The sequence below is a fragment of the Pollachius pollachius genome (assembly GCF_949987615.1).
Source record: "Pollachius pollachius genome assembly, chromosome: 18".
Taxonomy (NCBI): Eukaryota; Metazoa; Chordata; class Actinopteri; order Gadiformes; family Gadidae; genus Pollachius; species Pollachius pollachius.
Window position 1 is genome coordinate 15,072,593 of NC_136951.1, and position 64,818 is coordinate 15,137,410.

At 48.4% G+C, this 64,818-nt stretch overlaps 3 protein-coding genes across 5 annotated transcripts; 1 reads left to right on the forward strand and 2 right to left on the reverse strand.

Annotated features, from left to right (window-relative positions):
• Positions 1–11,077: 11,077 nt before the first annotated feature.
• Positions 11,078–36,981, reverse strand: brd1a (bromodomain containing 1a). The gene is made up of 13 exons (XM_079755780.1): positions 36,705–36,981; positions 34,037–35,510; positions 31,987–32,143; positions 31,307–31,447; positions 30,597–30,725; positions 26,472–26,784; positions 25,349–25,714; positions 20,851–22,203; positions 19,887–20,043; positions 18,394–18,527; positions 16,614–16,723; positions 14,246–14,400; positions 11,078–13,217 (listed from the first exon to the last, which is right to left on the reverse strand). The coding sequence occupies exons 2-13, from the start codon at positions 35,491–35,493 to the stop codon at positions 13,034–13,036; spliced, it is 4,656 nt and encodes a 1,551-aa protein (XP_079611906.1). The 5' UTR covers positions 35,494–35,510; positions 36,705–36,981; the 3' UTR covers positions 11,078–13,033.
• Positions 36,982–38,233: 1,252 nt separating this feature from the next.
• zbed4 (zinc finger, BED-type containing 4) lies at positions 38,234–45,271 on the forward strand. Of its 3 annotated transcripts, none has more exons than XM_079756194.1 (2): positions 38,234–38,350; positions 41,179–45,271. In XM_079756194.1, the coding sequence occupies exon 2, from the start codon at positions 41,384–41,386 to the stop codon at positions 45,209–45,211; it is 3,828 nt and encodes a 1,275-aa protein (XP_079612320.1). In that variant the 5' UTR covers positions 38,234–38,350; positions 41,179–41,383; the 3' UTR covers positions 45,212–45,271. The 3 variants fall into 3 exon arrangements, with proteins under 3 accessions (XP_079612320.1, XP_079612322.1, XP_079612321.1); XM_079756196.1 differs by lacking the exon at positions 38,234–38,350 and adding an exon at positions 38,386–38,502; XM_079756195.1 differs by lacking the exon at positions 38,234–38,350 and adding an exon at positions 39,111–39,294.
• Positions 45,272–46,229: 958 nt separating this feature from the next.
• alg12 (ALG12 alpha-1,6-mannosyltransferase) lies at positions 46,230–57,822 on the reverse strand. The gene is made up of 10 exons (XM_079756182.1): positions 57,723–57,822; positions 53,572–53,636; positions 52,916–53,048; positions 52,131–52,304; positions 51,583–51,777; positions 50,671–50,775; positions 49,862–50,084; positions 48,047–48,216; positions 47,350–47,425; positions 46,230–46,870 (listed from the first exon to the last, which is right to left on the reverse strand). Exons 1-10 carry the CDS (start codon positions 57,805–57,807, stop codon positions 46,621–46,623), a joined length of 1,476 nt encoding a protein of 491 aa, XP_079612308.1. The 5' UTR covers positions 57,808–57,822; the 3' UTR covers positions 46,230–46,620.
• Positions 57,823–64,818: the final 6,996 nt, after the last annotated feature.

The window sequence follows — 64,818 nt, forward strand, 5'->3', positions numbered from 1 at the left end:
AGAGATGGAGGGAGAGGGATAAAGACAGAAAGAGATCGAGATTAAGATTGAGGATCAGAAGAAGAGAGAGGGGGATGCAGAGGAAGAGCGAGAGCGAGCGAGAGAGAAGCAGGGGAAGAGAGAGAGAGAGAGAGAGAGAGAGAGAGAGAGAGAGAGAGAGAGAGAGAGAGAGAGAGAGAGAGTCCTATTTGCATGAGCAGGCTGAAGGTTAATAACGCCGGCTTGCTACGACAAAAGAGGGATGGAGAGAAGAGGAGAAAGATGGAGAGAAAGTGCTGACCCTTTGTTTTGCACTCCTGGGAATAGTGGGGGGGAGGGGGAGGAAGTAATTAGAGCACTGGGTGAGCCTCCCCCCCCCCCAGCCCCCACCCCCACTTCCCAGAATGCACCTCTCTACAGTTGTTTAAGATGAACATCTATTGTGACGCGACGTGGAGAGCCTGCTCCGTGGCTGAGGCCGAGTCGAGAACGGGCCAGGGTTTGGCAGACGCTTCTGGAAGTTTCTTCGGTGATCTGGAAGTGAGGAGAACTGTTCCGGAATCCTCCAGAGAGAGGAGGAGCAGGAGGAAGAGAGAGGATGGGGAGGGAGCAGAGATGAGAAGGAGGAGGTGCTGAGAGGAAGAGGAGGAGGAGCAGGAGGAAGAGAGAGGATGAGGAGGAGCAGAGATGAGAAGGAGGAGGTGCTGAGAGGAAGAGGAGGAGGAGCAGGAGGAAGAGAGAGGATGGGGAGGGAGCAGAGATGAGAAGGAGGGGGTGCTGAGAGGAAGAGGAGGAGGAGCAGGAGGAAGAGAGAGGATGAGGAGGAGCAGAGATGAGAAGGAGGAGGTGCTGAGAGGAAGAGGAGGAGGAGCAGGAGGAAGAGAGAGGATGGGGAGGGAGCAGAGATGAGAAGGAGGAGGTGCTGAGAGGAAGAGGAGGAGGAGCAGGAGGAAGAGAGAGGATGAGGAGGAGCAGAGATGAGAAGGAGGAGGTGCTGAGAGGAAGAGAGAGGATGAGGAGGAGCAGAGATGAGAAGGAGGAGGTGCTGAGAGGAAGAGAGAGGATGAGGAGGAGCAGAGATGAGAAGGAGGAGGTGCTGAGAGGAAGAGGAGGAGGAGCAGGAGGAAGAGAGAGGATGAGGAGGAGCAGAGATGAGAAGGAGGAGGTGCTGAGAGGAAGAGGAGGAGGAGCAGGAGGAAGAGAGAGGATGAGGAGGAGCAGAGATGAGAAGGAGGAGGTGCTGAGAGGAAGAGGAGGAGGAGCAGCAAATAGGAGAAGGAGGAATAGCCGAGAGGAGGAGGAGCAGGAGGTGTTGGCAGCACGAGGAACTCTCTATTCCAGCCCCAGCAGGTGATTCCAGTTCTTTCTAAGAGGGGACAGCTCCTCTCCTCCCAGGCCTCCTCTGGAGGGAGAATGTTCCAGAAAAGAGAAGCGCTGGGAATAAGCTTTCCAAAAGAACCCCTTCCAACTGACTTTATACGATGGGGAAAATATGCATGAATTACTTCTCGTCGCTGTTATATTGGGCCGTGCGGCTATGAAAGTGTGTCATTTGCATTATAGGTACAAAACAAAACAACGGATATGCAAATGAATTCTGAATATGCACTCACACACACAAGGTCTTTACCACACACATATATATTCACAGATACACAAATAGACGTCTCGCACACACACAAACACAAACACTATAAATAGGGATCCATGGCGGCAAAAGGTTTGTGACAGACAGGCCGACACAGAGAGAGAGGAGAGACACACAGAGACAGAAAGACAGAGTGAGACAAGATGATTTAAGTGTAACGCTGGACACTTTGGCTCTAAGCAGACATCAGGAGGCATCTTGACTAAAGAGACGCACAGCCAAACTCAATACAACAAACACTCAATTCAACAGCCAAACTCAATACAACAAACACTCAATTCAACAGACAAACACAATACAACAAACCCGTGTCAGTCTTTTTTTGAGCTAGGCACAGAAGTGAAGCTACACTCTTGAGTTATTTATGTCCACAGTATGAGCTGTGGTCAAGCTAACTGTTGCATTCTTCAGATTTTGGTCCCAAGTTCTGCATCGGGCACGATTGATCACAATAAAGTTATTGATAGGTGATTAGGAAAGTTAGGGTGCTTTACCCTACTTTCCAACACACACACGTACACACACACACACACAAATCAATGATAGATTAGACTTTTTTTTTACCATAGAAACAAGTGTACTACTTGTAAGTCTACTTGATTACTGTTTTACTGTCTGACTGATTACTGTCTACAAGTAAACTTGATTACTGCAATTCAAAACCTAAATAGATTCAAACACAACTTTGTCTGAATGCCACAGGCAGAGTTTTGGCTCTCCGCGATATAATACGAGATGTAATATTCTCTGTGAAACTCCTGCAGTCGTTTACAGAGGAAAAAAAGTTTAAAGTGCTAAACATTACTCACCTTCCCTGGCAGCAGAACGGCCTAACCTTTAAGTTCAACCACCACGTTAATCACGTTTTCTCGCCAACATCACACACAAATGCACCTTCATTAGCAGCAGCCTGGATACTGGATAAAACCAGTTTAAACAAAAACGCCATCTTAGCGAGGCAACTGTTTATCACGGCTTGTCTTTAGCGAGTTCAAGTGTTGGTAGTGCAGCGGACTTCCTCGGGTCCCCAGCAGAACACGGGCCGGGTGTGGAGACGATCACATGAATGCTTATGGAGACTATTGGAAGCACAAACACGTTTGCGTTGTTGCTTTTGTGTTTGTGTTGTGGCATTTGCGTTGAGGCATCCTCGTTTGTGTTGATGCTTTTGCGTTTGGTTGAGGCTTTTGCGTTTGTGTTGAGGCTTTTGCGTTTGGTTGAGGCTTTTGCGTTTGTGTTGATGCTTTTGCGCTTGGTTGAGGCTTTTGTGTTTGTGTTGAGGCTTTTGCGTTTTTTTTTAGTTTATGCGTTTTGGGAGTGCAGTTCGTTCATCTCATCTAAAAAAGACTTGGCTTAAAACACCTTTAATATAAGGCTTGGAACCTCAATCTGGTGGAGGTTATAAGGATTAAACACAGATGATAGATTACACAGTAATATCAGGTTCTATTCGATTCATCATGTGCAAGATCTGGCAACCTTTTCTCTGTTGAGAATCACGTGACACTCAGTTGCTATGGGAATGACAGGTCATTGATAAGATATACATCTGAAGGGAACCTTCGAAGAAGGAGAGCGATGGAGATGGAAAGAGGTTCAAACGGGTTACCCATAAAGTACTAGAGTGAACAGTCCATTATCTGGTACCACAAACACACATGGACAAAAAACTGGAAAAACTAACTGACAACGAAAGCAAATGTATTATCAACGAGTCACTGAAGATTTGTTTTATTCCATTCCAGTGAATTGGTTTTATGTTGAAATGAAAAAATATTTTTTTGGTGGGATAACGGTTAAAACAGGTCCAGTCAGACCATCTTCATATCCAGTTAATTATGAGTTAAATATGTTTGGCTTGTGCACACAATCTCAAACACGGCGGACACAAAGCAACAAGCCTCAACTGAATTAAGCATTTACTCATCTAAGGGGAAGTCCTCCACCACTGATTTGCTGCATTATTTCTTTTTTTTTTTATCTCTACAAAAATGAGGGAGGTCCGGACCCCCCTCGCACGCATACACGCACCTCGGATACACGCACACACAATGACACAGGGAGAGGCTTTTATGATTTGTATGAAATAAATCTGTTTATTTCAACAACTGCGCCCTCAAAATTATTTCAACGTGGGCTTAGGCAGATAGGCCAACATGCGCAGAAAACAGATCTCAATTTATTTTACTGAACACAGCCTGCATGATGGTGAACTAGACGCGTCTTTATTACATGGAAACTATGGCCAAAAAAATAACTTCACACGGTGTGTCTTTTTACAATTTATTAACCAGCATTCGTAGCGTTGATCAGCAGAGAAATAGTCTGCCAAAGACTTTTACGTCACTTAGCAACCAAGGACGCTGGGGTTGAGAAGTTACCGGACTACTTGCGGAGTGCTATGACAGAAAAAGAAAGAAAATCCACTTTCCTTGACAGTGGTCATTATATGCTTAGCAACGGTGAATTATCAAATAATTATTCACCACCAGAAGTTGTGAAGGCTCATGCAAGTGAATGAAGCGTTCAACAGCATTGAGAAGAGCCGTGTAATAAGTGATGATAGTCACATTCATTATGCGATTTTCTACTTGATGACGACTATTCGACTATTCGACGACCGTTGCGCATCCCTTGTGCTGAACACATTAGATATAATCCATCATGATCTGACAGGTTAACTTGCATCAAGTGTGTTATGTACAACGCTGACCTATGCAGGAGATGGTGGCAGTACATCACAGAAGAAAGCCACAGTCTAACTGTAAGATGGAGGAGAGGGCATACAATGGAGGGATGAGGCGGGTTTCTGCACTTGAAGCCAGAATGCAAGAAACCTGCAGACGAATGAGAGCGCGAATGCCAGTGAGTGTGTTGCTCAGAGATTGGCCAATGAGAGCGCGAATCCCAGTGAGTGTGTTGCTGAGAGATTGGTCAATATCTCAGGCTGGTTGATGATTGGTCGATGCAGAGCTGGGTACAGCCATTCCCGCAAAAACGTGAATGGTTGTATTTGTCAATGAAATGTGATGACCAGCCGAGCCGTTAGCTGAACCTTAGTTCTCCCTGCCGGACTAGTGGGTCATGTTTAGTAATGGATCATTGTCGGGAATTTCCTCACCATCTGCACATTCTGGATGATGTAGCATGATGCGGCGTAAATAGCCGGGCATTAATCAGCGCCGTGAGTAGCCGGGCCACTCTGCAGATTTCGGCGGAGTGTGTGTAGCCTAATTCCGAGTTAAGCGGTCGACGTCATCCATCATCTGCTTATTTCTGTTGCCAATTAGCCGCCTTGCTATTCCGCGACAGCTGTCACGGCGGCGCGGCCAACTGCAGTTGGCCTCGGCCAATGAGAGGCTTAATGAGGGTGTGCAGGGGGCGGGACGTCAGCGGGGAGGAGGCCTGCGATTGGTCGACCCTCGTCGATAAGGGAACACCAGCAGGCACGTCGTCGGGGTGAACCGAGGCCCCCGCAAAAAAACGCCCCGCACGCCGCCGCGTCGACCTTGAGACACGCGAGCGGCCGCGAGCGACCTCGCTCCGCCGCTCTGGTCCGAGAAAGCTCCTCGGACCAAAACAAACTCTAATCGTTATTAATACGCTCCTCCCAAAAGGCCAGGCCTGGTTCTGAAGTGCTAATCAGTACAAAGCGCGTCCGCCAACTTAAGAAGTGCGGCGGTCTGATGAGGATATATTACGCAGGGGCAGCTAGTCTATTATTTAGGGTGGTCCCCACCCAGCCCAAAGGTTGAGGGCTTGAACCCCAGTGTCCGCAGTCTCTTCATTACCCTGGAGCGGGATGTTCTGACCCCCCCCCCCCCCCCCCCCCCCTCTTGATGGCGTGGGTCTGAATTCACGGCCGGTGGCTTTGAAGGAGAGCAGCTCTGAAAAAGGGGACAGTTTGTTCCGACGTCAACCCTGGAGGATCTTAAGGCAAGCCTTCTGCGTCTCCCACCTCGCCTTTCAGAGCTCGGGATGTTTTGTACCCTCGGCACGCGTCGCCGTCATCTGAGCGTTATCAAACACACCGAGAGGTGTGATCGCTCTCCAAACCGCTTTCTGTGTCCGTCCTCCCCCGGCGTCGATGTTCTTGTCAAGGAAGCTGCCATCCCTCAACAGGACCGTCTGAGATACAGCGAGCAGGGTGTGTGTGTGCGCGTCTGTGTGGGCGGGCAGGGTGTTTGTGTGTGTGTGGTGTGTGTGTGTGTGTGTGTGTGTGTGTGTGTGTGTGTGTGTGTGTGTGTGTGTGTGTGTGTGTGTGTGTGTGTGTGTGTGTGTGTGTGTGTGTCCGCGTGAGGGCATGCGGTATACAGTGAGCACGGTCTGTCTGTCTGTCTGTCTGTGTGTCCGCGTGATACATAGACCCCGCTCACTGTGTGTTTGTGTGCATGTCTGTGTGTGTGTCTGTGAGTGGGCATGCGGTATACAGTGAGCAGAGGAAGGGGGAGAACTATCGGAAGTTAAATCGACAAACAAACGACGGAGCCAAGCAGCGAATCTGAATGAACGAGTACACGATAAACAAATGTCAGCTTTGATTAATATTCCCATCGTGTTTGTTCACGCGTTTCCTGTTTTTGCGTTTGACACTCGCCGCTGTGTCCCACCCAGGGATCAGAGAATCAACCGGTTCACATACCGGCCATCAATCATTCTAATGGAATTATTCGTCATAGATAAAACGCTGTGCGTCACGACGCGACAGCTGAGAGGGGATAGCATCACATCTAACGTCTGGAAACACACATGATGCGCGCACAACCACAAACATGCACACACGACATGATAAACACACACACACGGCGCAAACACATACATGACTTGAACACTCACGCGTGACATGAACACGCAACACAAAAACATGACACAAATACAGACACAGGACTCGAACACGCACAAACACACACGACACATACATGCACACATGACACATACACACACACAAAAACATGACATGAACAAGCACACGCACAAACACACATGCACACACACACAGCATGGCTGTGTCCTGGGGCCGGTGGCGCCGGTTGCCACGGCTGCGACGGCTGTTTACTCGCCGGACGTTCTGCTAATTATCTTAACGACACAAGTAATTAGACCTTGCATCAAAGGGCTTTGCTGTGAGCACTTCCTGCCACACACACACACGCGCATAACAGAGACACACACATACAAACATTCCAGAGACTGAATCATGACAATCATGGATAATTAGACCCCCCCCCCCCCCCCCGCCATGGGGACAAAAGAGACTGAGACACAGACAGAAAAAGAGAGAGAGAGAGAGAGAGAGAGAGAGAGAGAGAGAGAGAGAGAGAGAGAGAGAGAGAGAGAGAGAGAGAGAGAGAGAGAGAGAGAGAGAGAGAGAGAGAGAGAGAGAGAGAGAGAGAAACAGAGAAAGGCAGAGACAGAGAGAATAACTAACTTATGAACTAGGATATCAGATAGATTGCGCAAGTATCACACAGACAGAAGGCAGATTTTGAAAACACAAAGGGCATCCACAAACTGCCATACCTGTTCAGAGAAACACAACATGATCAGCGGCTGCAGGATGTCTGACCCCTGCGAGCGGACGAGGACAACAAAACCAATGTGTGTTACTGCACGAGAGTGACTTTGTGTGCCGCTTGTGTTTTATTCAATTAGGCATGTGCTTTGGGCCTGTGCATGCATGTTGCAAATACCGATAACGTCCAAGGAATCGACCCGTGAAGGACAACGGGTGAGATAAGAGATAAGAGAGAGCGAGAGAGAGCGAGAGCGAGAAGCCAATCCAACACTGCACCATGAAGAAGCATGTGTAACACAGAAACACCTCCATTTATGAGAAGATGAGTGTGGGGGGGTTGCTAATGGATTGCTGATTAATTACATGTCCTGCACCCCGCCACACACACACACACACACACACACACACACACACACACACACACACACACACACACCGTTCACGCCTGATCACCCCCTCTCCCCCCCCTGATCACTGACTCCCACTTGATTGATAAGCCTGAACGACACCACCTCAGTGCTAGTGAGGTGTGTTGTGCAGATGTGTGTCCACACACACACACACACACACACACACACACACACACACACACACACACACACGTGGGTCTCCTGTAGCCCAACACCTGGTTCTTCAAACCAGATGAGCTCGGGTCCAGTCTCAACCCCTTGGTGAAGGTCTGGCCCAGCGACAGTTCAGGGCTGAGTCAACGATACGCTAACCATCGGAAGAGAGCTAACCAACGATTCCTGATCTCTCTGAGCGATTTGTTTAACACTCCACCAGCGATTCAGTAACACCTAAAAAGCCATTTGTTAACGACCTAAGCAGCTATTCGTCCACAGCTAAAAAGCTTTAGGTTAACGATCCAAGAAGCCTTTCTTTATTTCTAAAAAGCTATTTGTTATCGATCCATCCCGAGATTTGTTAACAGCTTACCGATGATACATTAACAGCTGACAATCGGTTTGAAATCAAACCAGCGGTTTGATTTTAACCTCAGTCAACAACTCATTACGGAACTCAATCAGCGAGGCGGTCCCACCAGCAAGTAGTTAATAAACCAACCAGTGATTAATTATCTAACCCAGCGATAAATTAACAATCTCACAGCGTTTCTCCAGGAAACACACACACACACACACACACACACACAACTACAAACCACATTTACATGAATTTACTGCACTCAAATTCCTTTGAAGTTGTTTGTTTTTCTCACCTTGGAATGAATAAAAAAATAAAAAAGCCCTGTCTCTGCGGGGAAGTAAACACACGACATAAATATGCAGATCAACCCAGAGGTCCCGCTAACGCTACCAACATGGCCGCCCGAGGGCCTGTACTCCTCCCAGGACCAGAGAGAGAGAGAGAGAGAGAGAGAGAGAGAGAGAGAGAGAGAGAGAGAGAACGAGAGAGACAGAGAACGAGAGAGTGATAGAAAGTGATAGAGGGAAAGTGAGAGAGAACGAGAGAACGAGTGATAGACGAAGAAAACAAAGGAGCGAGAGAGAAAGACAGAGAGAACGAGAGAATAAGAGGAGAGAGAGAACACGACAGAGAGGACGAGACAGAGAGATTCATATTCGTGCGTGCTGTCATGTTTAATGTGGAAGACGGATACAGAGGTCAGATTAGGCGGTTTTCCGTTTACTTTTCTTTAAACTTCACTCACACACACACACACACACAGTACCCCCGATTGTGTTTTTCTACCGTTGTTAAAATGCAACATAGCTCCCAAAGCGTGCGAGAACGCACAGCGTTAGTCAGCTGTGCATGTGATGGGGATCTGGAGGTACTTCTGAAATATCCCAAACAACAGAACCCATCTAAACCCTGTATGGGTGTGTGTTTACCAGCCACCCAAAGCCCTGCTCTGGAGAAGGGGAATCTGGTTGCCATGGATTTTCCTACCCGGGAAAACATGCCAAAGTCTGAGCGCAGAAATACCAGAAATACCAAAAATGTCGGAGGGGGAGGAGGGCGAAGTTTTGGAGGAGATAGATTCTGCGTCGGGCAGAAATGTGCTAATCAGGAAGTGGGGGATTTTGACGCGGTGTCAAAACACGCTGTCACCAAATCCTTGTAGCAGCAGGTTGTAATGATCGTACTCATGAATACGCAGAGGCAGGGGGGGGGGCGCGTGTGTGTGTGTGTGTGTGTGAGAGAGTAAGTGTGTGTATAAGCCTGTATACGTGTGTATGTGTGTGCTTGTCGGTGTGTGTGTTTAGAAGTATGCGTGTTTAGAAGTGTGTGTTTGCTAGTGTGTGTTTGTAAGTGTGCGTGTGTGTGTGTGTGTGTGTCAGCCTCTACGTGTGGGTGTGTATCAATGTTGTACACATGGGCGTGTGAAACTACACATGACAGGTAAAATAGCAGAGCATTCCATAGGAGCGCTTGTTTACGTGAACAAACACTCACAATCTCCCCTCTACCGCAGAGCACTCTTGGGGTCCTACCTGGGAGCCAGGGGTCCTTAACCTGCCGACTGTGGCGGTGCTGGAGGACCGAGTGTGTCTCCCCGCGGCCCCGCCACTCAGTGAAGTCCTCATCACGACACTGATGAGGGCAGAGTGATCTTCACGCTTGACTCCTCTCTCTCTCTCTCTCGCTCGACCACCGCTCACCTCGACGCCCAATTAGTCGCTAGTGAAGAGAGACGGAAGGAGGAGAGGAGAGATTGAAACGAACGACAAGACCGCAGAAAATCCCCCTTGTGTGCGACTGACTATAAGTATGTGTTCGTGTGTAAGTGTGTTTGTTTGTATATTTGTTGTTGTGTAGGACGAGTTCAACTTTCCACGCAGTGAGTTTGAACGCAGGTAGTTTGTGCTTAAGTATTTTTGTGTGAGTGGTGTGTTTATCTAGTTTGTTTACCTCTGTTTTTAATACTGTGTGTGTGTCTCTCCATAAATCCGTAAACCTCTCCCCACGCCTCATAACCACATCTCAAAGTCCTCTACAGACATGTTTGCTAAAAAGATAGGCCTATATTTTTTTGGTTCCTTTAATAAACCAGCCAAATGCTAAAGAAAATACTTACTTTTCCTTCATACACCTCCGTATGTCGCTGCTCACTTCGTCACTGTCGGAGCGACGTGGAACTTAATTGACGAGAGAATTAAAAGGGCTGATCTTCTCTGTTTGGGCCAATTACGAGTCGCAAACAGCCGACACAGCAGGCTGTGATACCATTACTTCAACAATGTTTTCCAATTGATTTGATGACTGTTAGAAGCGTTAATATTATGTTAATATTATGTAGTTATACCGAGTGGGGCCGATCGATTCACACCTGATTATGTCCAGGCGAGACCCGTCGAGACTGGGGAGGTGTCACCGTGGAACAACAGCGCCCCTCGGTGGACAGGAGAGGAACAAAGGCGCAACCCTGTGGACAGGAGAACAATGCGCCCCCTCTGGACAGGAGAAGAACAGTGCCCCCCTGTGGACAGCATAGGAACAACAGCTACCCCCGGTGAACAGAACAGCGCCCTCCGGCGGACAGGAGAGGAACAACAGCCTCCCCAGGACACCAACAGCGCCATTAAACAGTACCATTGTTAATCAAATATTTTTTATAAAAATAACTTTGATATAAAATGTTAACTATGTATAACCCCTACTTAGTCTTGATAAAAGGTAGGAGGTATAATTAATATTCATTCATTGTTTTTGTTATGGCATTTTTTTTTGTCTGCTGTAGATACATAGTTAATCAAAACAAAGGTTTTAACCTTTTTGTCACTTGTCTTTTTAATGAACTTCATTAACATATCTACCCTTGTGTTGTCTATTGTAAATTATTTTCTAAAATAATGAATAACCTTTTAAACATTTGGTATATGTAAATTATCACTAACAGTTCGACTAGCATGCCAACTTATTAATTTGTTATATTAAAACAAGAGTCTGGTAATATTTGAACACAGTTGAGTGTTTGTTTTGATTTTATTTCGTTTCGTTTGACAAAAGAAACAGTCCCGGCAATACTGTATGACTTGATACTTAAAATAAAAACACGACAGTATAATATATAAAACAAATCGGAGCAGAAGTATCGAAGGCTACCCAGGAAAACAGTCCAATAGCATGAAATCAACAAAACAAAAAGAAACTAAAAGTCAAAAGGAAAAACGTTAGAAAAATGTAATTTAAAAAAGAAGGCAACCGAAAAAATGTTAACAGAAAATGTCCACTTCAGCCACAATCAACTCTCACACCATTCTCCCAGTATAAAGTAATGTTTCAAATACTTTACAATAACTTAGCACAGGCACATCGCTCTAAAAGCTACAGCAGGAATCCAATAACAGTCAAAGTGTTGTACGTAAAAAATACATTTTGTCTTTTTCGTAAGGTTTTTCTTTTCTCTCTCCAAACAATAAAATGGCACACTAGGAAAAGAACAAAGTATAGAAAATAAAATAAAATCTGGGCAGCAACTTTTTTGGTTTTGGTTTTTCGCGTTCTGATCGCACATTAGTCCTTTTAGTATGAGCATTACAGACGTACATATATATTCAATCATATAAATATGTATGAACAAAAATATACTAAAACTATTTTTGTTCCGATTACAAAAAAGATTAATGCCAAATGGAAGCTTACGCATATAAACTTCAATAACTTATAAAATAGATAATATATAAAAATGAAAAGGGAAAACTTTCATTCTTTCATGGCCTTTTTTTTTGTCCATTTTGATTTTTTTCAGCGCTCCTATATTTTTAACTGCAAAGTTTTTCACGACGATTCCTCGCTTGTCGGTTTCTCGATTGTGTAGCACGGCTTTGTGCCAACAATCTAACGTATAAATACTAAGAAATGTCATGTACAGTACCCGGTAACGCTCAAAACTACAAAATAAGTTAGTGTCAGGCAATTGTACAGGATATTTACAGTCTTGTTGAAGAGGAAGGTGTTTTAAGATGTATAAAGTGTGAGAGAGCGCGAGCTTCGCTTTAGCGATGCGTTGACCCAGCTAGCTGAGAAGGGCGGCAAAGCGTGTCATTGTGTATGCTAAAGACTAGCATAACTAGACTATTTTTACAGAAACGGGGCCCACAAAAGAAAAAAAAAAAAAATCACATTTAGGTAGCTATCGACGTGATTGACAGCATAAATTAATTGAGATGAAACCGTAACAGAAAAAAAGAAAAAACACCCGAAGCTGGGACTGAAAAACAAAATGGCGCCCGCGGGCCGGGCGAGTTGTCAACGGCAACACAGCAAAACCCCGTCGGTCGAATCGTCACTCATAGTGTTTTCCCTGGAATAGAGTATGGTCGAGGATAGGTCAGGGGCGGCGGCGGCGGCAGGCGGGGGAGCAGAGGTACAGAGGTCGAGAGGTCAGATACAGTGGAGGCGGGGTTGGGCGGGGGGGTTGGTGGACACATTCGTTTAAGCAGCAGCCGAGGGGGTCGGCGAGTGGTCGCAGTGCGTTTCTTTAGGAGTGTGTTCGTGTCGGAATGGCGCGGGGGGGGGGGGGGGGGGGGGTCATATAAAACGCGTCAGTAAACATTTCATTATTAAAAGTCTTCTGTTGGAGGGGGGAGGGGGGAACAAGGAGCCGACACAAACGCCGGCCACCAAACCAACACCCCGCCCCTGTCCGGTGACGTCACACAGTGGCGTCACCGGGCGCCGATGACGTCACCGGGGCGATTGCATAACCCCTAGTGGTCTCGGTGGTCCGCTTATGGAGTCCAGTTCTCAGAGTCCGGTTTCCCCGGTAGCCGATCCAGCTGTGCGTGCCCGAGGGGGTCAACGTGTGTGTGTGTGTGTGTGTGTGTGTGTGTGTGTGTGTGTGTGTGTGTGTGTGTGTGTGTGTGTGTGTGTGTGTGTGTGTGTGTGTGTGTGTGTGTGTGTGTGTGTGTGTGTGTGTGTTAGTCCACGTCGCTCAGGTCGCTGGGGGGCGGGTCCTGGGTGATGTTCAGGTGGCTCATGGCCCGGCTGAACGCCACCTGCACCGCCTTGCGCACGCCGGAACTCCGCCCCTCCATCAGCTTGATCTTGTCCACCGTCTTGTCCACGCCCAGCGGCACCATCTTGGATCTAGGAAGCCACTGCCTGCACACCACAACACACGCGGGCCAATCAGAGACCTTAGTCGACATGTTGGGCCTTTTAGAAACACACACGGGCCAATCAGAGACCTTAGTCGACATGTTGGGCCTTTTAGAAACACACACGGGCCAATCAGAGACCTTGGTCGACATGTGGGGCCTTGGCCAATCAGAGACCTCAGCCTACATGTGGGGCCTTTTAGTCTGATAACTGTCCTGTACTTTCCACTGTTATACACACACTCTGGGAATACTAGTACATTTGACCAGACTTGAAATGAGATGGTAGGGTTGTAGGGTTAAGCTGGTAGGGTTAAGACAGTAAATACAGAGACAGGTCTTTAACGAGCAGGTAGGGGTTAGACAGTCAGTACAGAGACAGGTCATTAAGGAGTAGGGGTTAGACAGTCAGTACAGAGACAGGTCATTAAGGAGCTGGTAGGGGTTAGACAGTCAGTACAGAGACAGGTCATTAAGGAGTAGGGGTTAGACAGTCAGTACAGAGACAGGTCATTAAGGAGCTGGTAGGGGTTAGACAGTCAGTACAGAGACAGGTCATTAAGGAGCTGGTAGGGGTTAGACAGTCAGTACAGAGACAGGTCATTAAGGAGCAGGTAGGGGTTAGACAGTCAGTACAGAGACAGGTCATTAAGGAGCAGGTAGGGGTTAGACAGTCAGTACAGAGACAGGTCATTAAGGAGCTGGTAGGGGTTAGACAGTCAGTACAGAGACAGGTCATTAAGGAGCTGGTAGGGGTTAGACAGTCAGTACAGAGACAGGTCACTAAGGAGCAGGTAGGGGTTAGACAGTCAGTACAGAGACAGGTCATTAAGGAGCTGGTAGGGGTTAGACAGTCAGTACAGAGACAGGTCATTAAGGAGCTGGTAGGGGTTAGACAGTCAGTACAGAGACAGGTCACTAAGGAGCAGGTAGGGGTTAGACAGTCAGTACAGAGACAGGTCATTAAGGAGCAGGTAAGGAGACAGAGCTCCAGCAGGAGAGAGAGAGAGAGCTCCAGGTAAGGTCACCCACCAGCTGCGCTTGTTGTCGAAGAAGAGGACCAGGAAGAGCTTCTCCTCCGCCTTGTACTGCATCTGCTCCCCCACCCGCAGCACGTCCAGGGGGGGCGCTGGGATGGAGGCCCCGTTGTGCTGGCACGCCACCCGGGGCATGTGAGGGTCTATGATCTGAGAGAGGGCGAGACAGAGAGAGATAGAGCGAGAGAGGGCGAGAGAGAGGGCGAGAGAGAGGGCGAGAGAGAGGGCGAGAGAGAGAGGGCGAGACAGAGAGAGAGCAAGAGAGGGCGAGCGAGAGAGAGGGCGAGAGAGAGGGCGAGAGAGAGAGGGGGCGAGAGAGAGAGAGGGCGAGAGAGAGAGGGGGCGAGAGAGAGAGAGAGAGAGAGAGAGAGAGAGAGAGAGAGAGAGAGAGAGAGAGAGAGAGAGAGAGAGAGAGAGAGAGAGAGAGAGAGAGAGAGAGGGTGAGAGAGCGGGCGAGAGAGAGGGCGAGAGAAAGGGCGAGAGAGAGAGAGAGAGAGAGAGACGCGAGAGAGAGAGGGCGAGAGGGAGAGAGAGAGACATGAGGGGGAGAAGAGAAAGAGAGAGAAATGGAGAGGAGCAGAGAGGAGGAGGTAGGAGAGAGACAGAGAGGGTTAGATGTCGTGGCTCATGTAATTCTCCTGAGCAACAGCTTATGTCTCTCAGCCACATGAAAAGGCGTTGCACATGACGCGAGGAATCCTATCTATCCACCGCCATCTAGTGGTTATTTGAGCACACTGCATGGCCTCAGACCACCCAGGCCTCAGACCTCCAGCGATGTCACTCTGACAATGGATAGCTTGTGCTCATCTCAGACGGTAACAAGGCGCTACGGCGGTCCTGTGTGCTGCAGTGGGGACGCTAGCTTCAGTTGGCCGGGCTAACAGCTTCTGGAGACTTTGGGTCGCGGCCAAACGCACGGCTCCAAAGGTCGGTGCGATGAAGGCGGCACAAAAAGGTGCCGCAAAAAGATGGCGCAAACCGAAGAGGAAAAATAGGTGGAGTTGAAGGGGGCGGGACGAAGCCTGTGAAGGAAGACGGTGGGTAAGGTTCTGGTCGGTGTGAGGTGACTCCAGTGACAGGCTAGGATATGGGGTCACAGTAGAGGTTCAAGGTTAACGACGAAGACACAGCATCCGTTTCATGAGAGCGGCCTGCAGATGAGGTGGTTGGACATTTGGATCAAATGATGGGGCAGGTCGTACTGCAAAAAAACATCAGACCTGCATCTGATTCTGATCCCACGTCAGGACCGAAAGGATCAGAATCAATGGGATTAGTGCTGGAGACGATCGGTGTGGTCGCTTCTATTTGGGGGGTTGGTAAGGCTAGGAGGGTAGGAGGTAGGACACAAGGGTAGGGAGGTTAGTATAGTAGGAGGTAGGACACAACAGGGTAGGGAAGGAGGTAGGACTCAACAGGGTAGGGAAGGAGGTAGGACTCAACAGGGTAGGGGGTTATTACGGCAGGAGATAACACTCAAGGGTAGGGTAGGAGGTAGGACTCACCAGGGTAGGGGGTTAGTAGGGTAGGAGGTAGGACTCACCAGGGTAGGGGGTTAGTAGGGTAGGAGGTAGGACTCAGCAGGATAGGGGGTTAGTAGGGTAGGAGGTAGGACTCAGCGGGATAGGGGGTTAGTAGGGTAGGAGGTAGGACTCAGCAGGATAGGGGGTTAGTAGGGTAGGAGGTAGGACTCAGCAGGGTAGGGGGTTAGTAGGGTAGGAGGTAGGACTCACCAGGGTAGGGGGTTAGTAGGGTAGGAGGTAGGACTCACCAGGGTAGGGGGTTAGGGTAGGAGGTAGGACTCAGCAGGATAGGGGGTTAGTAGGGTAGGAGGTAGGACTCAGCAGGGTAGGGGGTTAGTAGGGTAGGAGGTAGGACACCAGGGGGTTAGTAGGGTAGGAGGTAGGACACCAGGGGGTTAGTAGGGTAGGAGGTAGGACACCAGGGGGTTAGTAGGGTAGGAGGTAGGACACCAGGGGGTTAGTAGGGTAGGAGGTTGGACACCAGGGGGTTAGTAGGGTAGGAGGTAGGACACCAGGGGGTTAGTAGGGTAGGAGGTAGGACACCAGGGGGTTAGTAGGGCTAGGACTGTAGGGCTGCAACAACTAATAATTGGTAGACTTCAATTAACCGTTTAATGACTCGACCGGTTTAGATCCATCGTTTGACTCATTCATCAAGTAGGAATACCAAACATTTGCTGCTCGATGCTTCAAGGACTCAAACCCGTGACTCTGGGTTCATTCTTAAAATGAATACTTACATTGGATGGGGCCGCTCGTCTAACTAAACCCGCCCCCTCTGGGGAGGCCGATAAACATACTGGTGCGTTGCAGCCCGGGGGGAGGGGGGGGACTCACCAGGGCGGGGTAGGAGGGGTACCCGCTACACTTGGCCCACACTAGCGTCAGGGGCTCCAGCGCTACCGTGGCCGCGCTGGCGGGCATCCAGATACTGCTGTTCCCCACCTCTGGAGGACACACACACACACACACACACACACACACACACAGACAAACAGACAAACAGACACACCTGTTAGGACGGCCACGCGCACACACAGGCACACACACGGCGGACTCTGAGCCCTAGGGGGGGAAGGCGGGCTGCGTCGGACTGCTGGCGGGGCTGGTGACCGGAGGGTCGCTAGTTCGATCCCCGGCTCCCCCTGGCTAAGGGTCGGGGTGTCTCTGGGCGAGGCGCCTCGCCCCGACTGCTACCGACGCACCGGCTGGCGCCGTGCGTGGTCGACTCCGCCGCCGGTGGGTGAATGTGTGCGTGGGTGAGTGGGTGAATGCTAGGCGATGTTGTGAAGCGCTTTGAGCGGCCGCTGGTTAGAAAAGCGTGGTGTAAAGGCAGACCGTTTATGTCCTCCGAGAGGGAGGGACAGCGCGGTCTCTGCATGAGCGCCGGTCCACGACCCTGGGTCCCAACAGCCCCCGGCATGCATGCTGCCGCGGAGGACAGGTGTGGCTGGGGCCAGAGGTGTGTGTGGGTGTGCGCTTGAGGCCGGAGGTGTGTGTGTGTGTGTGTGTGTGCTTAAGGCCGGAGGTGTGTGTGTGTGTGTGCTTGAGGCCGGAGGTGTGTGTGCGTGTGTGTGTGTGCTTAAGGCCGGAGGTGTGTGTGTGTGTGTGTGTGTGTGTGTGCTTAAGGCCGGAGGTGTGTGTGTGTGTGTGCTTGAGGCCGGAGGTGTGTGTGTGTGTGTGCTTGAGGCCGGAGGTTTGTGTGTGTGTGCTTGAGGCCGGAGGTGTGTGTGTGTGTGTGTGCTTGAGGCCGGAGGTGTGTGTGTGTGTGTGTGCTTGAGGCCGGAGGTGTGTGTGTGTGTGTGTGTGTGTGTGTGTGCTTAAGGCCGGAGGTGTGTGTGTGTGTGTGTGTGCTTAAGGCCGGAGGTGTGTGTGTGTGTGTGTGTGTGTGCTTAAGGCCGGAGGTGTGTGTGTGTGTGTGTGTGTGTGTGTGTGTGTGTGTGTGTGTGTGTGTGTGTGTGTGTGTGTGTGTGCTTAAGGCCGGAGGTGTGTGTGTGTGTGCTTAAGGCCGGAGGTGTGTGTATGTGTGTGTGCTTAAGGCCGGAGGTGTGTGTGTGTGTGTGTGCTTAAGGCCGGAGGTGTGTGTGTGTGTGTGCTTAAGGCCGGAGGTGTGTGTGTGTGTGTGCTTAAGGCCGGAGGTGTGTGTGTGTGTGTGCTTAAGGCCGGAGGTGTGTGTGTGTGTGTGCTTAAGGCCGGAGGTGTGTGTGTGTGTTTGTGCTTGAGGCCGGAGGTTTGTGTGTGTGTGTGCTTGAGGCCGGAGGTTTGTGTGTGTGTGTGCTTGAGGCCGGAGGTGTGTGTGTGTGTGTGTGCTTGAGGCCGGAGGTGTGTGTGTGTGTGTGTGCTTGAGGCCGGAGGTGTGGGTGTGTGTGTGCTTGAGGCCGGAGGTGTGTGTGTGTGTGTGTGTGTGTGTGTGTGTGTGTGTGTGTGTGTGTGTGTGTGTGTGTGTGTGTGTGTGTGTGTGTGTGTGTGTGTGTGTGTGTGTGTGTGTGTGTGTGTGTGTGTGTGTGTGTGTGAGGCCAGAGGCGTGTGTGTGTGTGTGTGTCTGTGTGCGTGCGTGCGTGCGTGCGTGCGTGCGTGTGTGTGTGCGTGTCAGGCCGGGCTGCGGGCGCCGCTCTACCTGCGGCGATGCGGGCAGCGCGGGCGTAGTTCCCCGTCTCGATGCAGGCGATCATCTGGCTCTTGTCGTCCAGCGTGTTGCGCCGCACCAGCGCCGGCTTACCCTTCCCACACTGGGGGAGGGTCAGGGTGCCGCTGCAGAGCCGGGGGGGAGCGAGGAGGAGGTTATACCCTGGTAACCTGTCTTGTGTGTTACGACAGGGTTTATTCTCTGAGAGCAACATCACGCCACAGGGTGGCGGTGTTGCACCGGTGGAGAAAGATAAACATAAACTAGGGATGTGAATAACTCAAATTTTTTTCATGGTCGAATAATCAGTGGGTGGTATGAACGAATAATCGATTATTCAATGTGTGCCGACATTCACAAAGGCAGCCATGGATCATCGGCAAGAAATCATTTAATATCTTAAGCGCAAAAAAAACAACTACCTGCTAAGTAGTTCCAGTCAAATCGTCTGTTGTGAAAAATGAATTAAACTGCAATCAGACAACGCGGTTATATGCTATAGACCCTGTTAGAGTATCTGTTGTATAAAGGCTGGGATGAATTGTAAATATGTACACTGCATAACGTTAGCTCTCTGGCTCATAGCTGAGCGGACTAGAATACCTCCCGTTGCCAAGTCGTAGCTAAGGTCCGTCCTTTTTGCTGGAGGAGTGAACAACGTTTTCCGTTGCATAACATCTTTACGGGAAGGTAATGATAGAGTACTAAAGTGTGACGTCACGTTTCCATAGCAACCGATTTTCGGTTCTACACAAACCAAATTAACAAGGGGAAATCCTATGCAACACAAACGTTTTATAGAAAATGAAAGTTTTTTTGGGGAATTGATTTGCGAGTTTGCTTTACCAAAGATGTGAGTAATATTGAGAATAGATAAAAAAAATTAACTAAAGTAACGTCGTCAAACTTTTCCTTTTAATACCCCAGGGGAATACAAGAAAGCCTTGACATGTTTCGATTGGTAGTGATTTTCACCATTTGAAATTGATTTATTTTCATTTTGAAAGAAACAACACATTGTAGCAAAGTAAAACCCCCTCTCGTTCTGTTGTTTAGAACTGAAAATCCGGTTGCCAGGACAGCGTGACGTTTTCACTTTAGTACACTATTGTTCCAGGTATTAGTCAAACCCTCAGGCATTACCAGGGAAACAAAGTTAAGGCTTGTGAAAAACTCTATATTTGAATTGGGAAAAATGTTACCGGTCCAAATGTTAAAAATCAGTTTGGACCATCGGGAACGAATAATCGAATATTCTGACCCATCCCTAACATAAACAGACATACATGGAGGCCTGGTGCAAACAGGCAGACAGACAGGCCGAAAGAAAAGACAGATATACTGACCCTGGGGTGGACAGGTATAGACAGGAAGACAGACAGACAGGTACCTAGTGCAGGCAGACAGGCATGCATGCATGCCTACAGAGAGATAAAGAGGCAGGTACCTGATGCAGGCAGACAGATAGACAGGCAGACATGTACCTGGTGCAGGCAGACAGGCTGCTACTGGAGGAGATGGACGACTCGGACGCCCAGCGTCTCCGTGGTTCCAGAGTCCTGGGGTTCCCCAGCTCCTTCTGCACCTCCTCCTGCTCCTCCTGCTCCTCCACCTCCTCCTCCAGGAAACCGTTCGACAGACCTGAAGGAGAAACGCCCACGGGTTAAAACACGACCCTGAGTGAATACAACGGCAACAACATAAATATATATCAATGTCCCCGTGGACATTGTGATATCAATGTCCCAGTGAAAATAGTCATATTAAAATCAATGTCCCAGTGATAATAGTAATATCAATGTCCCAGTGATAATAGCAATATCAATGTCCCAGTGAGCCTAGTAATATCAATGTCCCACTGAACATAGTAATATCAATGTCCCAGCTCACATAGTAATATCAATGACCCAGTGAACATGGTAATATCAATGACCCAGTGAACATGGTAATATCAATGTCCCAGTGAACATAGTGATATTAACGTCCCAGTGAACATAGTCATATTAATATCAATGTCCCAGTGAACATAATGATACCAAGGACGCAGTAACATAGTCAACAATCAATCAATCAATGTCCAAGTGAAGATAGTAATATCAATGTCCCAGTGAACGTAGTAATATCAATGTCCCAGTGAACATAGTAATATCAATGTCCCAGTGAACATAGTAATATCAATGTCCCAGTGAACATAGTGATATCAACGTCCATGTGAACATGGTAATATCAATGTCCCAGTGAACATAGTGATATCAATGTCCCAGTGAACATAGTAATATCAATGTCCCAGTGAACATAGTGATATCAACGTCCATGTGAACATGGTAATATCAATGTCCAAGTGAACACACACACTCACACACACATCAGGGTGTTCTGTATCCAGGGACTTGGATATCTTTGAAAAGAAGAAAACGTCAAACATCCACATGGCGGTCTGCTTCTTACCTCTGTCGAGCCGTTTGACCGGCGATGCCCCCTCTCCCTCCTCGGCTGCCGTCGAGTCTTCCTCGCTCCCCCGCCCGTCGACGCTCCTCCTCATCTTCCTCTTCCTCCCTTGCAGCAGATTCTCCAGCCGCGGGATCACCACGGACAGGAAGGACTTGGACCCAAGCTCCTCCCCTTCCACCACCTCCTCCTCTCCGATCCGCGGTATCCGCCCTGCCCCCTCCGACGCCAACCCCCCTGGCCCCGCCTCCTTCCCTTCATCGGCTCCTCCCCCTCCCCTTGCCACGCCCACCACAGCCACGCCCCTCTTGGACTTCCTGAAGAGGATGGCGGTGCGACGTCCGACCGCGCCGACAGGCTCGGCCAGCGTGGAAGTCGCCACCACGCTGACCTCGCCCTCCAGCAAGGCATTCTGGGAGCCGGACGAGGGCCGTGCGTGGCCGTTGAGGTGAGGAGCCTCGCCGTCGAGCTTTCCGCGTTTGACGTCGGGTACCCGGTCGTCGAGGTTACGGGGGGGCTCGCAGTCGAGGCGGGGCGCCTGGTCGTGGGGGAGGGTCTTGTGGTGGAGGTGGTTGGCCCTGTGTTTGAGGCTAGGGAGGTCCTCAGGTTGGGGTCGGTTGGCCTTGTGTTTCAGAATGGGGGGGTCCTCAGAGTGGAGGTGGTTGGCCTTGTGTTTCAGAATGGGGGGGTCCTCAGAGTGGAGGTGGTTGGCCTTGTGTTTCAGAATGGGGGGGTCCTCAGAGTGGAGGTGGTTGGCCTTGTTTCTGAGGTTGTGGGGTTCCACCTGATAGAGGGGGTTGGCCTTGTGTCTGAGGTGGTGGGGGTCCACCTGGTGGAGGTGGAGGTGGTGGGGGTCCACCTGGTGGAGGTGGTTGGCCTTGTGTCTGAGGTTGTGGGGGTCCTCATGGTGGAGGTGGTTGGCCTTGTGTCTGAGGTGGTGGGGGTCCGCCTGTTGGAGGTGGTTGGAACTGTGTTTGAGGCTGGGGGGGTCTTCGTGGTGGAGGTCGCCGGGGGCGGTGTGTTTAAGGCTGGGGGTGTCCTGGAGGTGGTTGGCGGTGTGTTTGAGGCTGGGGGGCTCCTGGTGACCGGGATCACAGGGGGCGTTGTGGTTAAGGCTGGGCGCGTCCTCGGGACGGAGGCCGGGAGCGCCCTTGTGTTTGAGCTTGGGGGGGTTCTTGCTGGGGTTCAGCTTAGGGGGGTCCTTGCAGTGGTGGTGGAGGTGGTTGGCCTTGTGGTGGAGGAGGGGTCCGTCGTGGATGGATCTGAGGGTTGGGGGCCCGGGGTCTCCGTCCGGGTGCACCGGGGGGGGGCTAGAGTCCAGAGGCTCCAGCTTGGGGGGGAGAGACTTGTCCCCTGGAGACGAAGGAGGAAGCCATCAGAATCAGACCCAGAACATACAGCTCCTTTCATTTGTAAAAGTAGGAATCAGTCACTTGTATTTATATTCAGGGGGTTTAGCAGACGCTTTTACCCAAAGCGACTTGCATCAAGTACATTTGTCAGAAGAAAAGAGCAACAACAACATATCTGTCTGTGTAGTGCCAAGCATTAACAATTTCTAGGTTAACCCACTCCCTGTACACAACAAAGAAAGCTAGGATAAGATGCTACACAATTCTAAAGTACTATTTTTAAAAGGCAAGGACGTACAACATACGATACGTGTTTAAGAGGGGTGTGGGGGCTCAGTTCCCAACAAGACAAGGTGGACCTCCAAGCTGATTCTGACCCCAACACCATGTGATATCCGATTAAGTCAGAGTCTAACCTTGCCAGTAAAAAAAGCATCAGATCATTTTTATGCCAAGAAAGTTTTTCAATAGTACAATGTCTTTGTCCAAGGCATGTATGCTTCTCATCTGCGGGTATAATGGGAGTACTATGGAGGAGTCTGGGAGAGGACAGAAGTCGGCTTGTCCCTGATTTGACGTCCATCACATGACCACACGGACAGAACACACCCCGTCATGTGACTCTGCTAGCCTGCAGGCTAAATGTGGACTGAGCTCCGGCATGGAACATGGGCCCGCCGGCACCATGTGACTACTGGAGTTCTAACAGAAAAAGGAGGCAGCGAATGTCTTCTGTGGCTGAGGGCCGATTTGAGTCTGCGGTTGGCTACGTTACTCGGTATAAATATAAAACGTCAACGAATACCAACAGGTTGGCAGTTAATAAACTAATAATTTAGTTTTTTCCTTTTTAAATCGGGATTGGTCATTCAGAACAGAGCCTGTGAGTACGCTCTCCTGCATGACAGGCATCGCCGTGTTCCCCTTCTTAAAGAACCGCCGTTACCATGGTAACGGCGGTTCTTTATTGTCTCATTGTTTGTGTTTCAGCAAGTGATCTCAGCATCTCAACCAGCCATGTTTCAGTAAGCGAGTCGGAAGTGTACCAAACGGATCCGAAAGCCAATGACATGTCGCCCACGCAGCTTAATGTGGCATTTGATTCAATAATTGATTAAACATTTGTTTTAATGAATCTGAACCGTTTTAGAAATGAAAAGGAAAATAATGTCTATATAATTAAAAAATATCAATTGCGTAAAGAACTAAGGTTTTTAAAAGGAAATTGACAATCCAAAAAATGTACCAACTGTATTCGAGCCGGCAGAAACCAGAAGGCTGGATGGCTAGCAAGCTACCCAATTTATTAATCTCATCCAGGGTGGATACTGTTGCTGGGTGACAGCAGAGCTTCAATAAAGCAGGACGGAGACCAGATGAGCCACCTCGTCTGGAGATACGATCTGGGGTCTTGTTTTGTGTTTAATGTCATGGGGCAATGGATGGCGCTGCAATAATTGCCACGGTTTGAGGCAGTGCAATCAATTATAGAGTTGCTGTTAGGTGGTACCGGTGTGAGGGCTTTTTGAAACACGACTCATTCTAGTTCTGATTTTGTATTAACAATTTGAATTAAACCAAAAAAAGGTTGTTTGTAAATTGTGCAGTTACAATGAAATTGCACCGCAGAATTAGCACTGGTATGCAGCAATCGAAGAAAAATCTGCAAACTAATCTGGATGACGGATTGGTGGACACATTACCATTACACAGCCCGATGTTTTTGTTAACCCATGTGTTTTTAGAACACCTTTTGTTTTGACATGTTTTGAATCCACGTTATTGCGTTTTTGATAACCCTATCACCCTATGATGAAGCCAGGAAATGCAACACGCACAATTAAGCAGGCAAAGCAAAAAAATAAAAGAATGGTCCCTATTCAGTACAGCGCACTGCCAATGATGACCGCAGGCCAAATCCACCAGAAAAAAACCATTCCCTACTTTAATACCACCAAGTCTACGTTGACATTACAGACCACATGACCAAGGGCTATATGGTTGGACACAAACACAAGTATTATACTGCTGAACTTAAGTCTCAAAACGGCTTGAAACCTTGTTTTTCCGATAACGTTTCAGAATTTTAAGAAGATGTGTTTGACCATGTGTAAACAACACATGTTTAGGAAAAGTCCTGAAAGAGCAATGCTTTTTTTTAAAGGTCCAAATGACCCATCTCATAACGTTTCCAGTGTGAACGTCTCCACTGAAATGAGTACTCTTCTACAGAAGAACCCTTTAATCAGTTTGAACTCTTCAAAAAAAGGGTGAGGTTTGGCAACACATTGCTGACCAACAAGAACAGACTTGAAAGGCTGTGTAAGGTGGCAAGGCAAGTATGTGGTGGAACTTCGGCCAAGCTTAAGGGACTTTAAGATTAGCAGGTTTTCGTAAAAGCTACCAGTATTCTGAACTGTCTTAACTTAACTGTCAGGGTCTTCCTAATGACTTGGAGCTACAACCTTCAGGTCGTCATTTGAAGGATCCTGGGAGGAGGAGCTAACTCTATACGTTCCTCCTTTTGTCCCAACTGCCATTTCGATCTTAAGAAGTAAATAATGGAATCCTATTAGGCCACGGCCGTTGCACTACAAAAGTGTTGTAGTCTGAACTACCGCTGTGTTTTGCTGTCGTTTTTATGGTGTTAGTATTAGAGGGCCAAATACAAAATCGGGAGACACCCTATTGTAATTACTACTTATATTATTTCCCCAGAAACCCCTAGCCCGACATATCTATCCAGTCCCAATTACTAGAACTTTACACCATGGTAGAGGGTGAACGTATATGGCCCAGTAAATAATGGTGCAATGGCTCTGAGCAGTGGAAATGTGAACTTTGAACAAGCATATCTCCTTAGCCCTTTGAGCTACAGTTGGGAAACTTTGCCCACATGTGTCTCCTCATAATGAACACATTCGTCTCGAGAACATATGACTTCTTTCCGGATAGATTTTCCACCATTTTGAATTTTGTGAAAAAAGGAAAACAATCATCATCAATGGTGGTGTTGTCAAAGGCACACGGGTCAGAGTCATTTCTCCAAAGTGTTTCCAGATTGGGCATAAGAGGCGCTATAGTGATCTACTCCAAAAAGCTAAAGCATGGGGCTACCTTCATGGTAGAGAAAACACGGTACGTACCATCGTCGTGGAGACCGTGGCCGTTGGTCTGCGCGGCTCTCAGGTGAGTCTTCCCCGCCTCGGGATGAGGCGACGTCAACGACAAAGAGGTCGACGATGAAGACGAGGAGGACGAAGCAGAGGATGAAGACGAGGAGGCGTGGTGATGGTGATGGTGGTGGTGGGGGTGGTGGTGGTCGGGGAGCCCCCGGTGGAGGCTGGCCTCGCTGCGCACGTCGTTGATGGTCTTCTTCAGCAGCTTGAGCCGCTTGCTGCGCGACGGGCTGGACTTCATGGAGCAGGTGAGGTCCAGCTTCTCCAGCAGCTGCTGCAGCTGCTGCTCGGGGGACAGGCAGGCCCGGTTGGCCGGCACCAGAAGGCGATCCACTGGGGGGGGGGTCAAAGAGAGGTCAAAGGTCAACATCGGCCTGAACTTGAGGTTACTAAACACTACTCCTCTGCATTAACTTGATGGAGTGCTGTTTAGGAACATCTTGTAGGTAAGATGTTCACCTGTCTCGTTTTACTCTTAGTGTTTGAGTTGATTTAACCATTATGTATCTTCTTCATTATATAATATCTAATTGTACAGCATGCATGGAAGGTACTTTATGAATTCAGTTTCAAATTCTAGGAATTGATGGAGTCTAGAGCCATCTCTTTCTTCCCCACGGCGGAAGGATCCCAGATCCAGACAATCAAAAGTTTTACCCACAACAATCTCTGGGCTTATGCTGATCCGCTGTAGTTACTAAATTAGCAGTAGTCTACCATTTCATGCATGCACTTGACTGGATGCCTGGCATAACGCAGTGACTACAACTGAATGCCTGGACTCTCCTTTAGGTTAACCGACCAGCATCCCATCAACAATCGAATTTTTTTTGCCTGTATGAATGTGTGCCAATTATGGCACCCATTGCAAACACAGCGTTCCTTCTCAATATTCTTTCCTTTCTGATTAAGGGAGTTTTTTTCTTGCCCTCTGGGGGGCTAGGGTCATGATGGTGTCATAACTATATGGCCTGTTAAGCTTTACCTGTGATTAAGGAATACACAAATAAAATATAATTGACGTGAATCCAAAACCCGGGAGCGGACCCTCAAATCTCCCGGACCGGACTGGAGCGGGACGTGGCCTTACCTTCGTCCCAGGAGAAGGGTGGTGCCGGCTCCAGCTTGGGCGCCTCCGGCAGGTGGATCCCGGCGCGGGCGTCGAAGCCGATGCGCTCGGCGTCGCGTCGGGCCTTGCGGATCAGCACGCCGCCCTGGTCGCGCATGCGCACGGCGGCGCGGTGGAAGTACGAGTCCCGGGGGTTGTACTGCAGGCAGTTGGCCACCATGAGGTCGAAGTCGGCCTGGAAGTGGTCCAGCCCGCCGTAGGCCTGTGCCTCCACGCGCCGGGCCATGGTGGAGAAGTCCATGGGGTGCTTGATGTGGTCCAGGTAGTCCGGGACCTGGGGCGGAGACAGAGGGGGGCGTTAGAGACGCTGAGCTAGAGCTCGACAAATTTTGATATTGATTATTAGCCGCCACATAAACCAGTTCAAATGTAACATTACTAAAAGTACAAATGACCAAAACTCTTCCTGGACATTCACAAGAAAAGCAACTGCATTGTGTTAAGTTAAAGTTAAAACGTGTTGCAGGATGTGTGCACGAGAACGCACAGGCGTGCGAGAAGCAAAAATGACATGCAATGGTGGCAGAGAGAAAATAATTTACCCTATCAAATTTGTTTTTCAAAAGTCCAGTTACGAAGTCTATACGACCCAGTTATTTCTGTGTTAAATGACTACATGGTTTTTACCCTTCTCATGGGGAGAGAGAGAAAGGAGGGGAGTTTGCGGTAGCATGCGTGTGTGTGTGTGCTTGCCGACCAAGCACAAAGGTGTCTGAGGCAAGGTGGGGGGAGAAGGAAGGAAAATGTCCTATTTGTGGAAATTCTCTTTACGCCCCAGTCGCAAACAATAAATCATATTCTCGAACAAAAACATGACCTGTGGCGGATGCAGTTCTGTAATGGGCCTGTCCAATCATTGCTTTCCGCCCGACAGAAATGATTGGAAGCCCTACCTGTCAGCATACCTACCCAGCTATCTACACATACTCGGCCCTGAACTCATTGCGCATGACCTGAGCTTTCAAAAAGGCTAGGCAAATATGTTGCTAGGCTAGCAAGCTCGTCCCGTTGGACTTTGGAGAGAGGCCCTGAAGGGAGGGGTGGGATTTATTTGGATGGATGATTTCAAAAGCTAGCTAACTCAAAACCACCTGCCCTAGTTTTAAATCAAGGCTGAATAAAATATGTGTTACATATTTTACAAAGTTATATATAAAAGAGTTGTTGGCAACTTTTTCATCAGTTTTTAAAAGCGTTCCTGGTTCATAAGCCACATGTCCCTCTCCTCTTCCAAGTGTCTCTGCTAGGACGGGTGCTCCTGGGGTCAGCCATGTGTCTTATGACAACTGACAGTTGGAAAAGATCAGCGCCCAACGTGGGGCTCGAACCCACGACCCTGAGATTAAGAGTCTCATGCTCTACCGACTGAGCTAGCCGGGCTGTGTCTCCTTCGACACGCCCACATTCTTGAAGCCAGCCGAACAGCCCCTGGGAGGTTCATATGAACATACCAGGAAGCTCTCACGTTTCACAGCACTGTACGGTACCACCGTCGCAGTGTCACGTTACATCAAGTTAGAGCATGCCGATCATATCTTATCTACTGTGTTGTGTGTATACATAGTCATAGTTATCTCTTCCTAATGTATAGAATGGGGGTAGTTTAAGATGATATGTCCCTCGGTTCAAGAACATGGAGCAACAGTCAAGACACAATCAACTTTACATATTGCCATCGTTAACATTTACATTTTGGGCATTTAGCAGACGATTTTATCCCAAGTGACTTACAATGAGTACATTTGTCAGAAGAAGAGAATCAATATATTGCTGTCAGTAGGGTGGGAAGTTCTTAGAAACAAGTGTCAAGCACTAACAATAGCTAGGTTAACCCATTTCCTGTTTCAACAAAGATGGCTAGGATAAGACGCTTAACAATGCTAAGTGCTATTTTCAGGATAAGATATAGGCTGCAGGTATAAGTAGTATATTAAGTTAAGTATATTATTGAGTATTAAAATCGAAATACACTGCAGTTCTAAAATTGCGATCTTGAACATGGACTGGAACCAAAAACGTCAGCGCCCAACGTGGGGCTCGAACCCACGACCCTGAGATTAAGAGTCTCATGCTCTACCGACTGAGCTAGCCGGGCTGAGTATCCCAGAGCACACCCACGATTAATACGAAGCCACAACCTTTCAGTTACTCGCATGACGCATACCAGGAAGTGCTCACTTTTCAAATGACTGTCAGCAACAAGTTAGCCTAGCAGCTAGCAGACGCAAAGCAAACAATGGAGGAAGTCCACACTTGGCTAGCCAACGTGGGCTAGCCTAGCCAGCCAACACTATGGCAACAGCTAGCTAGCCTACACTGCAGCTAACCACCAGCAAACTAGCCAACAGCAAGCTAGTCAGCACTGAACTAGTAAGTATCCTGACAAGCCAATTATCCTAACACTCCCATTATTGTGATAATTATAACATGCCAACAAGGGATGCACAGGTTTATCGTATAGGCCGATATTCCCTCTATTGACTGCCATCGGCCGATCTGGGAATAAGATTACATAGTTGCACAGGTAACTTTATCACACTTCTTTCCCCGTTTGAACTTCACAAAAGAGAAGTCAGCTTATCAGAGGCATCTCCCAAACATCTGAATCAGCAGTTGACTTTACCCCACAAACATCGGAATCAGCTGCTGTCGTTAACCCCCAAACATCGGACTCAGCTGCTGTCGTTAACCCCCAAACATCGGAATCGGCTGCTGACGTTACCCCCCCCAAACATCGGTATCGAACCTTCAGCCTTTACAGCGATAGCCTATGCACAGTGCGGTTATACACCAAAGTATAAATATCTTCCATCACCCATTAGGCTTGTATGTTGGCAATCACATTACCATAAACCATCCAGACGCAGTCAAATCAGTTCAGCCATTTATTCGATTAACACACATGCAATACAATAAGGAGAATGGAACGCTCCGACTCATTTGTTATCCAAAGCTTAGTGACCACACAGACATATGGTTACAAGCTTCCAAGTAGAGGCAGAGAACAATGTAGTTGTGCTTTTAGATAAGGCTGAGCATATAACAAGCAACACCATTAACTTTGATTACATGTTGGGTAAACTCTGTGTTGGATGTGTTTAATCCATACAGCCTATGGTGTTATGTTGCAGCTCCTTGAAGCTAGTGAGAGTGTTTGCTTGATTCATTCCAATTAACCGTAATCCCACTGATTCCTTATTCTTTGTCAAAGGGATGTTTCATTTACACCAAGATCATGTTCTAAATTACAGACACAGAAGCTGTGTGGATCCACTCATACCTCGTCCAAACTAAACTCTGGCGTTCAGAGTAGCCTCTTTCCTTAAAGCATTTCTGATGCCTCAACAAAATAACACTAACTATGTAGGCATGTATGACATCTGACATACAAGCATGAGATATTAGCTGGATGAGCAACTAAAACAAGTGCTGCAGGACTAATTTGCTAAATTCTATAAATATGACTAAAACCACTGGAGAGAGCAGCCATAGGAATCAGAGCGAGTGATTGACAGTCACTATTGTTTTAGATGTCACAAAGACGCCGGTAGGGGTCTGGGTATCCTACACCTAGTCTGGGGCCAATAGGGTGTGAACCCACAACCTTTTGTCTGTGAGTCACCAGACACCCTCACCAAGAACCGTCCCCATATCCGTGTCAGGTGAATGGGTGTAGGGCAGTGTGTAGTAGAGATGTTCTGATACCCTTTACTCCTTCCCGATCCCGATACCGATTCCAACTCCTGAACTTGAGTATCAGCCAACACCTAGTATATACCGATACAGCGGCTAGCATTGTAACTACAAATAGCAGGTGTTTGTGATGTTCTCTGCCTGTGTAGTAAAGGTGTTAATCAGGTGATGGTATCGGATAGGCGCATAGACATGTGAACCCGCCGATACCTTCGATACAAAATTTTAGGCAGCAATCGGAGGAATTTCCGGTACTGCCATCGTAACGGAACAACTCTAGGGTTTAGCAGTGTGTCGTAGTGTGTCGCAGTGTGTCGCAGTGTGTCGCAGTGTGTCGCAGTGTGTCGCAGTGTGTCGCAGTGTGTCGCAGTGTGTCGCAGTGTGTCGCCTCACCTCGCGGACGTCCACGGGCTGGGCAAACACCCGAGCTTGGTCCTTCTCCTGCAGCTGCTCCAGCAGGGCCCGGAGCAGCTGGCTGAAGGGCGTCAGCTGCATCTCCAGCAGGGTCTGCTGCAGCTTCATCTGATGGAGGGACACGGAGGGACAGGTTGGGGGGGGGGGGGGTCGCAGGCCTTGGTTGGCCACTCTCCACCACGAGAAAGGGTTTCGATCCATCATGCATCTCATTCACTCACCTACCACGCCCATTCACTCACTCACCCAGTCACACGTGCGCCGTTCACTCACTCAGGCACACACAGTCACTCGCTCCTTCACTCAGCCCACACCGATTCACTCACACGCGCAGTCGTTCACTCAGGGCACTCACACCCATTTACACACCCGCAGTTGTTCACTCCGGCACTCACACGTTCACCCCCCACACCCATTCCCTTACATGCCCAAACCATTCATTCACAAGAACATAAGTTCACTCAGGCACAAACACGTCCATTCACCCACCCACCTAACACCCATTCATACACGCGCGCAGACGTTCACACAGACGCGCACACACAAATTCCCTAACTCGCGCATTAATTCCCTCACTCATGCCACACTGACGTCACCACACATACGGACACGTGTGTCAGAAAGCCGCCGCAGCTATGCCGTGGGTCACTAGGTCTGCGTTCCACTCGTGGAGTGCCATGGCCTCCTACCTCCTCCCTCTTCAGCTTCTCCCGCTTGCGGATGAGCTCCAGCAGTAGCCTGGCTCGCTCCAGGTCGTGGCGCAGGCGATGCCACTCCTTCAGCTGCTCCTTGAGGGCCCGGCTCTCCTCCTCGCACTGCTTCTGGTGGCCCTGGGCACCAAAAGACACAGCGTCATGAAGCGTCATGTTTCCCGTGACCCTGAACACAGCACAGTCTTGAAACCTCCCACGGTTTCGCTCCACCTTGAACACATCCCATTAGAGAGCCTCCCACTGACTTTAGTGACCATGAGGACCACACAATGTAACAGAACTTTCCGACCACTTCAGATGAACCTGAAGTGAGCACAACAAAAAATTGTTTAAACATTTATAGCACTCCTGAACGCATCAAAATGTTGTGAAAAAACCCACTATCTCAGGTGACCTTGAACATACCGCCATGTAAGGAAACCAAGGGGCCAGGCGTCTAATTGAAGACTGTTAAGTCCGATCATGAAACGTCCCACAGCCTCTGTTGATCTTGAACGCAACACAACCCATAACAGAACCGCATACACAGATTCTTTACGAGTCCCGTAACGGTATACGTAGGCAATGCATCACAATTGAATAAAAAAATAGAATCTAGCAAATAAGATCAGCATTTTCAGCAGAGCCTTGGGTTGCAAACTAGCAGTGAGGGGTACCTGCTGAACCGTCTTCGGGGACTGAGTGCTGGTCTTCAGCCGGCGGATGAGGGGCAGCCCATTCCTCGCCTGCCTCTTTAGGGTCCAGTAGTTCAGCACCAGCTGCACAAACGCCCTCTTCTTCTGGATGGAGACCTGGTTCAGGATGCTCTGTAGCCTGGAGGTCAGACGGACGGGTCGGGGGGTTAGGGAGACGGCGTCATACAAGCCGCAGGCCGGGGATGAACACACAGTATGCGTACACTCAAGTTGTCAGACAGCTATACCGCTGTTGCATGTTGGGTTTACAGATGTTGAGGATTTAAGGTGAATAACATTGCCCTTGCTAAATCAATTGATTGTTTTCCACGTTCCTGATGATGAAGCAGCACATGATTTTCTGTAGGAATCATATGAACACGTAGAGTTATAGGAGGTACATTCTAAAGCCGTACAAACGGGAACAAAACTACATTTGCTGTTATCTACTTTCAATTTAGTGTTGGATGTTTGAAATTCCCCCAGCAGTCTTCCGACGAATGTGGCGTCCTTCTGAATTAAGCACACTTTGTTTAATCTCTCATTGCTTTCATTCCAAGCACAGGAGCACGTATGGATGATTAAAGGACAATGTATTCTGATGCTTCATAATTAAAAGGGGACTGGCTCATGGAATCTGCCTCCATGTCCCACCCCTCAGATGTAAATAGAACCCTATACGTGTGTATTGGAGATCCGGCTGCATTAACACTCCTGCTCGACGCAGTACCATGTGGTAGCCAGACCACCATGTGGTGGTTGGACAGAGCTGATCACACGTGTCTCTGATGCATTAAGATCTGGATTCCATGTGCATGGTATCCATTGCCTAAACACATGTTAAAGTGGGGCTATTATGCCGCCAGGTGTGAGTGTGATTAGCCATCTCAAGCTGTAGGGAAAAAAATCGTCCTTTTCCTGTGTCTTAGTGACACCACAAGTGGGCGTGTCCACCTAGATGTGTGTTGATAGATCAGATTACCAGCCTACCCAGTGGACCGTAACAAATGTTGCTGGTCCAGCCATCATACATCTAGATGGACACGCCCACTTGTGATGTCACTAAAACACAGGAAAAGGCCAATTTGCAAACGATGATTTTCTTGCTTTTCAAATGGGGCAATGTAACTAATTACGTACTCACAAAACCTTCCAAACCTGTCATTAAGGGATGTGTCTACAAAGCCCGTCCATGTTTACTACCTAGCTACACCCATCCTTCTTCAAATACAAATAACTTTGAATATGAAGTGACTATTAGTATTCCATGTGCATAGAACCAAAGCCAACAGATTGGTCACATAACTGTTTGCATTGAACAAAAGTGTCAAGGTTAACCTTTTCAGAAGTGCTTCTTCTCATAAAAACTGTTGAGGTTTTTATGAGAAGAAGCACCACTGAATGGTTCTTTTTTTTTTCTTTTATGCTGGGTGGAAAAAACTGTTAGGATTTGGTATGCATGACTTTTTGCCACGTACAGTTTGCACGTGCTGATCAAGGTTAGTCAGTGTAAAACACTGCTGTGTATTACGTTACAGTTCCACTCAAAAAAGTGAAACGTATCAGAAACACGTGGAACAACAGTCGGGAACAAAACACACCTTTGGAGAGGGACGTTTTAGTGACATCACAAGTGGGAGTGTCTACCCAGAGGTATGCTGGATAGCTCAGTCTACCAGCCTACCCAGTGGACTGCGTGTCAGGACTAACTATCAAGCATTCATCTAGGCGGACACACCCAATTTCGATGTCACTAAAACACAGGAAAAGGCCAATTTTCAAATGGCTTGCATTGGCATATCACACAGACACCTGGTGGCATAATATCACCCCTTTAATGCCAGGCGGAAGCGGATAGTGGCAAGAAGGATGACCCTTTAGGACTCAGTACACACCAGATACCTGCTCCCTTTAATCCATGCACCCCGTTTCAAATGTTGCACTGTAAACCAGTCCAAATCTGAACCTTGGAAATGGACACATCCAACCTCTGATAAGCGACCTGACTGCAGCAGTCCGGAACAAGACGCACCTTTGGAGAGGGAAGCTAGGAGCGTTGGCAGGAGTGGCGACCTCCCCCTCCACCTCCTCCACCTTCACGTCCGGCTTTGTACTCTTCTTGCTCTTCTTCTGCTGCTGCTGCGGCCGCTTCCCTTTCGACCGCCCGCTCCGTCGGGCTCCCTGCTCCTCCTTCTTACACAGTCCGTTCCGGGGCGCCGTGACCGCGTCGTACACCGTCAGGGGCTTCCGGGCGCCGCCGCTGGGCGTGTGCGGGCCGCAGTACGCCACCTTCTTCACCGAGAAGGCCGGCTCGCCGCTCTCCGTCACCTCCTTCACCGGCTCCATCTTCATGAAGAGCCCTGCCTTCTGAGCGCAGCTGACGTGGAAGGCGGCGTAGCAGTTGGCGCGGTGGCACTGGATGCACGCCCCGGCGCCCTTGCGCTTGCAAAGGTGGCACGTCAGCTTCCAGCGGGCCGCCGGGATGTGGCGCACACCGTCGATGGGCTCGATGAAGGTGGTGTTGGAGAAGCCCACCTCGGGCACCCAGAGGGCGCACGCCACATGGCCCCAGCGCTCGTCGTCCGTGCGCTTGACGGCGCCGCCCGTGTTGGGGCAGAGCACGCACGCCGCCGGCGTGCCGGGCGCCAGCAGGCAGTGGCGGCATAGCCACTGGCCCTCGGGGATGTAGGGCACGCCGTAGCACTCCTGGTGCACCGCCAGGTTGCAGGCGTCGCAGAAGAGGATGGCGTTGCCGTTGTGGCACTCGCCGTCTGCGCACACGCAGCACACGGCGTCCTCGTCGACGGGCGCCTGCTCCTGGCCCTGGCTCTCCTGGTGCGCCTCCTTCTCGAAGCGGTCCACCAGGAACTCGAACACATTGTAGGAGACGCGGCTGGCGCCCTCGCCGCGGCGCCGGTCGTTGACCAGGTCCAGCCAGGCATAGTCTTCCTCATCCATGTCGTACTCGGTCTCCTCGTCCAGCTCCTCCTCCGTCTTCTCCTCGAAGGCGTAGAAGGCGGCGGGCCGGCGGGGCACCGCCGGCAGGTTGTACTCCACCGTGCGGAACTTGGGCTCTGGGAGCTTCTTAGGGCAGGCCCCGCTGTGGGGGCCATGGTTCCCGGGCTTGTCCCCATGGGAGGCCGCCGCCGCCGCCGCCGCCGCCGCCGTGGCGGTGACGCCCAGAGCGGCGTTCTTCTTCTCTTGGCTGTTCTTGAGACGGGCCGAGCGCAGCGGGACCTGCGGCGGGGGCTTGTCCGCGTTCTCCTTGTTGCTCGTGCACTCCAGCATCTCCTGGGCCGTGGGGTCGTCGTCCGAAAGCACGCCCATCTTGTCGTAGATGCTGATGCGGTGCACCCGCCCGTCAATCTCCATCTCCACCATTCGCTGCGCCTGGGCGTAGGTGAGGATCTGCTTGTTAGGCGAGGGCATGATGGGAGACGGCGGCCGCTGGGGTACGGGGACCCGGTGGTACCGAGCTTTCTTCCTCATGGTGGCGATCCGTGTTGCTATGGAGACACAGAGTGGAGCACAGAGTCAAGATCGGCTGTTGTGACAATAGGATGAGCAGGACGGATGAATGAATACCTGGCTAGCTCTACAGAGATGTCACAAATGTAAAACAACTGCATGTTGTGAATGTTAAAAGATTGTCGGGCTACTGATAGTTCTGGGACAAACTTTAACTCACAACAACAAGAGTGAGTTTTGCTGTGAAGAAATACCCATTTAACTTCAATTCTTTAAAACGATACACTGTTTACACAAACTTTTTTGTCAATGCTAAAAGATTCCCTTCAAATAAGAGAGGTTTGACTAACATAAATCGAAATATTTTACCCTTAAACATTTACTTGTACATGCCGATGTTCAAATGCTAACGGCAGTAACTATTAAGGTAACTTTCGTGTGAAGCTGACATTTACTTTGACAAATATGTTTTCATTAACATCTCACATGTATAGTGTAAGCACCTATTTGGCACGAACGAGTATTTATCTTGTTTTAAAGTTTCAGTTCATTTAATTATCATTGAAACACAAGAACAGCTCTCACTATGACACGATACAATGCAGCATTTAAATCGCAGACGAGGACTCGAGATACCAAAAAGAACAGGATTTATGCATGATGGTATGGTTGCACCCAAGAGGCATTTCATGCAAAAACCAGCATGAAAATAATGAAAAGTGGCGTGCATACCAGACAGGGATCAAACACCACTAGCTTGTTCGTGTTAATGATGGTGCAACAGAGTACAGTAACAAATATGATAATACTAGTCATCCTGGCCGTCCAGGAGCCCTGCCAGCCAGGACTTCATAATGATCATTGACAGAGGCATTTAAATGCAGTGGGAGGTGGCCCTGCATAGCTCTGCTGTTAGACCCGAGTTAGTAATGTCCTATTTGGTGCAGGGGTGTGCAGTTAACCATCCTAATGCGAGTGTACTGTGCCAAAGTGGCCTGGATGCTAACAATAACATTAGCCAGCTAGCCAGTGAAGCTAGCCCCCTGCTAACAAGAGCAAATGGCGTCAAACAAAACAAAAACGGCTCTTCTTTATTTTCCCCTAACCACCACCCCCTCTTTTAAATTCCGCCATTCACACAGCGAAACACTGCAGATAACGTACACGTCTCGTGGTCTTGGGCGTATCGGGGCCTGTATCGTGTTGCAAATAAGCAGGAAAAACACACATACCTCGGATTTGTAAGCACTTATGCTAGTGGGGGAAAGACAGTAGCTGCAAAAGGCGACGGCGGTACGGCCTGAACCGAACACAATGTTCTCATCCGACGGGCGATTCCGCGATCTTTTCGGAGATTAACGAAAAACGGAGGCTCCCAGAGCGGCTTGTACGACCGCAAAGTTCCGCATTCAAACATTCAAATCCGTGCGTGTAAGCAGGGGATCTGACGGTAGGGGTTTAACGGCTCGTTCACGGGGTTGTTGTGGTGGGGAGTCGCCGTGGTGCCTCCGCGGAGAGCAGGAGCTGAATGAGCGGCGTAGCTCTAGCGTAGCTCGACCCCCAACACAACAATGCACGAGACCGCCGCACCACGCAAGGCACGACGTGGTGACGTTGTGACGCAGCGGGGATCACGTTCGTGCGTGATAATGTACAAACAAACAAATAAAGACAGGATTTTTTTTATAGTTTATTTGTCTTTAGTTTGTTTGATAAATCAGGCAACAAGCGTGATTTATCTAGTTTATTGTATAAATCGGGCAATACGCCTGATTTATCTAACAAACTAAACACAAATCAATATTTTTTTATTTTTTTACTTTTTTAAGATCATTGTATGAGGCATCCTTATTACCTTACGTTAGATCTTATTTTTCTGTATGCAATTATTTTTCCCTGATATTTATTATTGTTCCTTTGAATTAATGCAGCTACTTTTTTTGGTATTAGGGAAGGGTTTCCATTCATTGTGTAAATTATTGTATTTTTGTATACTGTTGTATACTGTACAGAAAATGAGGGGCCCATCTGTCTCAGACACGCACAAACACACGCGCGCCCACACACATACATAAGCGTGCACGTACACGTACACACGCAGGATCAATGGTTTTTATCGCGGCTCCTGGGCCGTCCCGTTAAGATCCAAACAAAGCGGCGACACAACAATAGATAATCCGTCTCTAATGCTACAGTTTACCGACAGATGTGAGCTGCAAACGTATTTCAATATTTGGGTGTATGACTGATATTTAAATAAAAATAGTTTTAATAAAAAATCCTGAATATGTATAAAGATATGTAGATAAATATAGCCCATCAATATATATATATATATATATATATATATATATATATACATATATATATAAATAAGATACACACACACACACACACACACACACACACACACACACACACACACACAGTCACCCCTCTCTCCCGTTCACCTTCACATTAACCTAACTTTACTATTGACTTTCAATAATCTACATTTATATATTCATTGGCTTTTCCCATGCTTAATGCAATACCTGTGTAAACATTGCCTTTTTTATCTGTAATTTGGCGCGTATCCGCAAATTTCCTTTGTTTTCTTACTCATCCTTCATATTCTGCTCAACCAATACAACATGAAAGTTTGTGTTTTAGTCTACAGCAATAAGCACTTAATTTCAATGTGCGTGAACCCGTGTCCCCCACGGCTCCATGAGGGGCCGCGGTGACATCACCAGAGCGCAGCGCTCCTCCGGTCGCTGTGTGGAGCTGCAGTCCGGTCGCCCCGCCGCAGACAAAGCAGCCCGGGACCCACCAGACGGTCTCCGCGTTAACCGGTTCAGAGCCGAGCCCGACCCGGTCCCACCGTCACGTCGCATCGGTGCGTATACCTCATCTGGGAGGGGATTCCGGTTTAGGGGACGTGCGTTTAGGGGTCGGCACGTCGTCGTCGTAGCCGTCGTGCCGAGTCCTGATCCAACCCGGATCTCGGGTGGTGATCCACAGCACAGGGGGTTGGTTCTGCACCGCCAGGTTGGCTTACTACGTCCCGTGTGTGTGTGTGTGTGTGTGTCTCTGTGTATGTGTGTGGCCTAACTGGTTGTGGTTCTGGGGCCACTTCATGTGGGGGGTCAAGGTGGACCTCCTGACACTGGACCCGGGTGGGTCGGTCGGACTGCGTCCGAATCGCTCCGATCGATTACCGTCGGGGATTCGTGTGACAGAAGGGTTAACACCACGCGCCTTGTTTGTGTTCACTCCTAGCCTAGGCTAGCTGGCTAAGCTAGTTAGCTCTGTTGGCTAAGCTAAGTGAACAGCAGGAGAGCCACCCTGTTATTGAGGGGAAGATGTTGTTTCACCACCCTGGGTGTCGGGGAGCGAACCGTCCCTGCGGGTCGCGACCCGAAACCCTCTCGCGAAGAAACGGTTGTGTACGCCAAACACGTGACTTTAAAGCGTACAATTACACGATGTAAATCGGCGACGTTACGAAATTGGCCAATATTATTACGTTGAACGTCCGTTGAATTGTTTTATTAATATACCTTTATATAACTTGGTTGCTTATATTTATTATTTATCGTTATTGGTGTCTTAGTGGGCAAGTGTGGTAAGACGGAGGATTGAGGAAGGACCTGAGTTCGGGTATTGCTTCGCGACCAAACCCGGAAAAGCGGGTTGACGCGCTAAGGAGACGTCCGTGTTGTTTTCTCGGTTCTTTGTGTGGTTCCCTATCCGGATAAGTTCAGGAGCGGTTCGGGAGAACGCGGCTCAGAGGGTTTTGGTTAATGGTTCAGGGATCGAGGATCGGATCAAAGTAATCAAGTAAGGGTTTGATGTTTTTGGTTGGGACTGGTCGGTCCGCTGTGGGGGGGGTGGTACTGGTGGTACTGGTTTGTAGGTTGTTTGAGATTACACTTTCTAATTTATTTATTTGCATTTGTGGGGTGATGGGGCTGGTATTGGTTTGTAAGGTGGTTTGATGGTACACTTTCTACTTTATTTAATTGTATTTAAACACACTAATAATTAACATTTGAATGAATATACTATGGTGGCTATTGCATGCATTGATCCATCGTTGGGGTATTGTTTTAGAAAAAAAACTATGTATTTTCTTTCTCACGTTTCAGAGATCTAATCTTATCATTGTGATGATGAAATACGAGTTTTACACTCAAGGCTACATTTTTGCTGTGGTTCAATTTGCTTTGCTTTTTTTTTTTTAGATTGTTGGAGGGTTTTAAACATGTTAATATTTTGGAAAGGTCAATATTTTGTTAACCAAAAACCTTCTTGTCGTGCTTAAATGATTGCATTTGAATATTTTATCCTTTCTATATGTTTGTGCACCACACTAAAGATGGATTAAGATTCATTCATTCATGAGCTTCAGTTTACTCCAAGTGGTTGTAAAATGTATTTTGCGAAATAAAAAGACAATACTCCATATTAGGCTAGAAAGTGACAGAAAAACCCACTGATCTATTATCGAAAAAGGCACTTGTATCCAAAGATTTAGAAAGTGTACTACAGAAATGAGATGCCACACGCACAAAGACACAGGTTGATAGTAGATTCCTGCCCTTTCCTTTGCCCCATTATGTCATTGAGTTTGTTTACTGAGGGCATGTGACTGCTGGTCAACTGGTCAGGGCTACATGCTAACAGCTAGTCACCTGTCAGTGCTACCGCTTAGCTGCTGGTTACCTGGTCAGTGCTATGAGCTACATTCGTCAACTTGTTGCAGTACTTGGTCATCGAGGGCAAACTGATCTTTATAAGGTTTACAAGCATCCCCCTCGCATCCAAAGGCCCAGCATACTTAATCATTTGCTGATGCGTGAGTCTAGCTAAGCTATTTCGATACTAACTTTGCAGTCCTTTGTTTATTTGGTCACTTAGCCTGTAACCTTTTTACGCTTGTTCATAAAAAAAAAATGAAGGTCAGTCCTCTTTTCACTCGGGGGGTGGTGATGTTAACGGTAATAGGTTGGGTGGTTAGGTCTCGGTGCTAGGGGGTAAATGTCGTTGGGGGTTGGTTTGTTGATTAACTGGACCATCCAGTTGGTGCTAGGCCCCAGGCCACTACCATCCTACTGTTACAGCTTGATGGAAAGCCTTATAAAACATGGTTTAGTTAAGTTAAGCATTCAGTGGTATTGGTTTTAGTTTGAATAAAAAGCATTCAGTGATATTAGTTTTACTTTGAATGTAAATCATTTACTGATATTACAGTTTTAGTTTGAATAAAAAGCATTCAGTGATATTAGTTTTTTGTTCAATATCATAAATGCATATTTCTTTTAGTTGGAACATGAACCATTCAGTGTCCAAATATTTAACCTGCTCTTTTATGAAATATGTATATCCAAATATTAATTTTACGTTAAAATATAAAGCATTCACTACCCCCCCCCCCCTTCCACAAACACATTTATTATTTTTACTTAAGTGATTCCTAATTGCATTAAGCTTATCGGTCAGTGAAATATGTCTCGAGAAGGGGAGGATCTGTTAATTTGTGTATAAGCTCCACCCCTTCTCATCAGCGGTGTGTAAACACCTTTTGGATCTAACGGCTTGTCTCTTGTCTCCAACCCAGTATACCTGGATGACCTTTAACCTCCTGGAATGTCAGTATAGTTTGGTTTTGGAGTGTCTGAAATTAATGTGACTCTCCCCCTCTGCCCATCTCTCTCTCTACAGGTGTTTGAGGTGAAAACGTTTTAAATGGAGGAGGACAGAGGGGCTTCCTGCGTTCCTGGCAGCCAGACGTCAACAACAACGTCAACAAAAACGATAGCTTGAGAGCCAAACACACATGACTACTCCATCTTATATCACTGCCCTTGTTTGAAGACGCTAGTGTGTCCCCCCCCCCCCCCCCCCAGAGAGAAGTCACCGTGGTGAGATGGAGGGGGAGGAGCAGTCTGTGAGGGGGGAGGAGAACACAGCGTCTGACCTCAGCGGCGCCATCGAGAGGAAGAAAAGGGAAGCAAAAGGCAGCTGTCTGAGGATCGAGGGCCAGGAGGGTTATGTGTTCAAGTCCTACAGCATGAGCCTCAACGAAGTACCGGACGCAAAGCCCACCGCGGGTTCCTCGTCAACGCCGGCAAAACCTTCGCCTTCTCCTCAAGAGGAGGGGGAGGAAGATGTATCTCCTCAGGTCCATAAGCAGTCCAATCCCGAGAAGACGAAGGAGTCGCTCCCGGCCTCGCCGACACTTTCGGACAAAAGTATAGACACTGACCACGGAGAGCTGACCATGGAGGTCGAGCCCGAACCTGAGAGGGATAATTGCGACCCAGCAGCTAAACGTATCAAAGTAGAGGAGGAAGAAGTCAACGGAATGGAGGAGGAGGAGGAGCTGCAGGAAGATGAGAGGTCTTCACTGGATAGCTCGACGGGTCCTTACCTCCCCCGGGATGACGACTACAGCAGCTTGTTCAGCGGCTACACCAGTACGCTGTACGACGTCGCCATGGATGCCGTCACACAGAGCCTCCTGTCGTCCATCCGAAGCAACGCCAACCCCCGCAAGAAGTCTCCCGCCTGGAACCACTTCTGCATCTCGCCGCGCGACAGCACCAAAGCCATCTGTTTGTACTGCATGAAGGAGTTCAGCCGCGGGAAGAACGAGAAGGACCTCAGCACCAGCTGCCTGATGAGGCACGTCCGCAGGGCTCACCCCACGGTGCTGTTACAAGAGGGGGCCGACGCACCCTCCAACCCCACGTCTCTAGTCTCCCACCCTTCCTCCCTGATACCTCCCTCTCCCAATTCGCCAAAAAACGGGGACCTGTCGATGCCCGCCCTCAGTCCCACCTCAAACAAGACGTCGCCGTCCACCTCGTCCGCCGACAACCAAGATCCTTCGTCCAAAGAAGTGTTTCCCAAAGTTGAACCCAAAATCGAGCCCGGCATCGATGGCGATCTCTCGCTCGCCATCGGCACACCTCCATTCTCACATTCCACCGAAAGTGGAGCCGAAGATGCGTTGGACGGAGGTCTCGAGCGCTTTCACGGAACCCCGAAGAGCTCGAGTTCCCGCCGGCGATCCGCTGTGTGGAAACACTTTTACCTCTCCCCCGCCGACAGCTCCAAAGCAGTCTGCATCCACTGCATGAACGAGTTCAGCCGCGGAAAGAACGGGAAAGACCTGGGAACGAGCTGCCTCATCCGACACATGTGGAGGGCCCACAAGGAAGTGGTCATCGAGGAGAATGGACAGGGCAACCACATCCCGCCACCCTACACCAACCCGCCCTCGCTCCTGCCTCGTTCCCAACTACAGGAAGTGCTGGAAATAAAAAAGGAATTTCCAGGTCCCCTCTCCCCTGCTGAGTTCATGTCCGACGACGCAGCCCTACAGCTGGACGACAGCATGGAGATGAAGGTGGATCCGGAAAAGGCCCTGAACCTGTCCGGGCAGGAGAGTTCCCTCAACCTCTCCATGGGGGTCCACGGGGACGAGGCCTCGGTCCTGGACTCTTCCCCCGGGGGGGTACCACGGCCTGGGGGCACCAGCCTCGGTCACGATCACTCCGTGTTCCAGCAGAACAAGAAGATCATGAAGCGGGTGAAGTCGGAGGTGTGGCACCACTTTATCGTGTCCCCGGTGGACCAGCTCAAGGCGCTGTGCCGCTACTGCCCCTGCGTCATCAGTCGGGGCAAGCGGGGCGACTTTGGCACCAGCTGTCTGATGAGGCACCTCATGCGGCGCCACCCGGACTTCCTCAAAAACCAAAAAGCCCCCGACGACAAAGACCTCTCACCCCTGCCGTACACGGCCCTCATGGAACCGGAACCGGACTCAACCAAAGCGCCCGACGACCGAGTCCCGGAGAAGAAGCCCCACACCCTGCCCGTTTTCAGCAAAAAGACTTCAAAACTGTGGAACCATTTCTCCATCTCCCCCACCGACCCCACCAAGGTGGTCTGTTTGCACTGTAGCCGCACCATAAGCCGGGGCAAGAAGACCACCAACCTCGGCACCAGTTGCCTGTTCAGGCACATGCAGCGGTTTCATGGACATGTCCTCGACAGTAACAACACTATCTCAGGTAACAAGCCGTCTGTGGAAGTCCAAGTGAAACAGGAACTCTCCGAGACCTCAACGTACGAGGAGACCGGCGAGAAGTTCGACGAAAACCACTCTGTTGCCAAAAAGATCACCAAACTCATCGCAGAGATGCTCGCACTGGATCTGCAGCCATCGGCGCTGGTGGAGAACTCCGGGCTCACCCGACTACTAGAGTACCTCCAGCCCCAGTACTCCCCACCGTCCTCCTCCTACTTCACCAGCACCGCCATCCCGGACATGTACGAGCGGGTGAAGGACGCCGTCCTCTCACATCTCAAAGAAGCCGAGAGTGGCGTGGTCCACTTCACCACCAGCATCTGGGTCAGCTCCCAGACCAGGGAGTACCTGACACTCACGGCCCACTGGGCCTCGTACGAGTCCAATCTCAGGCCTCCGGGCCAGGACTACCACTGCTCCGCACTGCTCAGCGTCTCGCAGATCGACTGCGACCACGACATGCTCACCATCCAGAAGCAGCTGGAGTACCTGTGGGAGTCCTGGGTGACCGCGTCGGGGCTCAAGCTAGGATTCACGGTCACGGACAGCGCCGCCATTCAGGGCGCCCTGGAGGACAGCGACCGTGCCACGGTGCTGTGCTTTGGCCACACGGTGGACCTCATTGTCACTGAAGCCATAAAGAGCCAGCGGATGGTGCAGAACCTGCTGAGTATCGCACGCAAGATCTCCGAGCGTGTGCAGCGCTCAGCCAAGGCCAAGGAGAAGCTGGCCGAGCTCCAGGCGCTGCACCAGCTGCCGGAGAACCAGCTGGTGCAGGACGTCCCGTCCAAGTGGCGGACGTCCTTCTCGATGCTGGAGCGTCTGGTGGAGCAGAAGAAGGCCATAGACGAGCTGTCCATCGAGTGCAACTTCAGGGAAATGATCAGCTGCGACCAGTGGGAGGTGATGCTGTCGGTCTGCAATGCACTGAAGCCCTTCGAGGTGGCCTGCCAGGAGATGAGCTCCCGCACGGCCACCCTGGGCCAGATCATACCACTCGTCCACATCCTCAACCGGAAGGTGGACCTGCTGTTCGACGAGACGGTGGGCATCGACAACATGCTCAAGTCCCTCAAGGAGGCCATGGTCGGCCGGATGTCGGCCAACCTCCGCGACCCGCGGTACACCTGGGCCACCATGCTCGACCCGCGCTACAAGACCTCACTGTTCACCGAGGACGAGGCCGAGCAGTGCAAGCAAGACCTCGTCCGAGAACTGAACCTGTCCTCTTCTACCTCAGCCCTCGAGGATACACCCCTGCTGCCCAACGGCCGCGGCGGAGACCCCTCGGCGGCGACTGCCGTCGGCTCCAGCGGAGACAACCTGTGGTCCCTCATGGACGACATCAGACACAAGATCAAGCAGGAGGAGAAGCCCCGGTCCTCGGAGCTGGCCGTGCTGGAGTACCTGGAGGAAGACATACTCGATCAAAGCTGTGACCCCCTGGACTACTGGAACTTGAAGAAGTTCCAGTGGCCGGACCTTGCCAAAGTAGCTGCCAGATACGTGGGCTGTCCGCCGAGCGTGGTGCCGGCCGAGAGCCTGTTCAGCACGGCCAGCGGCAGCTCGGTGCCCAGCCAGCTGCGACCGTCATTGGAGAACATCGAGGGTCTGCTGTTCCTCAAGGTCAACCTGCCCTTGATCTACTTTCAATACTGATCGCGAGAGAGCGGTCACTTGTTAAACCCTTTATCAGGGACCAAGATGCATAGCTGTGAAATGGGGGGTTGTTTGTTTGGGGGGGGGGGGGGGGGGGGTATGAAAGAATATATCAATTTAAACACTGATTCGTTTTTTGTTCCCAAATGCAGAGGTTAGACTGTGGAGGTTGTGATGAGTTTGGTGTGTACTACTGTTTTGAACTAGCTGATGTGATGGAAAGCTCTTTGTTCAGAGTATCAGGGAGGGGTTTAGTGTAGACGTAGGGGTTACGTGTTTTGCTGTAAATTGATGTGTGTTCAGTTTCTTTTTTAAATATTTTTATTTGTGCGTGTCTGCTCTCTCCTTGTGCCTTATCCAAAACTACTTCAGGTCAAAATGCTGTACATAATTCATACGTTTCGCAAAAATCAAGTCAGGGCTTTTTTTGGATTATCATAGTTGAGTAAAGGTTGCTTTGTTTCTAAAAGTGGAAACATTGACTCCAAAAATAAATGCTGTGACTGAAAGATATTTTATTTAATTCTTTAATTGTGAATTTGTGGCTTATGGTACCGTCATTTAGAGAGATCTTTTTTACTTGCTCAAATGTTTTTAATATGCTGATGTAAAATATTGCTGTATTTTCAGAATAAGGATTTTGTTTGGATAATACTTGTCTCTTAGCACAATTTTTAAGTATTTGTTTTTCAAGGGATTAAATTATGGGTTCATTGTTATTTTTTCTTAATGATTGAGTAATGTAATTTTTATATAATTAATGACTTGAGCTAATTTCTTACACATTTTAGCTTTGAAACTGGAGCCATGCAGATCTTGTGGTTGACTGTAAATAAAGGGTTTCCCTACATAAAAAGTGTATTATTCTTTATAGCATCAAATATCTAGATTATCGCACGTTAAGACTATATTCATAAAGCAGAAGAAAATTCAGAGAGCACAATTGTACTTAAACACAAAGGTTTTATGATTACTATTTTATTCTTTAAAATAATTTACAAGAGCTGATCCCAACCACACCAATGTATCCACTCTACATGAGAACATTGTTGATTTGAAACTGATTGGGCAACTCAGTTGTCCTTCTCGGCTACGTATCTGGAATATAACATCAAGATGGTAGATTTGCATAGGAACAATGTTGTCCTTACAGCTCAGAGCGGGAATCAAACCGGTTCCGCGGGTCCAACAGGACTAGGAGGATCCTTGGTGTCTGTCCTGCGCAAACCACTGAAATCTCCTACAGTCACGTCCCGTAATGTTACGACTAATATTCCACCTTTCACAATACACCATAGGTCTATCAACGGAACTCTGTGTCTCCCACAGAAAAATCGTATTTTCACGACAAAGTGCCAACTTGGCTCACAGTATTCCGACGCTTCCCATGAACTGCTCAACATCCGCGGTCATCTCCCGCCGCTAGGAGCTGCCCTGAAGTCCTTCCTCTGCAGGATCACCACCTTGTCTACTAGCCGCACCCTGAAGGGGGGCAGCTGGGTGGGGGTGAGCACCACCCGGTCGTACCCCTGGATGAAGGCCAGGGGCGGGTGGGTGTCCTGGAGCAGGCGCAGGCTGGTGGTGTTCACCTCCATGATGATGTGGGAGTAGGTGTTCATCTCCGCGTGGCCGGGACGCACGTCCTCGCGTTTGTCATATCTGGCGAACGACACGCCTTGTTAATATTATGAATGAAGTGACACGCCATTTTTTTGATTATGAATGAAGTAACACACCGTCTGGGTGTTATGTGAATGACGTGACACGCCATATTAATATAAGGAATGAAACGAGACACAGTCTTAATGTTACCATGAATGAAATTAGGGAAGTAATAAGATGTCTGTTGTATGGATTTGTTTGGTTTTGGTTATAGAAAAAGCGACGTGGACCAAAACGAGGTACTTTTTCGAGAGTGCCTCGCAATTGTTTATTTTCCCATTTAATTCGCAAGCATAAAGGTCTGTATAACCAGTGTATAACGCTACTAAATCACCCAAATCATAATACAATGATTAATTATTTATTCTAAGATTTATTCAATTCTTTCACTATTATTATTTTATTTTTTGTCCGCAATACGATGTTTTCCCAATATGGTGCAGCCCTGGCAGGTACGGGGTGGAGGGTGCACTCACCTCCAGGTGCTGCTCTGCTGCAGGAAACGAGAGACCCCAGTCTCAGCCACATAGGGGTCCATGTGGACCCAGACGTCTGTTTAGGTCGGGGGTCAGGGGTCAAGAGAGGGTGAGGATGGGGTCGGACGATGTTTCATAAACAAGGAGAAAACACAACATTAATAATACTAGCAGTGCCAGCCGTTTTCACTATTGGATTCTCTTATTTTAGTAATTATCTTTTATTGTATTATATCTGTATTTTATTTACGTTATTGAATTGCAAATGATAAATAAACTTGAAACTCCTACCAAAGGAAATCAATAAAGTCCTAGGTCCTAAGTCCAAGGTCAACTTAGACGTAAACATTGAGATCCAGAACCTTTAGGCTGAGAGCCTTGAATCCTTTTATCTAGATTCTTATTCTTTATTCTAATATATTCTTCAGACACCCTCTAATCAATTCTTAATTCTGGTATAGTCCACATTAGTTTGTTGTCATTAATCAACAATATGAAAATATTATTAGACTAACGTAAGTCTACTTAAAAGTTAAATTAATCTATAAGATGTATGTATTTGATGAACAAAACAAAACCATTCTTCATCGACCTTCATCAACAGCCTGACTGAAACCCCCCAGAGCCCTTGCTGACCGTGGTTCCACAGAACAAGAAGTCATGTGAGCCTATGAGGTGATCTGAAAGTGAGACCAACCTGCGGTGGCTGGTACCCGCCGGTCTAGTTCCTGTAGCGCTTGGCCTCCTGGGTAATTGTAGTGCGAGACGTAGAGAGAGACGCCCGAGAACATGACGTTGGCCAGCAGCTGACCAATCACGAGCAGCGAACCCAGCTTGTAGAGCCAGGACTTGTGATAGTTGCTCAGGCTGTGTGGGGAAGATAAGGCAGACGACCAGAGTCAACAAAAGCATGATGCGCTGTATGAATCACTTACAACGCACACCTCATTGCATCAACCGGTCATTCAGTACTGTTCAGTACTTTCTGCTGTGACAACAACATTATCCGTGCCATGGCCATCTGTCATTAGTGAGTGAATTGCTCCGTGAGAATCGGTTATGGTTGACTGCGTTCCCATCTCTGATTTACTGACTGCTTTGGGGAATCCACCTTGCCTGCCAACAGCCAACAGCTGCATGATGAATTCTCAGTGAAAACTGAGAAGTTTAACAATAAACACCTGGGCATATTAGCTTTAACTTCCACCAGAAAATACCCTTTGAAAGGACTCAACAGGAACTATAAAAAAGCACAAAGCTTTCCCAATATAATAATGTTGACATGTTGTCTGGCAGTGCACCTCAGATTGTTCTCCCCCCCCCTCTAACCACCGTGCATATACGGATCGGGGATGATTGGTGTGGCGTGTTGTGAAACCAGCGCCTGTGGTTAAAAGTGTTAGAGGCAGTTCTCTGTTCTGGAGAGAAGACAGAACCCAGCGAAACTCTGCAGCAACACTAGAGAGGACGTTTAGCATTCATCTGGGGCCTTCCTCATGCTAGGAGCGTGGCTCTGCATAGTAGTAGTCGTAGTAGTAGTAGTAATACTCAAACTAGAAGGTACTTTATTCAAATTGCTGGCAAATATTAAATAAAACCCTAACGCTATAAAATATAATAGATATAGACGAATAGTTCAATGAAATAAACAAAATTTTATTTAATTTAATAAACAAAAGATGAACCAAAGATTCATTCGCATTATTTCTGGCCCATCCTGCCCCAGAGTTCAACAGTCTGACGGACGTGCACTGCTGTTTATCCTGCTTGTATTTCTCTTCACGTTAAAAACCAAAACACAGTGGCTGCGGCCACCGACACAGCGGCCTCACAGTCATTTTACTATCTTCCAATTTCTCAATCAAAAGCGACTTGGAACATCACCAAGCAGAACATCCCCCCCCCTTCCCCTTGTTCCCCTCCATCAGAGGGGATGGGAAGGGAGAGCGGGTTACCGCTCGTTCGATCTCCGGCTCCCCCTAGCTGGAGCATGGTTGACACACACAGTCGGTGTGTGAACGTGTGCATGAATGGGTGAATGCAATATTGTAAAGCGCTTTGAGTGGCCACTGGTCAGAAAAGCGCTGCATAAACGCAGTCTGTTTACCAGTTACCAAGAAAAGATAGGGCTGGGCGATTAGTCGAATTTTGATCGCGATTTGGATTTTAGCGTCAAACTTTCACAAAATTAACATAATTTTAAAAAAAAAACGAAAAGGGGGAAAGAAAGGGCAGAACAGCTGGATACATATCTGTATATCATTTTAGACTGGATCATTTTCTTTTTCACCATTTTGTGTATTTTATCAAGGCGAAACCTCAAAGTTCTGTTGCAAAAAAGAAAATTCGGAGAGACATGCCGAACAAACACAACACGGTTTCAAACTCGAAAATAATCGCTTGAACAATCGCGATTTCAATATTGACCCAAACAATCGGGATTACGATTTTTTCCCCATAATCGAGCAGCCGCATCAGAAGGTGTCCGCCGCGCGCCAGCGCGCGCACTCACATGTAGGAGGCGCCCCGGGCCGCCACCAGGTTGAGGAGCGGGAAGGCGTAGATGATGAAGCGCAGCTCCTTGTGCGGCAGCAGGGAGAAGAGCAGCACGAAGCCCAGCGAGGGCAGCAGGACGGCCCGCGTCCGGGGGTCACGCAGGCCCAGGGGCACCAGGGGCAGGGTGCAGCCCAGGGCCCGGGGCAGGGCGGAGTAGAAGTACCACAGGAAGGGCGAGGTTTACTGCGGGGAGTCAAGGAGGGAGCCGGGGTGCGCATGGGGAGGTTTTGCCCTCTCGTTATTTTGAAGTATTTTTAGAACTTTCCCCTTTGTTCGTTAATGTTTTCCAACGCATATTGGTATATATATATTTTAGATTGTTTTTGTGTAGTTTTTACTGTTTTTATTTATTTATATATATTTATTAAGGTCTCGATTTATTGATGTATTTATATATATTTCTTTTTTTTAAAATTCTACTACCACCCTGTACATTCTGCTGTTGCGCTCGCATTTCCCATCTGACCAATGAAGTGCTATCTTATACTTTCATTGACAATGCAGCCATTTATTTTTTGCTGGAAAGCTGTAGCAAGGAACGCCCATCTCCATTCCAACCCAATCGGCCGCTTGCCAAGCTGACGAATGAGTGAATGAGTGCACACACTAATGGACGAACATGAACATACTCATTCATTAGTGAACACACTAATTCACCATGCCACCAAACAACACTGTCTGACAGAGGGGTCCGCCTGAAGCGTCATGGTAAAGACAGCCTGCCTGAGTGTGGGAGTCTGAGATGGTTCCAGGTGGTAAAGGATATTCCCCAGTTGGAGCTCTTGTTGAGGGCGGTGTTGTACCACAGCACCTGGCCCTCAGGCCACAGGAGCCTGCGCCAGAAGAAGGAATCCACCCCCACACTGAGAGCTGCAGACACACAGAGGGGTCAGTGGAGGACACTGTGTGTGTGTGTGTGTGTGTGTGTGTGTGTGTGTGTGTGTGTGTGTGTGTGTGTGTGTGTGTGTGTGTGTGTGTGTGTGTGTGTGTGTGTGTGTGTGTGTGTGTGTCGTGTGTGTGTTTGTCGGTGTGTGTGTGTGTCGGTGTCGGTGTGTGTGTGTGTCGTGTGTGTGTGTGTGTCGGTGTGTGTGTGTATGTGTGTGTGTGTGTGTGTGTGCGCTGGAGACACATGGCGAGCCAGGTCAGCGGAGGCCTTTAAATCAGGTTACTGTTCAGCCCTGAGCAGACGCTCTTATTCCAGTGATATATCGTGAATCAGGTTAACGTAAGGAGCAGGACCAGGTGAGGGGCATGTTGCTCTGGGATGCCCAAAGACAGACTGGGGATTGGCTAAATAACCAAATAGGAATAAAAAGTCCAACATACGAATGTTGGACGTATGTGTGTGTACAACGTGTGTATGTATGTGCATAACGTGCGTGTGTGCGTGTGTGCAACTTGTTTCTATGTGTGCACAACTTGTATGTATGGATGTATGTATGCATACATGCATGCATGTATGTATGTATGTATGTGTGTGTGTGTGTGCGCAACTTGTGTGTATGTGTGCACAACTTGTGTGTATGTAAGCGTGTGTACAACTTGTGTGTATGTGCGCACAACTTGTGTGTATGTGTGTATGTGCACAACGACAACATGTATGTGTACAACGTGTATGTGTACAGTGTGTGAGTGTGTACGTGTGTGTGTGTCTGTTGTGTATGTGTGTCTCTCTACCCAGTGCTAGTATCCCGGCGGGCACGGCACAGCAGAAAAGCTCAGACAGACTCAGCCTCCTCCAGACCAGTGACATCATCAACATGAGCCCCAGCAGGAGGCAGAGCTCCGCCCGGAACACGATGATGACGAAGGCTGAGAGGGCGATAAAGGGCCGGTGCCTCTGGGCCATCCATGCTGTGCACGCCATCACAACTGGAGGGCAGCAACGAGTGAAGTTAAAGAGGAATAGAAACACACAACGCATGAAGTTTTCTTATTTTTTATCTATTTCACTTTCACTGCTATTGATACAAGCATGGAAACTTTCTTTCTCCCTCCCGATCTCCCTCTCCCTCCATCCCTCCCTACTCCTCTCTCTCTCTCTCTCTCTCTCTATGAAAACAAATGTATACAATTAAATTCAGTACTGACTGAAAGACCGTTTACTCAAACTATCTGCTTATGAGAAAGATCCACTTTGGAAACATAATAGGAGAGTCAGTAGCGACAATGTTCTTAAAAAAATACAGAAATTGTAACAGCTTGTACTTTGCAGGGGCTCTCACCTAAGGGCAGGGCGAACACGTTGGGCAGCGTGCGCGTGCAGTAGAACATGAGGTGGAACTGCGACGCACACGTCAGGCAGAAGAGCGCGGCCACCGTCGAGCCGAACTGTTTCCTCACCTCCTTCTGCATGAGCCAGAGGGCCACGACCACACACACTCCTAGGCAGCCACGCACTGCACACACAACACAACACAATACAACACAAAACAACACAACACAAATGGATTGGTCAGGGGACGCAAACACATGATGGGATGGATGGCTTGTTATCAGGGTACAGCATTATTAATGAAGAGCTGTGTCCGGTTTAGAGGCTATTTTATATAATAATAATAACTCTGGCTCAAACTCTGGCCCAAACTTGTATGTTGGTTATTTAATAAAGAAAAAGGGGGTCACTTCACAATAAGGTTACATTAATCAACAATTAATTAAAGTTAGTCAATGCAGTTATAATCATTATTATATCACATTAGAATGGCGGTTGTGGATAGGGTTAACTTTAACCCTATTAAATAATGTATAAATTACCTTAGTTAAAATGAACACCATTAATAAATTATTACTAGACCATTAGTTAATTTAGATGTATCAGTGTCAGTTGAGGATTATTACCGCAGTAACTAATGTTAATGAATGCCTGATTAATTTACCCTTATTGTAGTGTTACTGATTATTGTAAAAATGATGACTACAATGATTAAATAAAGGTCATCACAATTATATTGACAACGGTGCACCATACATGAAGATGAGAATGACTATTATGGTATGGATGAGCTACCCATCAGCTGTGTGTAGATCCTGGGTACGTCCAGCAGGGAGGAGAGGGCCACCAGGGGGGAGACCAGGGCGGATATGAAGAGGGGGCCGAGGAACGTCCGCGGAACCACACCGGGGAACTCATGATGGTCGTACTGGGGGAACCACAATCAGTGCTCCTTTTATGCATCTTATATAAGATACAAATGAATAACTGTACATGGTTACTAAATACATCAGCTTTGATAATGTCTACTTTCAGTTTAGTGTCTTATCATTTCTGAGACTCTTATTGCGTATATTGTCTATGTATTTTTTGTAATTATTCCTATTCCTATTTTCTTCCGTGACACCTGAATTTCAATATATATATATATATATATATATATATATATATATATATATATATATATATATATATATATATATATATATATATAATATATAATGCAATATAAACCAACTCTCCAAAATAAAGTAAGTCCTTACACATTCATAATATGAACATATGCAATACAAAACAAATCTCAAATATAAAGGTAAAGTACTCAAGTCCTTGGATGTAAATTGATAAATTAAGTATATGCAATATAAAACAAATCTCATACATAAAGTTTAAGTTAATCCTCTCTGCAGAGCTCTGCACCAGAGACAACCATGACAACACCAGACTCTTACCCGGTCAAAGTCGAGTCTGTGGTACAGAATATCATGTGCTGCCTGCAGATTGAAGCTCTCTTCCACTTTGGAGAAGGGACATATGAATAAATGTAACAGAGACACAGAAATCATTAACAGCAGCAGCAGGAGCCCAGAATCTGTCCTCTTCTCTGCCATGACAGCGGCATTGAAATCAACTTCCTGTTTAGCCGGATGTCCAAATACGTTCAGTGGAAGGATATACTTACGTTGGTTTTTATATGTTATTATTTATGAATTTATTTTTATTTTACACTTTATATTTTGACGTATTTCTTAATTGTAATCGAGAAAATAAAAAGTTAATAATGTTTTTCTCTGCCACATGACACTGGAATGGAAATCAACTTCCGGTTTAGCCAGATGTCCAAATATGGCACATTATTTTCGTTGGCTGATATACTTATGTTAGTTTTTAGAGGTAATTATTTATACATTTATTTTTTATTTGACACTTTATATTTTCGCATATTTTTTAAATCTAATCGATGAAATAAAAAGTTAAAATTGTTTTATTTTTTAACGTTCCTGGTGTTTCCACGTGTAGCGCGCCAGAGAGCGACGACGCCCCACGCGTGGCGCCATGTGATTGCTCCACGACGTTATTGACGCTTCAAAAGGACCAATCAGCGCAGGCCACAATCCCACAAGCAGTTCTGACGCGGAAACGCAAGGGGTACCGTTTTTGAGCCACACTAGCCGGCATGTAAATAACACAAAACGGTTCTTTGCATATGTACATACACCTTCAACTTTAGATTGAATGATTAAAACGGCCCATTAAGTGAGCTGGCAGAGCCGTGCACGGGGTTATGTTTTCATTTTAAGGGGTGACTTTGTGCATGAGATCTCTCCCAGCTTGTGAAGATGCGGTCCATCCGTCCATCGCTGGTGCTGCTGCTGCCCTGTCTGCTGCTGCTTGGGATCTCCCGGACGGCTGATGCTAAGAGAGATTTGAAAAGCGCGTGCACTACCTGTCGACAGGTGACGGATAACTTCAAAAAGGTAGGTTTTATATGCCGTAATCCCTACATGCATAGGACATGTGTGGTGGGCTTCGTCTGGTCTGCTCATGTTGGATGATACTCTATTTCTTATTGTTGTGTGTGTGTGTGTGTGTGTGTGTGTGTGTGTGTGTGTGTGTGTGCGTGTGTGTGTGTTCTAAGGGGATTGAAAGAACCGCAAAGCAGGGCTTTGGTGGTGGGAACACTGCCTGGGAGGAGAGAACGCTGTCAAAATACGAAACCAGGTGAGGATTCACATTAGATGCTTGTACTCTCTCTATGGATTCGTCTTGCAGTACTAGACCAGTATTAGATATATTGTCCCTCCTGGACGGAATGTGGTATCTGAAGATGTTATATTGACTCTTGCTGCACTGTTAAAAGTCATGTAGTAGTAGTAGTAGTAGTAGTAGTAGTAGTAGTAGTAGTAGTAAATTTAGTTTCTATGGACACTGTCTTAGGAGTATTATAACCACTAGTATTTAATGTAGTTTATATTTCAACTGTCGTAGTAGCAGAAGTGGTATAACCATTGTGACCATTGTAACTGTTGTTACTGCTGGTAGTGGAGGTTTCGATCTATGGTGTTGGGTTACCCGAGTTGTATGACGTCGTTGTTCTGCCCAGTGAGATCCGTCTGACGGAGATCCTGGAGGCGGTGTGCGATAGCAGCAGCTTCGAGTGCAACCGCATGGTGGAGGAGCACGAGGACCTGTTTGAGACCTGGTGGTTCAAGAGGTAGGCGCGTGCGTCCGCGGGAGTAGATGAACGTTCCCGCTGCGCTGGTCCTGCCAGGGGGAGTCACGTTCCCGTCTTGTTTTCCAGAAAGGCCAAACACCCGGACCTCCATAAGTGGTTCTGTGAGGAGTCCGTTAAGGTGTGCTGTCCTAAGGGGGCGTATGGACCACAGTGCAAAGGTACCCGGAGCTCATTCAGCACTTAGATTAATGCATGTCCCACTGCACCGACTGAATCTGTACCTAACTGTACCTGATGGTAAAACTGATGCTCAGTCTTTACATATCGTCACCCTCTTAAAGTAATGGCCTAAGTCACCTTTTTGCCAAAATGATTTTCTTGCCTAAATCAGCTCTTTGTGATGCTAGCCACCTCTGGTAAAATCCCCAACATCCTCAGTTGAACAGATCATGACATGATCTGTTCAACTGAGGATGTTGGGGATTTTACCAGAGGTGGCTAGCAGAGGGTGACGATATGTCATCTATAATGTCATAAAGATGCATATCATCATAGGCCGCAACAACAGAGGCGATGCCCTTTCCCTTAGCTAAATGTATGTCACAGACTGATACTGTAACTGATGGTAAAACTTCACATGTATTCGTCATCTATAAGGTCATAAATCATACATATCAACATGGACAGAGACAGTGTGGTCGATGCTCTGTCACTTAACGTATCCTGCATCACGTCCTTGACCACATCCTCTATGGTAGGATGTCAGGCTGACACCAAGAACACACCAGAAGTTTTACATCCCATAAGTGCATGAGAGGGATCTAGGTGGAGGGAGGGGTTGTTTGTGTCAGTTAGGATTTTCAAACCATGGAAGTCTTGTGTTGGGATGTATTGAATGTTCCGGGTCTCGGTCAAACCGCTGAAAGATCCTTTTTAGACCAGACGACTGAAAAAGAAAGATCCTTTTTAGACCAGACTGCTCTCCGGTTAACCTTCCGTCTCATCGTCCAATCACAGACTGCGTGGGGGGCTTGGACCGCCCCTGCCATGGCAACGGGGCGTGCGATGGCGACGCGACCCGGGGCGGTGACGGCCACTGCAGCTGTAACCACGGTTACGAGGGGGAGTCCTGCCTGGAGTGCATCGACGGCTACTTCGGCGAGGTGAAGAACGACACCTTCACCCTCTGCTCAGGTGAGCTGGAAGCCTCATCCTTAGAGCTGCACTGTGTACAGCTTCCCTTTAGCAGCCTCTAGTGGCCGGGGACGGAGCTTCATTTACAGCTCTATCATGTGTAGAGGGCATTCGCTATCATCTGAGATTAGGGGGATGTGGAAGGGCAGAAGGGGACAAGAATAAGACAATTCGTTGGGAATAATTCCGTGGATTGGTTTTGGCCGAAGAGTGCATTTTGTTCTTGAGAAACATCGTAGGTCCGATTTTTATTTTTATGGAGTAAATAACCTTTCCATTTGTGTAGATATCTCATTGCTGTTTTTCCATTAAATTTGTCTAAGCACAACTTTATTGTTTGTTTTGTGTTTCAGAATGCCATGCCTCCTGTCAGTCCTGTTCCGGGGGAACCAATCAGGACTGTGACGAGTGCAAGGCAGGCTGGGAAGAAGACGAGCAGGACGCCTGTGTCGGTAAGACGTCGGCCATGACGGCCAATGTAGCCGCTGCTGGCAGTAGTTATCTCTCAGTCTCCCTCCCTTAGTACATACGGTGATTCCTCTTGATATCTTAAAGAGACACTGAACAATTTGAACACCCTTCTACGTCCAAACATTGATGAATGACAGAATTGGTCTGCAGTGTTTATTGAACTGTGTTTTGTTTTACTATCCACAACCGTCTCCAAAAGTCAAGGTAGAAGTTTGGGCAAACCTTAATCTTGAAAACGGGCGTGTCATGCCATAGGAGTTTGTTTGCTTGACCTTGAGAGGGTAGATTGTTCAGGTTAATGCAGGTTGTGGAAGCAGTCGGTACTTTACACAGAGAGCAGATAAGTCTGTTGGGTGGTGTAGGGCTAACATGGTGACCTGGAGATATGATATCTCCTGTTTCATTCAGTCTGCGACTCAAAGGGTTTTCCATGTTGTTCTGAGTATTAATATTTCAAAGAAAAGTGCTTAATCGTCTTACTGATAACTGATCAAATAACGCTCATGGCTATGCGGATTACGTTTTGTCTTTAATTCAGAAGAATAATGGATATTGACGATGGATAATGCAGATATTTTGGCAGATAAATTAGCCTTGTCGATTTTTCAGCTCACTTATTGCTTGTGTATATGACGTTAATTGTTAATGTACAATCCGATAATTAATATCGATCTCATAAGTCAAGAGTAAAACACTGTTGCAAAATAAATGGTCAGTCCGACCCAGGCAACCCACGTATCAAGCTTATCTAGCTTATCTGACCTTTCCCTTGATGTTGATTTCCTTCCACAGATGTGAACGAGTGTTCCAAGGACCCGGCCCCCTGTGGTGAAGAGGAGTACTGCATCAACAACGACGGGTCCTTCTCCTGCAAGGGTGAGAGATGGAACCCAACTGAAGGATTGTATTTCAGTTATAATATTATGTATTACTATGTTTAATTTATTCTGGTTATCTGGTTACTCAAACCAAGGGAAGGATTGTATTTCAGCTGTACAGTCTGGGTCTCGTGATGAGCTCTTTCCATCCCATAATGTGTGTCAGGGTGTGACAAGGTGTGTTCCGGTTGTACCGGCGCCGGGGCGGACGGGTGTCGGGACTGTGCCGCCGGTTACCATGACGTCGAGGGCACCTGCACAGGTGAGGCCCGGATCACATGACGTCCTGCAGAACATCACTTCCTCGTTCCTTCTTGTATGAAATACTACTGCTTTTATCCAGAGGGACCTACAATCCCATGACTGCGTCCGTTCTCAGCTCGGGTGACCAACTACCAGTTGATCTAGAAAGGGAATCAAACCCTCCATCCTGGCAGTTCTAACGCCTTGCTCAACCAGTTGGGCTAGACAGGGAATGGAACCCCTTAGCCCTGACTGTCCTAATGCCTGCCTACCCTCCTCTCCCCCCCCAGACGTGGACGAGTGCTCCAGCGGGGGGTCGGCGGCGGTCTGCGCAGCGGCCCACCAGCAGTGTGTCAACACCCCGGGGGCCCACCTGTGTGTGTGCGCCGAGGGCCACGAGGAGCAGGACGGGGAGTGCGTCCCCCGCGCCCTGTCGGGTAAGACGAGGGTACAGGGGGGGGGGGGGGTCTGGTTTCCATGGGGATACAGGGAGGGTCAGGCTTCTGTGGGGATGCAGGTCCGGTTGCTATGGAGATACAGGGATGGTCGGGTTGACGTGGGGATACAGGGAGGGTCAGGTTTCTGTGGGGATGCAGGTCCGGTTGCTATGGAGATACAGGGATGGTCGGGTTGACGTGGGGATACAGGGAGGGTCAGGTTTCTGTTGGGATGCAGGTCTGGTTGCTATGGAGATACAGGGATGGTCTGGTTGCAAGGGCGATACAGGGACAGTCTGGTTGCTATAGCGATGCACGGATGCATCTGTTGGCCAGCTTCAGGAAGTATCTGGTGTCTCTACTGATACAGCCGTGGTTACCAGGAACTGGTAACCACTATACACAATACACCCCCTGGGTTAGTCATCCAATCTAAACTAAAACCTGACATGAACCTTCACGAAAAGAGAGGAAGTCATGTCTTTATGGAACATTTACCAGTTAGTTAAGAAGCAGTAGTTACAGTGTACTAATGTGTACAATTATTTATAACGGCAACTGTAAGATGCATTAAACATAAACAAAATGACGTTAATGATGATAAGTATTGTTTATTTTACCTTCATCTTCTCCAGAAGAGCCGGATGAGGAAGAGCCGGCGACTGAGAGTCCACAAGCACATGATGACCTTTGAGTTCAGCACACGGACCAATAGGAACCGTTCCGGGTGAGAAGCGGTGCCTCCTATTGGCTGAGAGCCTTCGGACAGCGGTTCCCCTCCCGCCCCCCCCCCCGACACCCTGCTGTCTGGGGGGGGAGGGCTTTTAAAAATACTTTGAACAATGCAGCACTTATCCCGTCCAGACGGACAGACGTCCTACTCCGGCCTGGAGGACGTTTTCTACCTGTGGATTGGAGGAGCCGAAGATCTCGTCGGCCTATCACACGCTCGTTTTCTGCCGTCTGCTCGTCGTGCGATGTATTTCCTCTGTTACCGTCTTTAAACTGTTGCTTTACGACGCTGGTATCAATAAAGATGAATTGTTAAATTAATGTGGTTCCGATGTGTTGAAATGGATTAAGATTTATGCATGATAAACTAACATTTTGCTTAAAATAATTAGTTCAACATGCCTATATTTACTATTAATATAGGCCAATAATTGGTAATGTAGTGAATATACAATGTTTCCTGCAGTGTCAGCCAATGGCCACCAGGCGGCACTACTCTCCCGTGGAATAACGGTTGAGCTCCACAGAAAACGGTGTGAAGTTTCTGGGTTTGACCCCCTATGCCGGCAGTCAACCTGTAGGCATCCTTGAGCAAGCTTTCTAACCCCTAAATCTTGATGACATTGATCTGAATTCACTAAGTCGCATTGGATAAAAGTGCCTCATGTTTACTGCTGTTAGAATTTCTGATACATTGTGGGTGGAGATGTTCTGGTTTTGGGTCTCTAAGCTGAGTAATGAGCTTGTTTTGGAGCGATGTCACCATTTCTGAGCAACAGACAGACTTGTCTCGACCTGCCTGCACCGGTAAACACACCAAAGAAACCCCTTTTACCCACAGATGCAACGCACAAACAATCAACACACCAAACAACATACCAAACACGCACCTACAAACCGCTCAGATATACACACAAACACACCAACGAAACCCATTTGTATACACACGCATGTAACACACACAAACAACACACCAAACACACGCACATGCAAAACAGTCAGATATACACACAAACAAAACACACACCTACAAACCACTCGGATATACACCTGCACTCATTGACACAAGCACAGATGCACAGATATACACACTCTTGTGCCCGACTGTCGAGTCTGACTCAAGTGAAGTCCCCCCCCCCCCCCCCACACACACACTTATTTCCCTCGAGTAATAGGCGTTATAAGGTCGACATGTTCATCAGAACCCAGTCTGATTCTCACTGCTACCTCATCACCTGGTCGGGATTCAAACTACCAACCAGAAGCCCCCAACAGGTCCACCTGCAGATCGACTCCCCGTCCCGGCCTGCGGGGCGGCGACACTGCGTTCCCCAGCGGGGAGGAATGCATGTGGCGGGCACGTGGCGGCAGGCTCCCTGCGGTGCTGAACGCCCGAGCACAAGGACGACATCATGGTGAGCGCTGTCCAATTAGCATGCGGTCAAAGTGTAAGTGTCAGGAGCTCAGAGTCCTGGTGATGGGACCAGTGGGTTTGGATGGGGGCATTAGAGGCGTTGAAGTACTGGGATTATGTGGGCTCACCTTGGGCACTAGGGCAGCCCAGTCCTCAGGAGACTGGTTGGACTGGGATGGGATGGACTGGGATTGATCCGGACCCAGCAGTCCAACTGTGTTGAAGCAGAACTGATGGGGGGAGACGGGGCAGATGACATCATGAATGAACACTGTTTATCCCCCTGACATCATAGAGGGGAGGGGAGATGGAGGAGAGAGGGAGAGAGAGAATGAGGAGTGAGATGAAGGAGACAGAAAGAATGAGAGACAGAGACAGAGCCAGCAAGAAGGGGGCTGAGATGAGAGAAGGGTGAGATGAGAGGGGTGAGATGAGGGAGAGTGAGGTGAGATGAGAAAGGAGTAAGATGAGGAAAAGGTTAGAAAGGGGTGGGATGAGAGAGAGTTGAGCTGAGGGAGAGAGGGAGGGGTGAGATGAGAGAGGAGTAAGATAAGAGAGATGCAGTAAAGGTTAGAAAGGGGTGAGATGAGGTAAAGGTTAGAAAGGGGTGAGATGAGAGAGAGGTGAGATGAGGGACAGACAGAGAGAGAGAGTGGGGGAGGGGTGAGAGAGAGAGAGGGAGGGGGGAGGGTTGTGAGAGGCAGAGAGATATACTGGAGAGCACTCCATTGTCTAGGAGAGATCAGCACCCAGGCAGACGTTACCTCACTCCGCTTTGATCTCTCCGCTTGTGCCCGTGTGTGTGGTTCTCCGAGAATTACGCTCGCACGCACATTTTTCTCTATTTAGTCTTCTCTTCTGGGTGAGCAAGTGTGTGTGTGTGTGTGTGTGTGTGTGTGTGTGTGTGTGTGTGTGTGTGTGTGTGTGTGTGTGTGTGTGAATAACTAAAGGTGTTTTATGTGCCTGCATGTGCATGTTTTTCAGTTCATACGTGTGTGTGTGTGCGTGTGTGTGTGTGTGTGTGTGTGTGGGTGAATAACTTAAGATGTTTTATGTGCCTGCATGTGCATGTTTTTCAGTTCATACGTGTGTGTGTGTGTGTGTGTGTGTGTGTGTGTGTGTGTGTGTGTGTGTGTGTGTGCATGCGGTGTGTGTGTGTGTGTGTGTGTGTGTGTCTGTCTGTCTGTGTGTGTGTTCTGCTCTGTGATGTGTCCCATCAGGAATGAGAGAAGAAGAGACAGACTGCTTTGATCTTGTTAAGAATGAGCCGTTGTAGTCAGTTCTCAGTTTCTGTTTTTGCCTTTCATAGTCTGACACCCAAACCCCAAGAACACCCACATCTCCTGCCCTTGGTTCACCCCATAGGAAACCCCAAACGCAGTCTTCTCGCCCATCCACGACATATCATGAGAGTTATCGCTGGCACTAGCAACGGAGAGATGATGAGCGCCAACGTAGCTTAGCGTGTGTGTCTAACTGTATGACTCGATGTTATGGTGATGTGTAGTCAAAATAATCTACATCTTCCGCCCTGGAAATCGAAACGAGAAAACAGCTTTGTCTTATCGTGAGTCAGACAGCGATGATAAGCCTTGATTGTTCTCGGTCTCTCTTTTAAGTCGATTCTGGATGCAATCAGCGACTAAAAGCACTTTTGTGGTGGAAAAACATGTTCAGACACAAACACAAGTTGGTGTTCAGACACCGGGGGTGGGAGGGTTGGAGCTGGTCTGAGTTGTGCGTCTGTTACACACCAAACACACAAACAACACACCAAACACACACACACACACACACAGACCTACAAACCACTCCGATACACAAACACAAACACACACACACACACCTACGAACCACTCGGGTATACACCTGCGCACAAACACACACATGTACACCAAAAAAAACCACAACACGCTGACACACACAGATACACACACTCTTACGCGTGTGTCGGGACACACACACACAAGGTGGTGTTCAGACGCTGAGGGTGAGGGCTGGGAGCAGGGGGGGGTCCTGGGAGGGGTGGGAGGGCTGTACTGGGGGGCTGTCTATGGGTGGGTGCTGGCCTGGGTTGTACCTCTTTTAACCTTCTCCCTTTCACGCCTGCGGTAACCTCGCCTGCGGGCCGCCACACATCGAAGCACCGTGCTCCTAACCCGCTGCCTCAAAGCTGTCAAATGTTTTCTGAATGTTTCGGCTTGCTGTATGGAAAAGCAAAAAAGCCTCGCCGTCTGTTGATCGCGGGGTTACCATGGCGACGATATTGTTTTACACAGCCCGACGCCGTTTAGAGACGCCGTTATGAGGAGAGAGCGCAGGAGGAAGGGGTCCTATGCGGCCTGTGTGTGTGTTGAGGGCCCGGCGTCATGGGTTCGATTTCCCGACTCAGGGACGTTTTCTCTTCGTTGTTTTTGGGCTGTTATGTGAGTTTATAAAACAACGTGATAAGTTGTTCCATCGAGAGACGGAGAGCAGTGAAGTTTCACTCGCATCTTTGTTATTGGCTCGTGACTCCTAGAGTACACTAGCTCTCTGATTGGCTGACAGGTTGGCTCCTACAGTATTCTAGCTCTCTGATTGGCTGGCAGCTTGGCTCCTGCAGTATACCAGCTCTCTGATTGGCTTTCTGATTGGTTCCGACAGTATACGAGACCTCTGATTGGCTGACAGGTTTGATCCTACAGTATACCAGCCCTCTGATTGGTTTACAGGGTGTGGGACTACCAGACATTCATCCAACCACAGGACCAATCTGTGGACCAGAAGCAGCCCTCCAAGCCGCTGTGTTCTGAACCGGCTGAACCCTGGAGACAGCGGAGGAATGTGCGTCGACGGCGCAACGTTATGAAGGAAACAGATGTTACGCATTCCTGAAGAAAAGATGATAGGCGACCTGGCTATGAAAGAAGCCCAGAGGTTCTGGGGTTCCTTCGCAGTTCCTGGGGATCTTCTGTGCTCAAACTCTTAGCATGTGTCAGACAAACACGGGGGTTTGAGGAACCTTCATGAGAACCTTCATGAGGACTTTGTGACATTTCGGTCAGCCATTGGTCGGGAGATTATTGTTGATAGATGGGAGATTGTTTTTCTCTTGGAGTGTTATCTTCTCACTCCTCTCACCTTTCCTCTCTCCTCCCCTTCTCTCTACTCTCTCCTCTCACCTAACCTCACTTTACATCCACTCTTCTCCCCCTCTCTACTCTCTCCTTTCCTTTTGTCTCTGCTCTCTTCTCTCCTCTCCTCACCTCTCTCTTTTCCTCTCCTCTCTCATCTCTCTTCACCCTTCTCTCCTCTCTCCTCTCTTCCACCTCCTCTTCTCCTCTCCTCTCCATCTCTCTCCTCTCCTCCTCTCCCCTCACTGCTGGATGAAAGACCTTGAATGAGGTGGAGAGTGAGGTGGAGAGGGAGAGAGGGAGAGTGAGACGGAGAGTGAGAGGGAGGCAGATCTACCAATTTGTAACCTGGTCTTGTCTTGTCATGTCAGACTGGTTGACAGTCTGACATGACATTTTGACATTTTTTTGGAGGGTCAGGCTGACACATAGTTCCCCAGCTCACACGCCGTCCTCGTGCCAAACCTAAAATGTCATGTGTACACAAAAACATCAGTAAGTAAACGGCGCTTATGTCAAGCTGACCGGGACCGGTTCAAAACAGAGACGGCCTGCATGGGGACACCTCCCCAGAGTCTTGCCGGCCTCTCAAGATGTGCTGACCATGGGAGTGCAAAGGGACCCTGTTCAATGCAGCTCTGAGTGATCAGCCAGAGCCTTTGGTTCCACAAGGTCATCCAGGCTGGATGCTTAAGGTCCTCATACATTACAGAAGTCGCTTGACATCGTCAGCCAATAGGTTTACATTGACATTTACAGAGGCTTTTATCTAAAGCGACTTACGATAAGTACATTTGTCGAAAGAAAAATAAACAATATATCACCGTCGGTAGGCTACAGTAAGGATGTTCATAGAATCAAGTGCCATGCACTTACAATCACTAGGTTAACCCATTCCCCATATAAAGCAAAGATAGCTAGGATAAGATGCTAAACAATGCTGAGTACTGTTTTTAAGTATATACTGTTTTTAAGATAGATGTCTCTGCTTTGAGGTGTACTCATGCAGTCAGCCTTTGTTTTGAACATGTCCCCGTT

Excerpts from the sequence above, each read along its gene's own strand:
- zbed4 (XM_079756194.1), top strand. The coding sequence starts at position 41,384 with ATGGAGGGGGAGGAGCAGTCTGTGAGGGGGGAGGAGAACACAGCGTCT.
- brd1a (XM_079755780.1), bottom strand. The coding sequence starts at position 35,493 with ATGAGGAAGAAAGCTCGGTACCACCGGGTCCCCGTACCCCAGCGGCCG. Across the intron at positions 26,785-30,596 it reads AGCCCGTGGACGTCCGCGAG|GTCCCGGACTACCTGGACCA; the intron begins GTGAGGCGACAC and ends TCTCCGCCCCAG. Across the intron at positions 18,528-19,886 it reads AGCCTGTCTGCCTGCACCAG|CGGCACCCTGACCCTCCCCC; the intron begins GTACATGTCTGC and ends CCGGCTCTGCAG.
- alg12 (XM_079756182.1), bottom strand. The coding sequence starts at position 57,807 with ATGCAGTACTCCTCTTCACCACAGGGGGCCGGGTCCTTGGAACACTCG. Across the intron at positions 53,637-57,722 it reads AAATCAACATCAAGGGAAAG|TGGAAGAGAGCTTCAATCTG; the intron begins GTCAGATAAGCT and ends CCTTCTCCAAAG. Across the intron at positions 46,871-47,349 it reads CAGCAGAGCAGCACCTGGAG|ATATGACAAACGCGAGGACG; the intron begins GTGAGTGCACCC and ends GTCGTTCGCCAG.